Source organism: Loxodonta africana, chromosome 20 (assembly GCF_030014295.1).
Source record: "Loxodonta africana isolate mLoxAfr1 chromosome 20, mLoxAfr1.hap2, whole genome shotgun sequence".
NCBI classification, from domain to species: domain Eukaryota; kingdom Metazoa; phylum Chordata; class Mammalia; order Proboscidea; family Elephantidae; genus Loxodonta; species Loxodonta africana.
Window position 1 is genome coordinate 40454313 of NC_087361.1, and position 72089 is coordinate 40526401.

The window sequence follows — 72089 nt, forward strand, 5'->3', positions numbered from 1 at the left end:
CTACAGTGGTTTCAACACAGATTTGTTTATGAGAGAAAGGTTTTTTTTACTTTGTTGGTATTGAAGGCAATACAGGAGATGGTGAGGTGTAGAATCATTGAATTATGGAAAGCATCCCTTTAGGTGCCATAACAAAAACAAGATGGGAGTTTTTAATGACCCAAGGATAGGTCAATAAATAGCCATTGAGCTGAGAGAAAACACCTTTTATTAACTGTCTTTTAGTTTTTAAACTAAAAGATCATCTAGGATCTGGTCCATTTAATATCATGTGTTCGATGTACAATTTCTCCTTTCATATAGATGCTCTTTAGCAATGAGGGCTGCTTGCAAGGCCAATCTACTGATGCTTAAAAACCCAAAGAAACAGGAAAAATGATAAGAGGTGACATGAACAGTTCATTTTCCAAATAGATATTAGAATTACTGAATGTTGTTGGAGCTAGTGGCTAAGAACCCAAACCCTGTGGACCAAAATGCCTGGTCTCAAATCCCAGCTCCACCACTTAAGACCACATGACACAGTCAACTCAACCTTACTGTGCCTCGGTTTTCCATCTACAGAGAGTACTACTCACCTCTTAGGCTTGTTAAAAGTATTAACTCACTCAATTCATGTAAAGCATTAGAACAACTCCCAGCACATGGTGATTGGGGTATAATTTATCATTATTTGCTTTTATCATTTTTTCCAACTTTCTCTGGTCAGTTGTGCTTCTAGTCCAGTGCTCTTGTATACTAATACTACCCAGGAAAGAAGGAATCTATCTGTAGCTTCAAAAGTGCTATGTTAGGCTGGCAAACACAGAGACTGACTGTGTGTGTGCGTGCATACGTGCGTGCGTGTGTGTGTGTCTATATATATATGGCAGTCTGTACTTCAAAACATGAGATGAAATCTCACCATCCTCACTTCTAAGGAGCATTCTAGCTGTACTTCTTCCAAGACAGATTTGTTCTTCTTCTGGCAGTGCATGGCATATTCAATATTCTTTGCCAGTGCCACAACTCAAAGGTGTCAGTTCTTCTTTGGTCTTCCTTATTCATTGTATAGCTTTCCCATGCATATGCAGAGATTGAAAATACCATGGCTTGAGTCAGGCGCACCTTAATCCTCAAAGTGACATCTTTGCTTTTTAACATTTGAAAGTCTTTTGCAGCAGATTTGCCCAGTGCAATATGTCATTTGATTTCTTGACTGATGCTCCCATGGGCATTGGTTGTGGATCCAAGTAAAATGAAATCTTTGACAACTTCAATCTTTTCTCTGTTTATCATGATGTTGTTTATTGGTCCAGTTGTGAGGATCTTTGTTTTCTTTCATACTGAAGGCTGCAGTCTTTGATATTTATCAGTAAGTGCTTCAAGTCCTCTTCGCTTTCAGCAAGCAAGGTTATGTCACCTGCATATCACAGGTTGTTAGTCTTCCTTCAATCCTGATGCCACATTCTTCTTCATATAGTCCAGCTTCTTTGATTATTTGCTCATCATACCTATATACAGATTGAATAACTGTGGTGAAAAGATACAACCCGAACACATACCCTTCCTGATTTTCAACTAGTTGTTATGTTTGAACAACTGCCTATTGGTCTAGGTACAGGTTCTTCATGAGCACAATTAAGTGTTCTGGAATTCCCATTCTTCACAAGGTTATCCATAATTTGGACATGTTATCAGGAGGGACTAGTCTCTGGAAAAGGGCATCATGCTTGGTAAAGTAGAGGGTCAGCAAAAAAGAGGAAGACCCTCAACGAGAAGAATTGACAGTCTGGCTGCAACAATGTGCTCAAACATAGCAACAACGATTGAGGCTGTTGCAGAACTGGACAATTTTTCGTTCTGTTGTACATAGGGTTGCTATGATACGGAATGGACTTGACGGCACTTAACAACAACAACATACTTCAAAGGGACTCCCTGGGTGGCACAAGTGGTTAAAAGCTCGGCTACTAACCAAAAGGTTGGCAATTTGAATCCACCCAGAGATGCCTCAGACGAAAGATCTGGTGAAAACCCTATGGAGTGGAATTCTACCCTGAAACACATGGGGTCACCATAAGTCAGAACCGACTAGACTACAACTGGTTATACTTCAAAGGTTAGTACATCAGGGTACTGCAAAGAAAGATTTCAGTCTCCCTCAATTGAAGAAAAGCCATCTAGACTATTGTAGGTGCTTCCTAAGTAACCTCTCCTTAGCCATTACTTTCACCACCCTGCCACAGAGTGACCTTTCATACAAATGTTGGAGCCTCTTCTACCAGTGGGAACTCTGGTGGTATAGTGGTTAAGAGTTACGGCTGCTAACCAGAAGGTTGGCAGTTCAAATCCACCAGGCACTCCTTGGAAACTCTGTGGGGGGCAGTTCTACTCTGTCCTATAGTGTTGTTATGAGGTGGAATTCACTCGATGGCAAGAGATTTGGTTTTTGGTTTCTTCTACTAGCGGGAGTTTTCCGGTCACCACCCATATAGCCAGCAGTTGAAAACCTTCTCAAAGAATCATCTTGACAGGATAGCTTATCATAGGCTCTTTTTGTACAAGTCAGCTGTGGGGAACTTTGGAGCTGGGTAACTCATCTGTAGTGGTAATGGCCACAAACACCAGCCCCAGGACCACGGACGAACCTCAAGAACCTGTACACTTTTGTAAGTGATACCAGGTTTTTATCACTGACCACAATCAGCACTGGATTTTTTTTGTTTTAGTTTTCAAGAATCTTGCTCTGTTCTGAAAACAAACAAAAAAAAGTGCTTTTACCTTAAGGCCGAAATGTAAATGTGTGACAGGTACTTTCCCTCAGGCAAGTAAGTCACTGTGGATGCCATGACAACCTGTCCTTCAGTTTGATAGTTGATCAGTGAACTGGATGTGGAACTGCGGGAAATCTACCATGTTAGGAAATTAGAGAAGCAAGAGCCTCTAAAATAAACCTCCACGTTTTAAAATGGCCTCTTACTCCATCCCAAGTTAATGGCTCTCTAGATTTGGAAGCAGTGTATACATAGATCCAATTCATTCACTCAACATTAATTTAATGGGCACCTATTAACTACTACCAGTCACTCTTTAAGGAATGTTGATCCAAAGACATGTCCTTGCCCTTAGGGCATTCTCAGTCTTTGGGGGAGAATGATCCTAAACAAATGTTTGCTAAAGCAGAGCTATAAGCAGTGTTACAGGAGCACAGATATTTGGGGAAAAGCTTACCAGACAACTGAACATTTAAAATGGGTCTTAAAAGATAAAAAGGAGTTTCTGGAGAAAGAAGGGGATTGGGGCAGGGCATTCCAGAAACAGCCTAGAGAGGACAGAGGCAGAGAAGAGGAGCTGTGTATGACATGGACCAGGAATTTGAGAACCTTAGGAAGTGGTTCAGTGGTAGAATTCTTCCCTCCCGTGTTGGAGACCTGTGTTCAGCTCTCGCCCAATGGTATCTCATGTGCAACCAGCACCTGTCCGTCAGTGGAGGCTCCTACGTTGCTATGATGCTGAATGGCACAGTGGTTAAGAGATAGGCTGCTAACGAGAAGGTCAGCAGTTTGAATCCATCAGCTGCTCCTTGAAAACCCTATGCAGGTAGTTCTACTCTGTCCTATAGGGTCAGTATCGACTTGACAGCAATGGGTTTAGGTTTATGATGCTGAACAGGTTTCAGTGGAGCTTCCAGACTAAAATGAACTAGGAAAAACTGGCTGGTGATCTACGTCTGAAAATCAGCCATTCTGGAAATTGGCCAATGAAAACCCTATGGATCACCCCGCTCCTATTCCCAACCTGTCTGGATAGCTTTCTGTTCAGGTTTATTCCATTGTGCTTGGGGTCACCAGGAGTAGGGTGACTGGAGGGCAGCTAACAACAACATTGAGAAGGTTAGAGGGAACAAATCATAGAAAAATCATAGAAAAGTGTGATGAGAGATTAAGAAAAAAAAAACCCAACCCTTTGCTGTCCAGCGACCCTATAGAGATAAAAAAAAATTAGGTAAGTAAAAGTCGGTTGGGCTCAAAGGTGCAGAGCCTTGAATATCTTCTTGAAAGACTTTTGAACCCCACCCTCAGGCAACAAAATACCATCACCTTTTTTTAAAAGTAGGAGCCTGTGGTGGATAAATCTGTCTTTGAAAGTTCCCTTGGGAAAGAGCCTGGAGTATGGCTCAGTGGGAGGCGGGCCTGGACTCAGGGAGAAGGAGGTAGGCTCCTGAAGAGCCAAAACATTACAGTGCAGGGTTTAAATTCAGCCAAGAGGAGAGAAATAGGTCCCAGACACGTTTTGGGGGCTGTTAATAGGCAATGTTAATAGATTTTTGATGACTGATTAAAAGTAAAGAGGGATTAGAATAAAGGATTAGAACTGGCACTTTAAACACACGCACCAGAATTAAGCTGCCTGGGTTCACCTCCTTTACAGCGTGATGCTGGGGCACCAGAAAACAAAACCTGGGGCCGCCAAGTCAATTCTGACTCATAGCGACCCTATTGGGTAGAGTAGAACTGCCCTATAGGGTTTCTAAGGCTGTAAATCTTTACAGAAACTGATTGCCACATCTTTCTCCCCAGTGAGCACCCGGTGGGTTCGAATCGTCGACCTTTTGGTTAGCAATCTTTGGTTAACCTCTGTACCATCAGGCCTCCTTCAATGTTGGGCTAAGTTCTTCAATTCTGCATGGCCCAGTTTCCTCATCTGTAGAATGGAGATAATGACTGTATCTACCTCACAGCGAAATTGTGCAAATGAAATGTGACAATGCACGTAAAGCGTTAAGAACAATGTTTGCCCTTCAACAAGACTTCACAAATGCTAGAGTGTTTATTACCTACAATAATAACAATGACAATAATAATTCACTCACTTTTAGAATTTCTTCTTTCCAACTGCTAACATTTGAAAGTCTAAGGATCAAGGATTTGTGTTGTGAGCCATTGTACGATTTTTTTTTTTTCTTAGAAAAAACATTTTCAACTATTTTTTTTGTTTCAGGCACTGTAAATAGCAGTTACTATGCCTCTTCCCATGCCCATCCTCATCCTCGCTCTCAGTGACAATTTTGATCATATGTTGAAGGTGGAGTCAGCCAGGCGTTTTCATCATGAAATTAGTTTTTGTAATTCATAATTATTTGGGGGGAGTGGTGTATTTTGAGATTATGTAAATATCCCATCTCTTATGACAAACTCTCAATTTATTTGTTTTTATTAGTATGGACCCACAGTTTCCTATTTTATTCAACTGACTTGTTATTTATTTTGATGATTAAATTATCCCTGATTTGGCCAGAGGGAGCCCCTTCAACACAGCTTCTGTGTCCTTTTGACATTTCTCTGACGACCAGAAATGACCACAACCAGTTTAGTCCAGGCCAGGTGTACCCACCTGTAAACCTTACTTAACTGGCATTTTTCCCAAGCTCGCATTCTCTTGAGACTTCATCAGTAAAACCAAGAAATATTCAACCTGTTAGAAATGAAAGAAAAGACATGTGGCCCAATCACAATTTTGTCCCCGCTTCCAAAGGACCCACCTTTGCTTAAATGACAACTTTCCAGAACCTATCCCTTTTTTCCCACCTAACTCCTTCGTAGCTTCTCAAATAGAGACTACCGTGTTTCTCAAGTTGAAGTCCTTGGTATCTCAAGTGCCAGGCTTCCTTGCTGTAGCAATGTGGTTTACCCTCCCCTCCCACCCACCAAAAATCTGTAAATTTGTTACATTTTCTATAGCTCAACTCCATCATCGATCATTTACCATCCCCCTAATATTTTTTAGCACTTCACTTCTATACCTTCTGGGAAGAAAAGATGCTCCAAACTCATCTTCATATTCCCTGGCCGAGTTCTGGACTCTGTCATTTCTCTAAGGTGTTCCTGGTGTTAGTGGAGAACAATTTTTAAACATCAGGATCTGGGTTCTAGGTGTGCTCATTGCTTTTAGGAGTGGTCGCTGTTCCCAGACCCTCTCAGTGGACACACACATACATACACACATTTACATCCATACGCATCTATATTTATCTATCTACTCTATCTAAAATCATGGGTTTACCCCAATACCTTCAATTCTAATCCAACACCACCGGGTTCGTTCTAGTTCTGTCTTTCCCTATTTGTAATCCCTTCAAGGATGAGGGAAACCCTGGTGGCATAGTGGTTAAGTGCTACGGCTGCTAACCAAAGGGTCAGCAGTTCGAATCTGCCAGGCGCTCCTTGGAAACTCTATGGGGCGGTTCTACTCTGTGCTATGGGTCGCTATGAGTCAGAATCGACTTGAGAGCACTGGGTTTGGGTTTCAAGGGTGAGAAACCAGTGTCCCACTATCCTTGATACATTTTACTTATTTGATCAAACCTCCTGTATTTAACTAACCCTGTCACCATTCCTGCCCCCTTTCCTCCTGCAGATGCTCTCTCCAGCCCGTCGAGGCTCTGACACACTGCGCCAGGCCCCCGCCTTCCCCTCACCCCCTGGCTGTCTTCCTCATCTGCTCGGGGTCTGACAGCCTGTGCCAGGTCACTCCACCCACTGCCATGCAACGCCCTCCTTGCCCTGCTCCAACTCGTACCCCTGTCACCAGCAGCCCCACTCCTGTGGTGGGACACCTACCTCACTGTCCCTCCTAATGGCTCTTGGGGAGCCCTGGTGGCGCAGTGGTTAAGAGCTACAGCGAGCTACGGCTGCTAACCAATGGTCAGTAGTTTGAATCCATCAGCTGCTCCTTGGAAACCCTATGGGGCAGTTCTACTGTGTCCTATAGGGTTTCTATGAGTTCGAACTGACTCGATGGCAACAGGTTTGGTTTTTGGTTTTGTTTACTGGTTCCTGGACTTAACAAAAGAGTTTTAATTCTGCTGGAATCCAGATTTCTGGCTTTCATGGAAGTTGGGGTAACTCACACAGGCTATTGCCCTTAGATGCCCGTTTGAACCTTGAGCCTTGAAAAAACCGGCTCCTAAAAGCCACCGTTGAGTCCAACAATGGTCAAGGTAAACTAGTTAAGACTGTTTCGCCTTGAGCATTGTGCTTGTTTGAGTAATTCAGTCAGTTTCCGGGAACAGACTCCAAAGGTCAGACTGGGAACTATGTTTAGGGTAAATCAGTAATTATTTTAATTGTTTTTCAAGACAAAGGTGTATGGAAATCCTTCCTGACTACAAATTTGTTTATCAGATTTGTTCCCACCCTTTTTTCCATGGCAAAACCTGTTAGATTTGGTATAAGAATTTTGGAAGTTCTTCTCATCTTTGTGGAAACCCTTGTAGCATAGTGGTTATGTGCTACAGCTGCTAACCAAGAGGTCGGCAGTTCAAGTCCGCCAGGCACTTCTTGGAAATTCTGTGGGGCAGTTCTATTCTGTCCTGTAGGGTCACTATGAGTCAGAATTGACTCGACAGCAGTGGGGTTTTCTCATCTTCATAACATTTCTGACACACTAGTTGAAATGTTACCCCGATTTGCAAATTGTATATTCAACGAACTTCAAACAGTTTCTATTACTGGCTTAATATGATTTTTGTTTTAATGAACTGAATTGTTCCAGAAGGAGTGAAGGGGCAGCACCCCTTTTTTTTGGTTTTCTTAGGGCATTTTGCTGTTGCTATTTCTGGCATCTTCAGTAATGAGATTTTACCAAAGCTGGCTGATCAGAACAACTCAGCACACCCAGACGTGTGGCCAAGCTCTAGGCTGCATTCAGACGGGCAGTCTTGATCAGCAGCATTCTCAGTTTCTTTTCCTGTCCATTAGCACAACAGGAAACTAAAAAAAAAAAGCCACGGGTAATTGGAGAGGTCTTCCTTTTACTTATAATCAGCATTAATGACTAAGAAGAGGGCTGCTTAACTAACAGTTTCAGGTTTTATCCCAAAGTTCTTTGTAGCTAACTAGGTTTCCATTTCAAGTTCATTTAGGTATAAGACTGGAATTTGGAATTTGGTTTCTTAATGAGCTGCTTTGTTGTTTCAGCTACCCTCCCCAGCCTTATCACTGGTTCTAGGGTTTGGTACAAAATATATTTCTATACAACAGATAATAATAGGGAGTTTGTACGTGTCGTCGTGATTTCCTTTTGTTAACAAAGGAAATCCCACGCACACCATCCACCCATACAGGACTGCAATAATGTATGACTTTAGCTTCTCTACTTTGAAGAACCAGTCAGGAGCAACATGGTATGCGTTTTCCCTTTTTTTCCAGGTAATAGCAAAGAACATTTATAAGCTCTGACGAGAAATCTCCTAGGAATGAATTTTGCTGAAGCTGGCCTTCTGGGGTAAGGAAGCCAGTTGCTTCATCCAGTTTTTAATGATAAGGACTGCTCCTGTAGCCTATCCTGGTTGCCTTTCAGAATGAGGACACTAAGAGAGCCTTCGGATTCACTAGTGATTATCCTGGTTCTGACAAAACCTTGGTTAGCAGGGAAAGCTTGCCCTACTTTTTCTTTTTCTGGTGTTGTCTTCTTCTGTCTCTTTTATGGTCCATCAAAGTGCAGACAAATAAACTGGAATTCCCTTAGGCAGAAGACCTTACGTGATAAAAACAAAAGCTAAAAACTGTTGTAGGGAAAAAAAACCACAAAGTTTAATAAAGCAAAAGGAAAGTTTTATTCGGCATCTATTAAAAAAGGCAAAAGCGAGAAGCGGACAAGCATGCTGCCACAGCCACAAGGAATATTACAGAATAGGTAAGGATGGGAAAACGGACAAGCATGCTACTAGAGTCACGTCTGCCTGAGTCTAAGGAACGTTACAGAATGACCAGTATATTTTAGCATTACAAGGTGGCAAAACCATTGAAAGCTTCGCCTTTTCACAGATTGACTAGAAAAAGTGATCCTACCTTTTGAATTGTCTTTCTTAACAATCATTGGTACAGGTTTCAGTAATGACAGTGGGGAGGGCCTTTATTGGTCCAACAGATGTTCTATTATACTATATCCTAATAGAAAAAGATGAGTGGAAAGTTCTTGGTGTTCTATTTGATTGTCTTATAGGAAAGGTTCCCTGAAAGGTATTTTCCAAGATTATCCTAGCTATAGTTTTTATTGGAAACCCTGGTGGTGTAGTAGTTAAGAGCTATGGCTGTTAACCAAAAGGTCAGCAGTTCAAATCTACCAGGCACTCCTTGAAAACTCTATGGGGCAGTTCTACCCTGTCCCATAGGGTCACTATGAGTCGGAATGAACTCAATGGCAATGGATTTTTTTTTGGTGGGGGGGTAGTTTATTGTCTTTATACCTCAGGGCCCAGTTGATGTGACCTTGTGAGCCCAGCTCCAGCTGGGTCACATTCTCTATGATCAAGGACAGGGAATAATGCCTCCAATATTATTTCATAAATTGAAACCCAGCTGGAGGTGATATCGTATCATGGGAGCACTGGACATGGAATTACAAGATTTGGGGTTTGATTCTTGGCTCTGGAGCTAACAAGGTTTCTTAAGTTTCTGGAAGTGTCTTAAGTGATTTAGTGGCGTAGTGGTTAAGTGCTACGGCTGGTTACCAAAGGGTTGGCAGTTCAAATCTGCCAGGTGCTCCTTGGAAACTCTGTGGGGCAGTTCTACTCTGTCCTATAGGGTTGCTATGAGTCGGAATCGACTCGATGGCACGGGGTTTGGTTTTTTGGTTTGAGGGGGATTAGACAAGTTTCCAAAAATAGTGCTTTGTAGGTACTTAAGGGCCTACAGCCCCCTCAGAGCTGTCTCAGCAGCCAACAATGGTAGGTTCAGGGAACTGGGCTGGGGGTCTCTGAGAGGGATATGACAGGGACTTAGCTCCAATGATCTCCATTGTTCTTCAGGTAGAGCAACAGCAGCTCTACTTTCATACATTTTACATGAGGATTTTTTGAAGAATTTCTTTTGAAGGAAGGGCTTAGATAAAAAAAAGCTTTGAGGCTCTCTAGGGCTCCTTTAGCTATGCATATTTAGTGATTTCCTACGGTATTTAAATATCTCAATTCATGTTAACTGAGACAGAAATTCAGTCTATACTTTGGTGAAAAGCAGTGTAGCCCTATGGGACATGGAAGGCCATTGTCCTGTACTTTATTCACACAGGTGTGAAGATGAGAAGAGACAGAAGCAGGAAAAGAAATGTTGTACAGATTACTAGCTCCTCAACCCCCCCACCCACACCCCTCTTTCTATAGGGCAGCAGTGCCCAGGGTCCCCACATTTTTTTCCGATGCTTTTGTGAGAAGCAGTCTGACAGCCACAGAGGAGATAAATTTAGGAGGGGGGCCAGAAGCTGCCTTTTCTAGTTCCAGAGCTATCCGTTAGAACAAGAAGGAGCAGCCCTTCCCACTGTGAAATTACTAACAATTTAGTTGTTTACCCACTTAGTCCTGGGATGTTCTAAAGCTCTCTTCTAACACCCAAGACTGTGTAAAAACTTGTGCTGTGGGCTGGTGGTAGTTGGGATTGAGTGGTATCTTTCTCTGATGCAAAATAACTCTCCAGAGAAGTGTTTGTGGACTAGAAGGGAGCCAGGAGAATAAGAGAGGAGCAAACCAAACATGTAACATTCTAACGACCTTCAATAATTTATCTAAAATTATTAGGTGTTGAAGCTATGAGGAGCCATATATATTTTACTTTTTGTATAAAATGCAGTCTTCACCAAATAATTTAAGATTGAACACCCAACAAGGAGAAAGATGGGTAATTTGGTAACTGTCATTATTACATAAAGGATTATTTTTAAAAAATGATCCTTTATGTAATAATGAAAAAAGCTGTTCCTCTAAGTCCTCTTAGACAATATGGAAAAATTTGGAATTTACAAGAGCCTTGTGAGTGCATTTCCTTCTCTGGAGATCTTGAAGACAGGAGTTTGGGGCAATGCTGCAGAGGTGGCTACCTGCAGTAGGTAATGCCAGGTCTATGGTTTCCAGATTTATTGAATTCACGCATTTAATTTTTTTAAGTAAGGACCAAATAAAAATGCAAAACTACTATCTATTGTCATTATCATTTCATTAAAGAAAGAATAAGTTGCTATCCCCTTGATAGGAAACATCATTCCAGAATAAAGGACAATTCTACAGACAAAAAGGAGCCCTGGTGGCACAGGGGTCAAGAGCTTGGCTGCTAACCAAAAGGTCGGCAGTTGGAATCCACCAGCTAGCCACTCCTTGGAAATCCTACAGGGAAGTTCCAATCTGTCCTATAGGGTTGCTCTGATCTGGAATTGACTGGACAGCAACAGGCTAAAAGGAATCCTGGTGTCACAGTGGTTAAGTGCTCAGCTGCTAACCAAAAGGTTGGCGGTTCACATCCACCCAGTGCCTTTGCGGAAGAAAGGTATCAGTCTACTTCCGTCAGGATTACAGCCTTGGAAACATTCTGGGGCAGTTCTACTCTGTCCTACAGGGTCACTGAGTTGGAATCGACTTGATGGAAATGGGTTTGGTTTAGTTTTCTATAGACTAAGATAGTCTATGAAAAAAAGGCCTGGCTATCTACTTCCAAAAATCAGCTAGTGAAAGCCTATGGATCATAATGGTCTGATCTGTTGTGCTTGGGTTGCCATCAGTTGGGGGCTGACTCTATGGCAGCTAATGATTGAATAAGATCATCCTACTTAAACAGCTCTCTACATTGCCTTTACATTCTCATTTTCCATGCCTCGGTGAAAACATCCTCAGAGCCAGCCTTTAGGAACTGGGCTGCAGGTGATCCAGTTTGTTTGTGTGGGAGACCCAACCCACTGATCCTAAGAGGATATTCTCTCCCAGATAATTTCTCCTGATATTAGAATATGGAAAAGTAATATGGAGGCAAGGCTTATAGACTTTTTTTCTGCAATGCAGAAGCTCTTAAATAGCAGTATGTAAAAAAAAAAAAAAAAAAAAAAAATCCCTGGGTGGTGCAAATGGTTTATGTTCTCAGCTGCTGACTGAAAGGCTGGTGGGTTGAGTCCAGCCAGAGGCACCTTGGAAGGAAGGCTTGGCAATCTACTTCTGAAAAATCCACCACTGAAAACCCTATGGTGCACAATTCTACTCTGACACACAAGGGGTCACCATGAGTTGGAACCAACTCCATGGCAACTGGTTTTTATGAGTCAGCTGATTCGGCCACGTCTTCTCTTTTGTCACAATCTTAGAAATAGCCTGCTTGAAGTAGAAGCACCTCACAGTTTCTTCTTCAATGACACCACACTTCCTTTGTGCCTTTTCAGCTCAGATGCAGGGCCTGGGAAGATTCTCCAATGCAGATTTCTTGAAATCCACTTTATTTAGAGAATGGTAGCATATGAAGGTGCCCTAAAGATCATCTAGTTCATTTCTATTTATTACAGAGGCGAAAACAGGCTAAGAGATGCAACAGCGCCCAGCAGTAGGAGAGGAAGACTAGAACTCAAGTTCCTGGATGCTAGCTGTGCAATCACCATGCTTGTTGTAACTTCCTCCATCACTTTTCAATTCAGTTGTCCCTTCCCCCAAGAAGAGACCTTCTGTTTTTACCTTGCCTTTTATTTGAGGCCACAGATCAGAAACTGTGTTTAGCTATGCCTTGGCTTTCGTCCACATACCATATACTGACAATCCTCTTATATAATCTTCTTTTATCAAGATTAGAGATCTCCCATCTTCCCTCTGGTGAAGCTTGATATCAACTGATCTATAAGGGTTTGGCCTTCAAAACTCCATTCTTGCCTGTAGGACCGATTACTCAGAGAGCAAGTGAAAATTATTGCTTGAAAAATAATGAGTTAAAACTAAGGAATTCATTTTTTTAACGTACCATTTGCAATAGCTTTTTTTAAAATTGTACTTTAAGTTTATTGCTCAAGTTAATAATCTCTCATACAAAATTTTATACACATATTGTCATGTGACTCTAGTTGCAATCCCTACAATGTGACAGCACACTCCCTCTTTCCACTCCAGGTTTCTTGTATCCATCCACCTAGCTCCTGTCTCTTTTCATCCTGTCTCCCCAGACAGGGGCTGCCCATTTGGTCTTGTATATCTGCTTGAACTAAGAAGCACACTCTTCACAAGTTATCATTTTATGTTTTATAGTCTGGTCCAATCTTTGCCTGAAGAGTGGTCTTCGGGAATGGTTTTAGTTCTGGGTTAACCAGGCGCTGGGTGTGATAGCTTTTCAAATTTCTCATTGTCCCACAAAGAAATTTCACCTATTAATGTAGAAATTTTGTGAATTTTCTTCTTTGAACCATAAGTTTATCTGAGTTCCAGATTCTAATCTATTTTCAGTTTAGTTTATTTCAATTAAAAAAATATTCCCTCTCTGTACAAAAAAAGCTGAACACAAATTTGGAGAAACTCAGCCAACAAGTGAGTCACGGACCCTAATCTAGACCTCTTTTAAACAGTCCATTGCAGCCAGGACCTCTTTCCATTCCTCAAGAACCAACAATTTAATGCTTCACTACTTCCCTTGAGCCTCTGACCCCACCATCTTTTTCCTCTCTCTCAGCAGACGACCTCAACTCTGGTTTCTCACAGAAAATGAGGCAGCCAGGTAGGGACTTTCTCAACGTACTCTCCAATGAATTCCCCTCAAACACCTTCATCTGTAGTTTCTGTGAAGTCTCAAAGCTTGAGGTCATCCTAAACCTCTTCAAAGACAGATTCTAGGTATATCCTGTTCCATCTCGTTAGAACTTTCCTCCTTTGATTATTGCTACCTTTCCATCTTTAGCCTTTCCACTGGATCTGTCCTCACAGCATATCCATGCTCAAGTACTTCCCAACTTCTAAAAAATAACCTTGAACCCAAATTCCCTCTGACTGTTTCAACCTTGCTTCATGGTCAAACCTCTTAAAGAGATCACACCCTAATTCCACTATCTTGCCTCCCACCCCCACTTCAATCCATTATGGTCTTCTACTTGTGCTCCCTCTGCTCCAGTAGAACTGTTCTCAATGACTTTCTGGTTGCTAAATCCAATGGACACTTTTCAATCATTACTTTTTTAGTTTGTTGGCAGAATCGTTTTCAGTTGACTGACAAGTCTTGTCAACTTTTGTATCCCTGGGCCCGAAGCCTACAGGGATACAAAATCAAAACCTCAATTTGATAAAAGGATTAAAATAGAAAAAAAACAAAAAACAAAAAACAACAACAACAAAACCCTCTGCTGTCCAGTTGATTTTGACTCATAGCGACCCTGGCACAGTGGTTAAGTGCTACAGCTGCTAACCAAAAAAGCTCAGCAGTTCCAATCCACAAGGCACTCCTTGGAAACTCTATGGGTCAGTTCTACTCTGTCCTTATAGGGTTTCTATGAGTCAGAAATGGAAAATAGGTGGGAGTCAGCTCTGTAAATGCTGAGCTGTGAGGATTGGTCTTTATTCTGTAGGCAATGGTAATCTAGAAAGGTCTTTTAGAGGGAAAGTGTTATCATCACATCTTTTGAGAAGTAAACTCTGGGGCAGTGGTTCTCAAAAGTCAGTATACACCAGCAGCATTATCATCTGGGAATCTGATAAATTATTGGGCCCCACCTCTGACCTATAAATGTAGAAACTCTGGGGGTCAGGCTCAGCAATGTAAATTTGATGAAACCTAAAGTTAGAGAACCACTGGTTTGGAAGAAATGGAGACAGAGCAAGTGTGAGTTATTACAGGCCTGAAAAAGTCACAGAGTTTGGGTGGAAAGGGGCATGTGGTAGTCACCGGTTGAGGGACTGAGGCATTTTTTTTTTTTTGATAAATACTCTTTTCCTTTTAGAAGACATACAATCTTGGTGCTGCCTCTGAAGTCTCTCAATCCCTCATTCATTCAACGGATACTTACTTGGCTGGGTGTTACTTAGTATTACCAGGGAAACACAGTCCAGAGCTAGTCAAGGTCATCACTGTTTCCACTAGATTGCTTCTCCCCCAAAGATCTTGCTAGATACAAACTCAGTTATTAGTGGCAGACAGTGGGAAGTTCCCAAAAGTCACCTCTCCTGTAAAAAATGAACACTTTTAACAGTAAACCTGTATTACACCAAGAGTTTCAATTTTTCTTGAGAATCTTCCAATCAGTCTCAGCAAGCAGCCCATGTGGTCCTGAGGATAGTTTAGAGATGTGGTGACCTTCATTAGCTCACTTTTAGAAACCAATTTTCTAAGATCTCAGACTGGAAGAACACTGGGGTCCAGTATCCAGTGGATGAGGTTAGGTGTAACAGGGTTCTCAGTTGCAAGCTAGAGAAAGTAACTAGTTGATTTAGGCCAAAAAGGAATTTACTCAATGGACAGACTGCCCAGAAGTCTTACAAATGGGCCAGGAACAAAGGCAATTAATAAGTTACTATCATGGCCAAATTCATACATTGCAATGGCGACTCAACACAGATGCCAGGAGCTTACCTGTTGTCCCCACTAGAATATGGGCTACTGGGTGTTGACCTGCTGTTATACACTGCTGTTGTCAACATTGATCCTCCTCATCTAGTTTCTCTGATTCATCACTGAGGGTGTGGTGTCCCGGACATAAGGGAGGTTGGGATTATAAGTTTTTGCTTTTTAAAATGAAAATGGTCTGTGCCATCCAAATAGTGGAATGAGGTTCAGAAAAATCCACTGATGTAATATAGAAGTTTCAAACGTAAAATGTTCTAAAAAGCTTTTAATGAATAATTAAAAAATACCAATAGATAAATTATCCAAGAGTTGTTCTGCCTGGACTACCCTCCTATTCTATCCCACACACACTGACACCCACTTGCCAGTCCCTAAGGTACCTGCAAAGAACTCCAGGTCCTATAATGACATTAGAAAGTAGTTTGAAAAACTCCAAGAAGACTTGGAAACTGGAAAGGAACAGAGGTGATAAGGCAGCAGTATGCTTATTCTACCAATTGTTTGCTCTTAGTGAATTCAGGCTTAGAATAGTTAAAGTGATGAATTTCCCTAAAAGTCACAAACCCGTTAAAGCTCAGCACAGAACTTCATTTCTGGTCTGGTACTCTTCCCAATCATCTCCTCAAACCAAACTCAGTTGTTTCGTTCCCTGTCCTGAAAATTTAAGTGTGACTTAGATTGTTAGTTTGATGAGACCTTCAAGGACTAGGATTCTTCTCTTAGAACCCCATGAAATGTTTAAGCATTCTGAAGCTTTCCCTATTCCGTAATGTGCCTCTGATCTTTTGTACAACTGTCTTTGTTTCCTCGTTTTGCATTATTTCTTACAGAAAAAAAAACAAATAAATAGTTTAAAAAATAATTCATGGGAAAAAAATGGTAATTTACAAAATATTCAGATTCAACATGCTAACAAGTGACCTTGAAAAATTTGTCACATTCCTGTCTTTAAAATTCTTTTAAAAGCCAATTTAATACAAGGTCTGCAAACAAAAGTAAGTTGGATTTTTTATACATCGGCAATGAGAAATCTGAAAGGGAAATTAAGGAGACAATTCTATTTACAATAACATCTAAGAGAATAAAATACCTAGGAATAAATCTAACCAGGGATATGAAGGACTTATACAAGGAAAGTTATAAAACACTGCTACAAGAGATTTCACAAAAACCCAAACCCATTGCCCTAAAGTTGGTTCCAACTCATAGTGACCCTGTAGGAAACCATAGGGTTTCCAAGGAGCGCCTGGTGGATTCAAACTGCTGACCTCTTGGTTAGCAGCTGTAGCACTTAACCACTACACCACCAGCGTTTCCTGCAAGAGATTAGAGAAAACTTAAATAAAAAAGAAAGATGTTCCAAGTTCCTGGATTGGAAGACTTAATATTAAGATGTCAATGTCACCCAAAGTGATCTATAGATTCAATGCAACCCTGATAAAAATTCCAACAGCCTTCTTTACAGAAATAGAAAAACCAATCCTCAACTTTGTATGTAACAGCAAGAAGCCCCAAATGCTAAAATATTGTTGAAAGAGAACAGAGTAGGAAGATTCACACTTCCTGATTTTAAAGAGCCCTGGTGGCACAGTGGTTTAGAGCTCAGCCACCAATCAAAAGGTCAGCAGTTCGAATCCACCAGCTGCTCCTTGGATTCCCTATAGGGCAGCATTACTCTGTCCCATAGGGTTGCTATGATCCAGAATTGACTCAAAGACAATGCGTATACAGCTACAGTCATCAGAACAGCTTGGTACTGGCATGACAATAGACATATAGACCAATGGAATAGAGAATCCAGAAATAAACCCACACATCTATGGTCAACTAATTTTTGGCAAAGGTGCTAAGTCCACTTAATGGAAAAGAAGTGTCTCTTCAATAAATGGTGCCGGAAAAATTGGATTTCCACGTGCAGAAAAATGAAACAGGATCCATGCCTCACACCATATACAAAAACAAATTCAAAATGGATTAAGGACCTAAATGTGTAAACTAAAACCATAAAATTCTTAAAAGAACAAGCAGAAGCAACACAGGCCTAGCTTTCAAAAACAGATTATCTAATAACAAAGGTACAAACAGGGAAAGACAAAATAAGTAAGTGGGACCTTATAAACATTAAGAAGTTTTGTTCATCAAAAGGCTTTACCAAAAAAGTGAAAATACAAGCTACTGACTGGAAGAATATCTTCAGAAACCACAAATCTGACAAGAATCTAACCAAAAAATATATAAAACTTGGACAACTTAACAACAAAAAGATAAATAACCCAATTATAAAATGGGCAAAGGACATGAAATGACATTTTACCGAAGAGGACATTCAAATGGCCACCAAACACATGAAAAGATGCTCAGCGTCACTAGCCATCAGAGATGCAAATCAGAACTACCATGAGATACCATTTTACTCCCACTACAATTGCTAGGAAGTCCTGGCGATGCAGTGGTTAAGAGCTTGGCTGCTATCAAAAAGGCCAGCAGTTTGAATCCACCTTGGAAAGAACCCCTAGTTCTACTCTGTCCTATAGGGTCACTTTGAGTTGGAATCGACTCGACAGCAACGGGTTTTTTTTTTTGTTTGTTTGTTTAGGACAGCTAAGATAAAAAAAAAAAAAAAAAACAGATGCTGGCGAGGATGTGGGGAAACTGAAACTCTTATCCGTTGCTGGTGGGAATGCAAAATGGTACAGCTGTTGTGGAAAACAGTGTGGTGATCCCCCAAAAACTAAAAATATAGCCACCATATGAACCAGCAATTTCACTCCTAGGAATATACCCAAGAGACTTGAAAGGAGAGACTTACACAAAGAGACTTGTATGCCAATATTCATTGTAGTAGTATTCACAACAAAAGGTGGAAACAACCTAAATGCCCATCAACACATGAATGGATCAACAAAATGTGGTACAGACATATAATGGAATACTACTCAGCCAGTAGGAGAAATTAAGTCTTGATACTTGCTACAGTACAGAGCTTGAAGGTATTATGCTGAGTGAAATAAGCCAATCACAAGAGGACAAATATTGTATGACTTCACTTATATAAAGACAAGAAAAGGTAAACGTATAGAGACCAGTTTATTAGTGGTTAACAGGTGAAGGATGGAAGGGAAAAAGTGGGACTAACAGTGATGAGAAAATTGCATTAAGGGTAGGGCTGCACAGCCTATTATTGCAATTGCTGTCAATAAGTTGCACACCTGTAAAAAGTTGAACTGGCGAAAGTTGTGTGATATATTTATAATAGTGATCAAAAAAAAATAGTTGCTAAGGCTGCTTATAGATTTGTTTCCTTGGTTTGGACATTTAGGGTCATGGTTTCATAAGACATCCCAGATATTTGGCCTAATGATGTGTTTAGTGCTTCTGTGCTACCTATTGCACTGCACAGTATCAGAGGTCTTAAAAGCTTGCAAGTGGCCATCCAAGGCACAATTCATTTCTATTCATCTGGAACAATGAAGGAGAGCCAAGAACAGGAAGAGGATATGGAACGTGTGGCCAACTGCCTCCATGAACAACTGCCTCTTTTGCCATGAGCCTAGAAGAACTGGATGGTGTGCAGCTACCGTTACTGAACATTTTGATCAAAGATTCCATAGAATTCTGACCAAAAGGGGGAAAACACAGAACAGAAAATTAAAATTCTCATGGACTCAACTTTCTGGAGCCATGGAGGGTAGATGAATCCCTGAAAATAAGGCCCTGAAATAATCTTTAAACCTTCAATCAAAAATACTACCAAAAGTCATCTTAAAACTGAACAAGTTTAGCCTAACTAGTAAAAAAATGTCTGCCTTGAGCACCATGACCTTTTAAGAACTACCTATATGGGATCAAATTAATAATTGGGAAGATTAGACAGGAGCCTTAGGTGGCAGTAAGTTTATGCTAACAAGGGAGGGACAATTTGGGAACGGAGAGTGAAAATGGTTGCCCAACTCTGAGGTTGTAATCAGGCACTAAACTGTACATGTAGAAACTGTGGAATTGGTCTATGCTTTGCTGTATATATTCTCAGCAACAAAAAAGCCAATTTAAAAAAATTCATAAAAGCTGTATTAATAATAGTTCCAAATATTCATCAAGAGGCAAATGGATAAACAAGTGTAATACACTCATTTACTACTACTCAGCGAAAGAAAACAATGAACTACTGATCCTTGCACTACCATGGAGAAATCTCAAAAGCGTTCAGTTAAAAAAAAAAAAAAAAGCCAGAGGCTAATGAGTACCTCCATGTATAGAAAGTTCTAAAGCAGCAAATGCAAATTACAGTGACAGAGATGAGAACAGTGGAAGAAGGGGAATGGGGAGCCCAGGGACTGGGAAGGGGACAACAGTGACGGTTATACAGTTTTTTATATTTGTTGGAACTCCAGCAGTAAACTCACAACCTGTGTATCACCCCAATTATAAAAAATCCATCAACACCCAAGAAGGCACAGAAATCAGATTCCCTAGTTCTGGGCATTTGGGAAAGGTAGAAGTATCAAAGATTCTCCCAAGAAATTATTAACGTAAGAAATTGGTAAGATGACTGTTTTATTTTTTAAAATAATTTTTATTGTGCTTTAAGGGAAAGTTTACAAGTCAAGTCAGTCTGTCACATATAAGCTTATATACACCTTACTACATACTCCCATTTACTCTCCCCCGAATGAGTCAGCCCGCTCCCTCCTTCCAGTCTCTCCTTTCGTGACTGTTTTGCCAGTTTCTAACCCTCTCTACCCTCCCATCTCCCCTCCAGACAGGAGATGCCAACACAGTCTCAAGTGACCACCTGATACAAGTAGCTCACTCTTCGTCAGCATCTCTCTCCAACCCATTGTCCAGTCCCTTCCATGTCTGATGAGTTGTCTTCGGGAATGGTTCCTGTCCTGGGCCAACAGAAGGTTTGGGGACCATGACCACCGGGAGTCTTCTAGTCTCAGTCAGACCATTAAGTCTGGTCTTTTTATGAGAATTTGTGGTCTGTATCCCACTGTTATCCTGCTCCCTCAGGGGTTCTCTGTTGTGCTCCCTGTCAGGGCAGTCATCGGTTGTGGCTGGGCACCATCTAGTTCTTCTGGTCTCAGGATGATGTAAGTCTCTGGTTCATGTGCCCCTTTCTGTCTCTTGGGCTCATAGTTATCGTGTGACCTCGGTGTTCTTCATTCTCCTTTGATCCAGGTGGGTTGAGACCAATTGATGCATCTTAGATGGCCGCTTGTTAGCATTTAAGACCCCAGACGCCACATTTCAAAGTGGGATGCAGAATGTTTTCATAATAGATTTTGCCAATTGACTTAGAAGTCCCCTTAAGCCATAGTCCCCAAACCCTCACCCTTGCTCTGCTGACCTTTGAACCATTCAGTTTATCCGGGAAACTTCTTTGCTTTTGGTCCAGTCCATTTGAGCTGACCTTCCGTGTACTGAGTATTGTCCTCCCTTCACCTAAAGTAGCTCTTATCTACCAACTAATCAGTAAATAACCCTCTCCCACCCTCCCTCCCTCTCCCCCTCATAACCACAAAATTACGTGTTCTTCTCAGTTTATACTATTTCTCAAGATCTTATAATAGTGGTCTTATACAATATTTGTCCTTTTGCCTCTGACTAATTTCACTCAGCATAATGCCTTCCAGGTTCCTCCATGTTATGAAATGTTTCACAGATTCATCACTGTTCTTTATCGATGCGTAGTATTCCATTTTGTGAATATACCACAATTTATTTAACCATTCATCCGTTGATGGACACCTTGGTTGCTTCCAGCTTTTTGCTATTGTAAACAGAGCTGCAATAAACATGGGCGTGCATATATATGTTTGTGTGAAGGCTCTTATTTCTCTAGGGTATATTCCGAGGAGTGGGATTTCTGGGTTGTACGGTAGTTGTATTTCCAACTTTTTAAGAAAAGGCCAGATAGATTTCCAAAGTGGTTGTACCATTTTACATTCCCACCAGCAGTGTATTAAGAGTTCCAATCTCTCCGCAGCCTCTCCAACATTTATTATTTTGTGTTTTTTGGATTAATGCCAGCCTTGTTGGAGTGAGATGGAATCTCATTGTAGTTTTAATTTGCATTTCTCTAATGGCTAATGATTGAGAGCATTTTCTCATGTATCTGTTAGCTGCCTGAATATCTTCTTTAGTGAAGTGCATGTTCATATCCTTTGCCCACTTCTTGATTGTGTTGTCTTTTTGTGGTTGAGTTTTAACAGAATCATACAGATTTTAGAGATCAGGTGCTGGTTGGAGATGTCATAGCTGAAAATTCTTTCCCAATATCTTGGTGGTCTTTTTACTCCTTTGGTGAAGTCTTTAGATGAGCATAGGTGTTTGATTTTTAGGAGCTCCCAGTTACCTGGTTTCTCTTCGTCATTTTTGGTATGTTTTGTATGCTGTTTATGCCTTGTATTAGGGCTTCTAACGTTGTCCCTATTTTTTCTTCCATGATCTTTATCGTTTTAGTCTTTATGTTTAGGTCTTTGATCCACTTGGAGTTAGTTTTTGTGCATGGTGTGAGGTATGGGTCCTGTTTCATTTTTTTGCAAATGGATATCCAGTTATGCCAGCACCATTTGTGAAAAAGACTATCTTTTTCCCAATTAACTGACACTGGGCCTTTGTCAAATATCAGCTGCTCATATGTGGATGGATTTATATCTGGGTTCTCAATTCCATTCCATTGGTCTATGTGCCTGTTGTTGTACCAGTACCAGGCTGTTTTGACTACTGTGGCTGTATAATAGGTTCTAAAATCAGGTAGAGTGAGGCCTCCCACTTTCTTCTTCTTTTTCAGTAATGCTTTACTTATCCGGGGCTGCTTTCCCTTCCGTATGAAGTTGGTACTTTGTTTCTCCATCACATTAAAAAATGTCATTGGAATTTGGATCGGAAGTGCATTGCATGTAGAGATGGCTTTCGGTAGAATAGACATTTTTACTATGTTAAGTCTTCCTATCCATGAACAAGGTATGTTTTTCCACTTATGTAGGTCCCTTTTAGTTTCTTGCACTAGTACTTTGTAGTTTTCTTTGTATAGGTCTTTTACATCTTTGGTAAGATTTATTCCTAAGTATTTTACCTTCTTGGGGGCTACTGTGAATGGTATTGATTTGGTGATTTCCTCTTTGATGTTCTTTTTGTTGCTGTAGAGGAATCCAAGTGATTTTTGTATGTTTATCTCATAACCTGAGACTCTGCCAAACTCTTCTATTAGTTTCAGTACTTTTCTGGAGGATTCCTTAGGGTTTTCTGTGTATAAGATCATGTCATCTGCAAATAGAGATAATTTTACTTCCTCCTTGCCAATCTGGGTGCCCTTTATTTCTTTGTCTAGCATAATTGCTCTGGCTAGGACCTCTAGCACAATGTTGAATAAGAGCGGTGATAAAGGGCTTCCTTGAAGATGACTATTTTAAGTATAGACTTCTTAAGCCCGTGTAACAAAACAGTTCTTATAGATCAACCGCTTAAAAAAATTTGCTGTTGTTAGTTGTGACTGAGTCGGTTCCACCTGTGCAGAGTAGAACCGCTCCACGGGGTTTTCCAGGCTATGACCTTTCAGCAGCACATCACCAGGTCTGACTTCTGAGGTGCCTGGGGGCGGTGGGGGGTTCACGTGGCTGACCTTTCAGCTAGTACTCTTTTGGCTAGTACTTGAGTGCCGTTTGTGCCACCCAGGGACTATTAAAAAAAAACAGGTACTCTAAAAACATTCACAGAAGCTAGCAGATAACAAAATACTTGTTTTATTGTAAAATTAAAAACAGACAAGCAAATGTAGGTATAGTTCCAAAGCAGAGCAATACAAATGTATAAATTATTGCAGTTTTAAAAGAAAAGTGTAACAGCCAAATGTCTAAATATGTTTTTTGAAACCAACCTAGTTTTTTAACCACAGTAGTTCCATTTTCTTATTCTAAATTCTAATTCTGTAAAAAACATTTCTAACATCAAGGAGAGATTAAGTTCGATGACCATATGCTACTCAGGATTAAATCAAGGCTAACACAGAGATACACAGAAATAGTAAAAGCAGGAATGACGTCTAACAGTAGTCACTATGGACACTTTCTAAATGACCTCATTTTGGAAGGAATGGGATGGAGATAAACACTAGGCATGTTGAAGGAAAAAATCCACATTTACTAAAATTCCTTTTTGCTTTATGGGCAATTGGGGCAAGATTGACTTTTTTTTTTTTTTCTGAGGTGGGGGGACTGGGGATGGAGGTCAATTCTCATCACTGTGACTTTTTTTTTGACTTTGGTAAACTTAAAATTGTACGATAATTCAATATCACTAAAATGCATTAGTAATCTGAATTTAAAAGAATAGGAAAGTATATCTTACAAACTAGATGCTAAAAAAGAAAATCTTAATATTAGGGACTTGCTATGATATAGTTCGTATCAAGGTAACTACAGTCACAAGTTGCTTCATCGGTTAGACGCTTAGACGCATTATAACAAGCGCAATACAGGAAGGATGCAGTGAAATGAAAATACTGAGATGTAAGACAGTGCCTTTGTTATTCCAAACAGGTTTACACATCCCTGCAAGATATCTTTACTTTATGCACTGCCAGGTGCCACAGTTAGGCCAGAGACCTATCACTTTATTATTATGGTAAACAGGCTCCCCTCTACCCAACTCCCATGAAATTTAACTTAGCAAAGGCAACCTGTTGAGAGTTTTATCTTTTAGTGATTTTTACCACAAATTTCCTCAAATTATTCCTACCAAAGTTAAAAATGCAATTAAACACTGAAATGAAAAGTCAATTATCTTTGCTTCATAGCCACATCTGAACAGACGATATTTTAAAGTTTTAGAGTACTAAACTTCTTAATAAGTACTTAAAATATTTAAATATCTTACTTAAGCATAAGCAGTGATAAATAACATCTATCGGTACACTAACTGACTTAAGTCAGAGAAAATAACACTAAAACTCCACTGTACCACTTAAAAGGTTTCATGTATAAAAAAAAAAATTTTTTTTTTATACATGTATATGTAACCTAATTTTATGGTCACTAAACTGAACCTCTCAATTAACAAGCTACACACGTTAACTTATTCTTTAAAAATTCCTACTTAAGTTTAGCACATACACATTTTGGATTATATCTTATGTTGTTAACAAAAGCATTTCTTCCAAAACAAAACCCAAACTGGTAAATATTAACACACAAATGGATCCAAATTTTTTTTAAAAAGCCTACCAAAAATTGACAGACAAGCCTCAAGAGTGTCAACACTAAGGTTAAAAAAAAAAAAAAAGCTACAGAATACATAACAAAAAAGGAAAGCACTTTAAACCATTTTCATTGACAAGGTATATGGTAAAATGAAAACCCAAGAAATTGCAATTTATCTGTCAAGAAGCTAACAATAAAATAGAATATATTTGGACTGTATTTCTGAAATCACTTTCCAACATGCACCTGATATTTTAAAAATAATCCTTAAATGTATATAAAAACGGGCACTTTGTGGTGAAATGAACATGTAATTCTAAAAACTGAGAACATTTCTTTGCTCCAACATTGTGTGTAAGAAACTACATCCTGAAACAAAACACTATTCTGCCTGAATCATTATTGTTACCACAATGTCCTAAGGGCATGCCTTTTTTTAAAACTAATTTAGGTATTAAATACAATTCAAGAATAACATGATAATCTCAAAGTGAAAAAAAAAAAAAACTTTTAGCTTAATAAGGCTGAAGAAATTTTAAAACTTTCATCTTTACGAAAACAATCCTGTATAGTCAAAAATCACTTTTGACTTCTAACTTTTTAACTCAAACTTGTCTAGTTATGAAATCTAACTTGAAAAAATTACGTTAGTATTATTTCATTGCTCTTAGTCATACAAATCCTAAAAATGTTAGTAACGGCTGATTGGCTGTCTGCCTTCTGATATTTATGAAACTGAAGCTACTGATTATAATGAGATTTTGTTGTAAACTTCCTGAAGAACGGGGTAGCCACACCTACCAAAACTATTACTGCTGGTAGTACAGTTTCTCTCAAGTTAGAACTCAACTCTGACCCTTGTCCTTACAGTTGCAGATACCATGAAATACAATGATTGCATATTTAATCAAGAAAATTAATGTAACAGGTATATATAAGTTTACCAGTTATCTGGATAAACTGCCATGTGAAACACTTGAACAACAACAAAAATTTTGTCCGAAAAAAGTACTAGTGTGAGTACCAGCACCGCAGATATTTTTAAAGAGCACCTTTCCTTTGAAGAGCTTAAGCAGAAATATCTAAATGGAACAAATCAGGGTCCCCGATTAAGACCTAATACCTGCGTCATCCCATCCAATCATTCCAAATGCATCAGTAAAACTACATACTTGCCAGGAACTCTTTAAGAGAAAGATAAGCAAACACTTGCTTTGGATAACACTGTTGTACTCAGGACTGCACAATATGGTCACGTTCTGGAAATATGCTGCTACTGACAGACCGAATGCCAACACATCCCTAATGTTTTTATGACTGTCTCTAAGTCATCTAAATAGAAGCCTGAATGTGGATGACACACTGGCTGGTAACAATCTTAATGAATTATGCCAAACAGAGTAAAGCCAAATTCAGAACTGTGACCATAACAACTAACCACACTAAGATACTTAACTGGCATAATCAGGAAATGTCTTTAGGTAAATTTATCGAGAACTTGATATTGCACATATTAAATTTAAAGCTTATTAAAACTAAAGCAATGCATCCCATTCCCTGGATTTTAAATTCATTTTGGATGTCCCAAAGAACTGAGAAAAACTGAAAGCATCCTTCAAATGCTCCCTCCAAAAATAATTATGTCATACTCAAGAAGGGAAAACCTAAAATAAAATTCATGGATTTTCAAATAATAACCTCAGCTAAACTTAACACATTTTAGCATTATAAAAAGTTGTGTTCTACCAGATTGAGGTGTTTGCTTAGTCAAATACTGTTTGTGTTCAAGACTAAAATCTGACCTAAGCCAGAGTAGGCTGCCAAATTTATGGCAGAAGTCATTCATATATTTATGCATGAGGCTGCCAAGTTAATGGGCTTTCCTGTAGATTCTCTCAAGCAAAAGATCTCCGTCATAAATATTCTAAGCACCAGCTGTAAACACAATTTAGAGACCAACTTAACTCTGGATTGGTTATAGCATTTACCATACTACTGAAAAACTTATCTAGCTAGTTGAGACAATCTATTAGTTAAGAACTCTTTGGAAAGATTATAAGCAACTTAAAAAAATATCCTTTTTAAAATGGGCTTTTTTTTAGTTAGAAGTCCTGTTTTTCTTGTTGTCAAGCAATCCTCTTTTCCTTTAGATTCTAAATTTTAGAAAAATATCCCACAGGCTGTTTTCTTTGGGTACTAATTTCAATGATGTTGATAAAGAATTTGGACAGCTTAAGGAATTCTTGAACCTTTACCCAAAGTGGGACACTGAATATTTTTAAATTTTTTTCAAAGACAACAATTTTACAGCACACTGAATTTGAGGAAAGTTGGATATTACATTTGATTCGGAAGTCAGGCTTGATTTACACTGTCCAAACTCTTAACACATCAAAGCAATCAGAACGAAAGTAGTAAGTAGTAGAGACTTTTTTCTCTATGGAGACAAGTTGACATATAAAACTAGATTAGCATTTTCTTCCTGAACTAATTCAGAACAGTTTTTGTTAGAAAAAAAATAATGCATTTTATTTACTTGTATTTCATTAATTCCCCTTTCATTGAGTTACTAGAAATTAAAACAATTCAACTAGATAGATTTCTACTCCAAAATACACTTTTTCTTTGGAAAACAAGATAATAGTTGTAAAAACATTCTAATAAAACGCAGTGATCTGAAATATGAATGAACGTATTCACACATGAAAGTATGTAATATATACAGAGCCATTTAAATACACATGTATAAAGAGAATGGAAAGGTACCTAAAATAGCATTTACATATAAAATTTTCATATTAAAATATTGCTCATAATAAATAAGAGCTGAATATAATGAATTCTATCTCCCTCTTAAAATTTTTCTTTAGTAGTTAGACTAATCTAAGCAGTTTGTTAACCTTCTATAGTTCTGACAGGTGGGTTATGTTAAAATACGTTTAATAAAATCACATTGTAACAGTATACTGAAGTAGTCACATGTGGTAAGAGTTAGAGAGGGGGCCTTCAGTAATTACGGGAAAAAGATTCCCAAAATGATTAACCCTAAAGACTAGAGTATAACAATCTGCTTTATTTGACGAAGACTGTAGCATCGCCTTAAGCATGGCAAATTTAATAACTATAAAAGAATGAACTATAACTTTCTTCAAACTTTACATGCCTGGCAGACCAATGAACTGTAGAGCTTATGAAGTAACTGTGAGTTTCGTTCAGTTGTTTATGGGCAGGTTTGACTTCATTCCTGCTCGCCCTACTTGCAGACATGGTAACTTGGAATGGTTTTTGAGAAGCTGTTCGATGGCAACATGGCGGACATGGAGCTCTGAGGCCAAGGAATCTTTTTCTTGCACTTGATGTGTTAACTCTTCAAAAACTTCTGTAAAGATTTAAAAAGTAGTTTCTGTTTTAATACACAAAAAAGCTAACCTTTGATTTCAAGTACTCTAACTGAAATGAACACATTAGGGAAATTTTCTCAATGACACTGATTTGGCCCAGAGGAAACAGCTGTGATAGCTGTGTTCTCCACAAAGTCTTACAAGTTTCAATTAGCCTAAGAAGTCTGTGTATTTTACAGTCTAGCCAACTGGGAAGGAGCCCTGGTGGTGCAACAGTTAAGTGCCTGGCTGCTAACAAAAAGGTTAGAGGTTCAAACCCACCCAGTGGCTCCACAGGAGAAAGACCTGGTCATCTGCTTCAGCCTAGAAAACCCTACAGGGGCAGTTCTGCCACATTGGTCACTACGAGTCAGAACTGACTCAATGACACCCAACAACAACAAGACAGCTGGGATACTGTATTCCTTTTCTCCATCAAGTGAAATGTAAAGTCATAAGCAATGACTACAGAGACGTACAGCAGAAATGGAAACTATGACTACACCTGAACCACTTTTCGACCAGAATCTACAAACAGGTTCAATAAATATCTAGTATGACTTATGGACGGGAAGTTTCCATTAGTAGTACCCAGGTCTGAAAATTCTTCTAAGAGGTTTTGGAATCGGAGTACTTGGATTTTTGAATATTTGCTCCTACTCTTAAGAGCTTCAGGCAAGTAACACATTTTCAATTTCCCAGTAAGGGATAATGATAGTAAACATTCCTCTCTGCTGTAAAGTGGGGGGTGGGTCTGGACCATGGCCTCTGGATTAGAGACTGTCTCTTCTTTTTTCTGTGACTGGTTATGATGATGGGGCCATAATATACTCTCATGGCATAACATCTCACAGGGTTACTGTGAGGATGAAATAAAATCATATTTGTCAAATACAGCCAAGGACTTCACAAATCCAAGTTGCTATTATTATTACTATCATTATTTACATTATTCTGAGAGGCTGTGTGGTCAATAAAGACCACTAGCTTTGGACTTAAAAAGATAGGTGTTAGAATCCTTAGGAGTCCCTGGGTATTGCAAACGGTTAACGTGCTCAATTGGTAACCAAAAGGCTGGAGGTTCAAGTCCATCCAGAGGTGCCCCGAAGAAAGGTTTGGTGATCCGCTACTTCTGAAAAATCAGCCCCTGAAAATCCTACAGAGAACGGTTCTACTCTTGACACACACAGGGTTGCTGGAAGTCAGGTATCAACTTGATGGCAACTGGTTAGAATCCTTAATCTGCTACTGATTGAATGCATGATCTTTGTAAGCAGCTTAACAGCTCTAAAATGCAGTTTCTTCAAATAAAAAAGAAAAGAGACAACTGGGGAAATCTGAACACTACGAACAGTGTTAACATAGTATTTGTTAAGAAATCATTAGCTTTTTTTTAGCTGTTCACTATACTAGTCTCACTACTCTTGCATATATTTGCAATTGTTCACAATTAAAACACCACCAACAAAGAACACAGAGCGAATACCACCTGCCTTACAGAACTATTAGGGAGCACACCTGCATCATGCCTGGTGGATGTGAATTGCCAACCTTTTAGTAGGTAGTTAATAAATCGCTAATAATAGGTAGGGATATGATATAGCCTCTACTTTCACTTAAAACAGAAACACCTATTCCCCCTGCAGTTCAAAAAGAAGTTGTTTTCTTAGTTTTTTTGCTCTGGACAGTATTGTAGATTCAAGTCTCATTTCCAAGTTTAAATGCAGATGACGCTAACGATGGCCTGTCATACAGGACTTTCTGTATCAAAATTTTCACATACAAAAAGCGTTGATTGCTTACCCTGGATCTGCTGTCGGAGCTTTGCATTTAGTTGCTGTACCTCACCAAGAGTCATTGAATTCACTGAAACGTAAAAATATATTCATTACTGTCAAAACCTCAGAAAATAAGCTGCCTACATCACTAACACAATGTCCTACCGAAAAAATTACTTCCCTTTATCTGCCAGCACAATATTCCGCAGTACCCCAGGATTCATTTGTTAACTTCTGCAGTTTGGAGTCGTTTTCAAAATCTGACCGTAACCCACAGTAAGAAATACACTTTACATCACTGCCAGTACATAACCACCCTCCACCTGAAACAAAAGTTTCACCAAAAAACATGTAGCATTAGGTACAGTGTATTCTGATATTTTACATTGTTTTAGTTTTTAAAAAGTGCTAGTAACTAGCCATTAAACGGATTTTGATTAAGCATTATAATTTATAACCCGCATTGTGAAAAACACTATTTGAGTATTGTGGAAATAGTTTATAAAATCTATCCAGTTAGATAGATAATTCATAGGGAGAATTAAGAAGTTGTATAAAAGATACCCATGGTCCCTTCTAGCTCTAAAACTACCTTAATTTTAAGTCAATTAAAATCACCTCAGCTTCTATGAGTTTTTGGAGAAATAGATGCAGACCGAATGAGTCACTTCTTCCAAGTTTAAAATAAATGCACATATTAAAAAAAAAAAAAAAAAATTTTTTTTTTTTATTACCTTTGGCCTTTAGCAAAATGTCAGGTTTTTGCTTCTGAAGTACCACCCCCAATCAATTAGTCTTTTAGGGATAAGCAACATGAATATCTGTGTTACTCAGAGATTGAGGTTGTACTTCTAAACTATATGAACCTTGTAACTTTCCACTTCGCAGCCTGTTGATATTATGTAGTTTAATCATTTTGTGACTGCGGAATTTCAAGGCTTAGAATATACCAGAGAACTATTCCAGAGAACTGAGGGTAAAGTTTCAAGACATCTCATTTTTTGCTAGGGTGAACCTGTCACTGTACTGTAATGATTGCATCTATGATTCCACTTTAAAACTACTGACATATCACACATACACAATAATGTAAAAACCAAAATGAAACACCAATCTTTTCTTTCCTTTCCATTTTACTTACATTCCTCTCTGCTGTAATGTGGGTGCTGGGCCTGGGCCATGGCCTCAGGTTTAGAGACTGTCTCTTCTTTTTTCTGTGACTGGTTATGATGATGAGGCCACAATATACTATCATGGCATAAACTGGTACCTGAATCTTGTAACATCGCAAGCCCAAAGTCTGTATTTTCCCTCTGCTCCAAAATTCTTTGTGTACAGCTTGCAAGGCCACCTGTAGTTCCACCTACCCATTTTGCAGAATACTTTGGTACTTGAGAGTCAAACTGTGGCAGTAGCTTTTTATCTGGTTTATGCCTGAAATTAAACAGGTGATGCTGGGGATTTTTAGAACATTCAGAATCTGTATCCAGATCCTTATTTTGTGCATACTGTACAATCCTGTTTATCTTTTTACTCAAAATGTTTTTAACTTCTTCGTAAGTACTTTTTGAAAGCTTAGACCGAGGACAATCCTGGTTTGCAATCAAATGGTATTTTTCAAAGCAGTCTTTATGGCCCCTTAATGATCTACTGTGCAAGAGATTAGATTTTGGTACTCCTGTAGGAAAAAAAGAAAAAGAAAAGTTGAGCAGCTTTTATGTATTTTTTAAAAATTGCTTTTTAAGAATATGCAAATCTTAGTAAAACATGGAGTTACTGACAATTTGTAAATCAGAAGAAAAATGTTAAAGAATATTGGAATTAATAATACATAAGATATGGTCTACTAATATGTTTCAATTTATATTTTCAGTAATGCTAAAGTGTTATGAATAGCAAAGCCTTTCTTAGAACTTAACAATTCAATTTTAATCTTAGTTCAGAGACATGTTATTGCATACAATATAAACAATACTACTGAACTTGGCCACTGAACTTTACAGAATCTTGGCCTTTGTAATACTTTCTTCACTAATCCTCTTGAGGTACACACTTGCAAAATTTTCTTTTATAAAGCTCAACAACAGAAATGCTCAACAATTTTTTTTTTTTTTACAAAAACAGTAAATCGCATTCTTAAATTATTAGTTATATGCTGTTGTTGGGGAAAATAAATCAAAACCAGAAAATACAAATTAATAACCCTGAAAAGTTAGTAAACTGCTTTATTTATTTTAAAAAGCTTCCAATGTGTTTTACATTTACAACTTCATTAAAATAATTTCATCTTCTAGAAGAAATGCATTATGTGTAGTTATTTTTCATAAAACAGTAAATTCAATCTGTCAAGACACAATAGCGAGCATATTTCTTCCTCTTACCAATTCCTCATTACAGACCATAAATAATGGCAATACTTTTATTACACTTTCTATCCCTCAACGTCTTCGTAGAATCTAAGTATCTTAACTGAACCCATTGCCACAGGAATTGATTCCAATTCAAAGCAATCCTGTGGGTAACCAACTGATTTTCCCCCAAATACAGAAATTCATGCATTTTCTTAAGTTCAAACCACATTATTCAAATCACACAGCAGAGCTTTTATTCTGAAGGTGAACCAGGGATGTGGAGCTGAAAACGAGTGCCTGCCAGAATTAACCAGTCTACATCTGCTCGGCTTTGAAAACTTAAACGGAGAGTTACTCAGGTGCACTACGTTTATAAAAAGTTTTTGCTGACTCATTAGAAAAAATTATACTCTATTATTCACCCATTGCTTTAAAAATCAAAGCCATTACAATTTTATTACCTGAACTCCAAACTCTGGCTAAAAGCTAGGTAATGAAATATCTGCCCTTTAATGGTATTAGGTCAGTTATAAAAGTGGATGCAAATATTAATTTGTTCTCAGAAGATATAACATCAGGCAATGGCAGAACTTGCAGAGATGGCCACAACAAGCGTTCAGTCAGCTCTCTCAGTTCCCTGGGAAGTCATCACATGCTACGTGGGTAACACCTCCTGAATAAAAACAGTGTATGTGTATGTGAACCAACCACTCACAACGGTAAATTCAAATATCTGAGCCATATTTCCTCCACTGAGTACAAAGATATTTTAAGACAGAATTTCATATACATTTTATTTACCACTTAGTCATTTGTACTGCAACTATGTGTATGTGTGTGTTTGCACCAGTTCCTGTCTGAGCAAGTCAAATTTCTAGCAACATTAGAATAAGTGCAAAATCTCAAAGCTCTATTTAATAATAGCATGTACATCATCGAAACTAGTTTAATAAACACAGAAAAAGTTCACAAGCCTTGCTTATGAGACTATTAAAAGTTTTATATATATTTTGGATCATATATATGACAAAAAGATCATAAGTACAAGTTATAGATGAAGTAAAAAATAGAGATATGCTGCTGTTTAATTCCAAACTTATTCCTCTAGGTAAACAGCAGGTAGACAGAGAGAGCCTGAAACTTGTTTACTAACTTTCGAAAATTTATTAAAGAGCTTGTGAGGTCTCACTGCCAAAAGATGTCTAACAAATGGTCTCATTCTCAGCCCATGCCCAAGCTCTTATGTATCAAATTATTTAGCTGAATCTAAATATAGTAAATTATAAGTTTCTCCTTCAGTCTATATGAAAGCAAATTCTTTATAGAAGGGTTCCAAACTAAGCTACAGAAAATAATTAAATGCTGCTGTTCAGTATTGTTTTTTGCATTTATTCAGAAACCTCAGAAATTGTATTTAAAAAAGAGAAAAATGAAACAACTCGTTTTCCTGATGTACTCCAGAGCTCAAAAGTAGATCAACACAACAGATGCTTATTTGAATAACAACGTGAACTTTTAAAATTAAAGGCTTTTTAATGTCAATCCGTCTTGTTGAGGGTCCTCTTTTATGCTCACCCACTACTTAACAAAGTATGGTGAGCTGCTCTAGGGACTGGTTCCTCCTGATGACATGTCTGAGGTACATGAGATAAAGTCTTGCCATCATCACTTCTAAGGAGCATTCTGGCTGTACTTCTTCCAAGAGGGATTTTTTTTTGTTCTGGCAGTCCACGGTATATTCAACATTCTTTGCCAACACCATAATTCAAAGGCATCAATTCTTCTTTGGTCTTCTTTATTCATTGTCCAGCTTCTGCAGGCATATGAGGCGACTGAAAATACCACGGCTTGGGTGAGGCGCACCTTAGTCCGCAACATGACATCTTTGCTTTTTAACACTTTAAAGAGGTCTTTTGCAGATGTGCCCAATGCAATACATTGTTTGACTTTTTAACTGCTGCTTCCATGGATGTTGACTGAGGATCCAAGTAAAATGAAATCCTTGGTAACTTCAATATTTTCTCCATTTATTGTGATATTGCTTACTGGCCCAGTTATGTTGAGATGTAATCCATACTGAGGGCTGTAGTTTTCGATCTTCATCAGTAAATGCTTCAAGTCCTCTTCACTTTCAGCAAGCAAGCAGGGTTGTGTCATCTGCATAATGCAGGTTGTTAATCAGTCTTCCTCCACTCCTCATGCCCCGTTCTTCTTCATATAGTCCAGTTTCTCAGATTATTTGCTCAGCATACAGGTTAAGTATGGTGAAAGGACACAACCCTGACACAAACCTTTCCCCATTTGAAACCACGCAGTATCCCCTTGTTCTGTTTGAACAACTGCCTCTTGGTCTATGTATAGGTTCCCCATGAGCACAATTAAAGTGTTCTGGAATTCCCATTCATAATATTATCCATAATTTGCTAAGATTCACCTAGTCGAATGGCTTTGCATAATCAATAAAACAGACGTAAACATCCTTCTGGTATTCTCTGCTTTCTGCCATAATCCATTAGCAATGATATCCTTTGTTCCACATCCTCTTCTGAATCTGGCTTGAATTTCTGGTAGTTCCCTGTTGATGTACTGCTGCAACTACTTTTGAAGTATCTGCAGCAAAATTTTACTTTCATGTGATATTAATATTGTTTGATAATTTTCACATTCTGTTGGATCACCTTTCTTTGGAATGGGCACATATGTGGATCTCTTCCAGTCGACCAGGTAGCCGTTTTCCAAACTTCTTGGCATTGACAAGTGAGTGCTTCCAGCACTGTATGTGTTTGTTGAAACATCTCGAATGGTGTTTAGTCAATTCCTAGAGCCTTGCTTTTTGCTAATGCCTTCAGTACAGCTTGGACGTTTTCCTTCAATACCATTGATACTTGATCATATGCTACCTCCTGAAGTAGCTGAATGTCAACCAATTCTTTTTGGTACAGTGACTCTGCATATTCCTTTCATCTTCTGATGCTTTCTTTGTAGTTCAATATTTTGCCCATAGAATCCTTCAAAATTGTAACTTGAGACTTCAATTTTTTCTTCACTTCTTTCAGCTTGAGAAATGCCAAGCGTGTTCTTCCCTTTTGGTTTTCTAACTCCAGGTCTTTGCACATTTTATTATAGTACTTTATATGCATATGAACAATCTGGTCAGTTGAACAGTAAATCACCAATCTATAATATTAAATTTATAATGAAAACATAAATGCAAAATAAATTTCAAATTCAGATGTTCGTTCAGGAGAAAATCCCATGCGTAAAAGGTATGAGGAAATTAAAAAAAAAAAAAAAACCTGCTGCAGGCAAGGAGAGCTCTGAATACACATTTAGAATAGCCTTTTATTGGACATTTCCACTTAAATGTCTCCTAAGCTCCTCAAACTCACCCTGCCTATAGTAAACTCCTCTTCCTCCATTCTCACCACCCAAACCTCACCTCGATCCTTTTCCTGAGTGTGGCACCAACAACTGCTCAAGGAAGAAACCTGGGTATCCTCCCTTGACAGCTTCTCCCACCCCTCAATCCCAGATGTTTTGCTGTTCATCCTTGTCGATTTTTTTTTTTCCATATAATCTAGCACCTACAACATCTCAAATCCTTCTACTTCACTCTATTACTATTGCCACTATACTACTGGGTCACCATCATCTCCTATCTATACTTCCTCTGAGAAGTTTTCTCTAACCAATACATCTAGGTTAGGCTGACCTACTGTACCACTCAACACACCAGATTTTACAACGGCCTGCTTACTGGCCTTTATCTCCTGTTAGACAGTAAGTCTACTGAGGAGATAGACCACATCTGTCTTACACGCACCCTCAGTGTCATTAACGCCTGGCACATAGTGGCTGCTTTAAACAAAGAAAAGGTTAAATGAGTAAAGGAAAACTATATTAACACAAAACAGAAGCAAAAATAAACCTTGTTACTAATTATTATTCAAGGTCTACTACAATGTCCACCCTGGAAGGGGGGCGGGGCAGAGAACCAAATGTGTGGATCTGCCAGGCTGCTCAGAGGACAATTAGAGGCATCTCTCAGTGAAGTTATTCCTGTATTTAGTCTAATGGGCTGTTAGTATGAAGAACTGATGAGTGGCACAGATAGAGATGGCATTCCTGTGGTATCATTTAATCTGCCAAGCAAAATCATGAACTTCTATTGTATATTGCAGTGAATATACAAGAAAGCTGTTTTATGTAAATGTGTAGCTCATTCATCCAGATTTGTACCTCTAACTTCTTTAGCTAAGTCAAACTAACTAAAATTTTAAAACTTGACTGAGTTTTAAAGTTCAATTTGAAATTACTTGCTATGCAGTAGCAGAGAAAGCTAAAAATTCAAGAAATACAACTCACTGACCAATTCATAGGTATATCTGAACAATTTATTTTTTAGTCTAGAAAACAATGCGAGTAGCTCACTTAATTTGTATCAGCAATATACAAGTAATCTTATAAACTCTTGCAGTAATTTTGTTTTTTCCACCTCATCAGTTTAAATTAATACAGGAGAAACAGCTACCGTCATTACCAGGGATCCCAGTGAGCTTCCTGATTTACTTTTCAGTTTTAATTGCGTTTACAAGTGTAAACTGCTCTGAGCACTAATTTGTTTTCTCAGCGCTTTTGAAAGAGAATGAATCTAAACGAATTTAAATTTAATGAGTTAATATTTTCAGGAGTTGAATTATTAGGACTTTCCAAACCAGCTCAACGAAGATCACACTACAATTTCCTTGCTAATAAAACTGAAGGCCAATGTAGTTCATTAACATCCTATTATGAAAACTTCTATAAAACATACCTCAAAGATGTCCATGTTACTTTCTTTTGTCTTGAGATCATTTTTAGAGAATTAAGACCTTAACTGGTAACCACAATTACTAACTTTTTTAAAGCACTAGTTTTGTTTTTTTTTTTCCTAAATAAAGGCTGCTTGGGAAATCTATATAGGCTGTATATATATTTCTGTATGAACAGTGATATTTTCAAATAGTTAAGCTGCTTTTTCTCAGTAGTTTCCTCTTTGATCAATTTCCACTCTTACCTCTGATTTTTTATACCATTCTAACATATTTTCAGATGGATCTTGGCTGAAAGAATACCAGAAAGATGTTTACCTGTGTTTCACTGACTACACAAATACATTCAACTGTATGGATCATAAAAAACTTATGTATAACACGCAAAGGATGGGAATTCCAGAACACTTAATTGTGCTCATAAGGATCCTGTACACAGACCAAGAGGCAGTTGTTCGAACAGAACAAAGGGATACCACGTGGCTTCAAATCAGGAAAAGTGTGGATCAGGGTTGTATCCTTTCACAATATTTATTTAGTCGGTTTGCTGAGCAAATAATCCGAGAAGCTGGACTATATGAAGAATACAGCCATCAGGATTGAAGGAAGACTCATGAACAACCTGTGATATGCAGATGACACAACTTGCTTGCTGAAAGTGAAAAGGACTTGAAGCACTTACTGATAAAGATCAAAGCCCACAGCCTCAACATAAAGAAAACAAAAATCCTCACAGCTGGACCAGTAAGCAACATCACGATAAATGGAGAAGAGATTGAAGTTGTCAAGGATATCATTTTACTTGAATCCACAATCAATGCCCATGGAAGCAGCAGTCAAGAAATCAAGAAATGTACTTCATTGGGCAAATGTGCTGCAAAAGACCTCTTTTAGCATGTTAAAAAGCAAAGATAACACTCTCAGAACTAAGGTGCACCTGACTCAAGCCATGGTATTTTCATTGCCTCATATGCATGAGAAAGCCAGACAACGAATACAGAAGATCAAAGAAGAACTGATGCCTTTGAATTATGGTGTTGGTGAGGAATACTAAATATACCTTCAACTGCATGAAGAATGAACAAATCTGTCTTCCAAGCAGTACAGCCAGAAGGCTCCTCAGAAGCAAGGATGGTGAGACCTTATGTACTTTGGACATGCTACGAGGAGGAACCAATCCCTGGAGAAGCACATCATGCTTGGTAAAGTCGAGAGTTCATGAAAAAGAAGGCGGCCCTCAATGAGATGGACTGTATGCATCTCATTACAGTCATCTCACTGCAGTGGTGGTTGCAACAACGGGCTCAAATTTAGCGACGATGGTGAGGATGGCGCAGGAACGAGCAGTGTCTCATTCTGTTGCACACAGGGTCGCTATGAGTCAGAAATGACTCTAGGGCACCTACCAACAATTAATCTGGCAAGCTATCCAAACTTCTATCCTTTAACTCCTCTTTAAGATTTATTTGCTTTAAGGCAACTTGGTTAAACCCACAGAACAGCAAAAACCACTCAAATGTAGACCGATTTTCTCTACCTACCACTGTCTCTTTTAAAATAAGGTTATTTCCAGTTTTCTTATGTTTTACATGCTAACTGCCTATATTACCACATTTTCCCCCCTAACTAAAACGATAGTCTAAATGCCGCTAAAAAACAGCCATAAAAACCAAAACACTTTAAGTTCATTATCCTCTGCTTTTAACTCTAGCCTCCTGGAGAAGACCTTAGTTACGATTTGGCAGTAATGCAGACAAGCTAAGCAATCCTTTCCTGATGGCTCACCAGCTGGACCTGTCAAATACTACTGACTCTCGGCTGAGTATACTGATGCTGCATGGCTTTACGCTTCACACATTCTTGAATTGTATTATCTGACTGCCTTACACATGTTTCCTGTCTGTCAACTGACTGAAGACTTTATTTTCAATTTGATTACTATACTCCACTACTCAGTCAATGGAACGGCTTCCTATAATTTGATGCTTTGTAGGTTGGCGGAATATCATACAACCAGTTGTTGATTCCAAGTCATAGCAACCCTACATGACAGAGTAGAACTGCCCCATAGGGCTTCCTAGGCAGTCGTCTTTACAGGTGCAGATTACCAGGTCTTTTCTCCTGCAGAGTGGCCAGTGAGTTCAAACAGCCCATCTTTTTGGTCAGCAGCCAAGCAAGTGTTTAACCACTGTGTCACCAGGGGTCCTATACAACCAGTATTTGGAGGTAAAGCAGTAATATGTATGTATCACACATCAGTAGATCAGCAAGCAATAGAGGGCAAGCACTTTAACTTTTACCTCAAGCTTAAAGCAGAATCAGAGAACTGGCAGTATTAAGTTTTCCAAATGGTAGGTTTGTGTGATCCTTCTCGATGTTTAGAGAGGACAAGAAAATTTAGTTACGGTTAAGTTCCAGGTTAACGTGCTGTGAAAAAGTTTTTAAGCATAGTGCCTTCAAACGTAACAAACATTTGGATAACAACTCCTGTATTATTGCTTCAAAGCCTTTTTTCTGAAGGCTCACATTTTGCCTGGCTTAAAGAATTTTCCAAGAGCTAAGGCGTTTTTCTTTTTATGATGATTTTACCTTAGTTGCTAAGAAAGTAGAGAGCAAGCACCTGCATGTCCATGTGCTGCTCATTTTAATAAGAAGTAATCTTTTGTTTCTTTAACAAGCGCTAACTGTAAAAAGTGAGGATGGCTAAACCCTGCAGTACTAAGAAAGACTGAAAGGACTGAGCTGTTATTTCCTTGTTTTCGAGATTTCAAGTTTTGATAAAAGTAGTAAAGAAAAAGCCCTGCAAGTAGAGGTGACATATAGCCTGAAGGCTGGATCTATTATTGCTGACATTTTTCTAGCCTAAAAGTGTTTTAAAAGGGGAAAAATTTTAGATTCACATATGATTTTCAATTTCTTGGTTTCTCATAAAAACAAAATCTGGCAGCAACTGGCTAGTATCTCTAAAAATAGTGTGCTCTTCAATTCAAAACAGCTCCTACCACTCCCTTAATGGCTGCACATGTACATGTGAACCAGCAGGCTCCCAGCAATGTTACTTAGTGACACGTGTCCTACAGAAGGCTGCGCCTCAGTATAGGTTTGGAAAGCTGCAGTGTAAATGCTGCTTGTCCCAATGATGCTTTGACACCCAACTCTCTGGGCCTGATAAGCAAGCAGCAACACTCAAGCCAGGATTCAAGATGCATCACTACTATTACATCTACTGCCAGCTACAGCCACTTCATGGGAGGATGCTCAGACAGTCTATCCTGTCAAGGGCTAATGGTGGAAGATTAGATCAAAGGTGGGAGAGCAAGGATGGAGAGCTGGAGCCACTAATTCCTTCCTGAACCCGTAACAGAACAGGCTTCTGCCCAGAGAAAATTTTTTATCAGATGTCCTATGTCAGTGCCTTAGGGAGTGACGTGATAAACAGAGCACCTTCCTCATCTTTTGATAACACAAAAACCACTTAAAAATAGCCTGCTGTGTTCAAGTAACAACCATGCTGTTTAAAAGTAATAGACCCGACAAAAAGTAATAGGCAATTGCTTTTTATCTCTGCATTGGGAGCATATGGGATTACTGGCAACCACACTAAGCACACAGATGGGTTTAGCAACTCCCTTTTCCACACTTTGAGAATCACTGCCCTAAAGAAAGACATACCAACAGGTGGTCTTTAGACAGCAGATTTCAGCTTATAGATGTTTATGCCATTAAAGCTTTTGTGTGTGCTAAAGGAAAGATTAAGCTGTTAATCAAAACAGCTTAATTCAATATATGAATTTTAAGTGCAAATTTCAGAGAGCTAAGAGTTCATGGAGATAATATTAAAAGCTATATCGCAACTTTGAATAACCAAGAAAACCGACTCTTGTTCTACCCATAAAAAATAGTGAATTCTACCCATAAAACACAATGTATAAATTGCAAATGACTTGTCAAAAAGAACACCTCTCTCAGTGAATCCTCCTTTTTCATTATAACATTTGGAAAACTGGGGAAACACACCTACATAACAACTGTTTATTGCCAGAGGGTACAAAAGATAACAATTCACACTCAATCTACTCCCTAACTTAGCTACCTGTTTTTCTACCAGCACTATCCAACAGAACTTTCTGTGATGACGGACATGTTCTATATCTGCACTATCCAATATGGTTGCCACTAGCCACATGTGGCTATTGAGCATTTGAAATGTAAGAAACTAGTTTTAATTTTATTTAATTTAAACTTAAATAAACACATTGTAGCTAGGCCACTGTATCAGATCCGACAGCTTGTACATAGGTAATTGATTAAGGAGAAAGGTACTTAGAAAGAGAACATGGATGGAGGCTATCACCATTTCTTTTGAAATCTTACTGTTGATATAAGATGGGACACTAAGCTCATAACAGCACAGAATATAAAAGCTGAATTTGTTTTTCTGGTACATTAAAATATATAAAATTTAGACTACAATTTTTAAGTGCCACAACCAATTGAAGCAAGTTATAAAAAGTGCTAAATCAGTATTCCCAAGTAACTATCTGTTCCACTTTCCCCACATAGATAAATAGATAGCTCTAATCAATTAAATGTACTGACGCTCTTAAAATTTTTTTGTGCGAGAGGATGTCACAACAGACTTCTAATAACCAGATGAATGGGGCAAACCATTATGGCAATGTAAACTTATAGGTTCGAAAGCAAAAAATGTTAACTCTTTGCCCTTCATCTCCTGAACTGCAGCCTGCCTAGATAAGGTTCTGAGAAACTTGTTTTTCTCCTTTAAAAACAAGAAAAACAAAATGAAAAGCTTTCCTGCAGCTATTTATAAAACATCAGTTGTACATCCCAATTTTTTGCATATGAATCGCTTCCTGAAATTCTGGTTGGCTTTTCCTTAAACGTAAACCCTGGCAGCATTGTGGTCAAGAGCTACAGCTGCTAACCAAAAGGTCAGCAGTTTGAATCCACCAGGTGCTCCACTAGGGCAGCTCTACTCTGTCCTATAAGGGTCTCTATGTGTCGGAATCGACTTGATAGCAACGGGCTTGGTTTGGTTTTATTCCTTAGTTAGTTTTTTTTAAAAAAACACCTGATAAGTAGAGATATACTTCCTAATAGGAAGTCTGAATTCACCCAAAAGGCACCTTGGAAAAAAGTCCTGGTGACCTACTTCCAAAAGCTTCACTGCCATTGAAAACTATATGAAGCACAATTCTACTCTGAAGACACGGGGTTGCCATGAGTCGGAATTATCAACCAACCAACAGCAACTGGTTGGTTGGTTGATAATTCAATGACTAGTGTAAGTAGTCAATAGTTAAAAATTAACACTAATGGAACTTTACTACAATCCACCAACCATTTAATAAGAAAACCAAAGCTAGAAAAAAAAGCTGTAATTGATGACTCATACTGAAAAATGATAAAACAGAAATAAAAATTACAGTTTAGACCAATGTGAACTACATAAATGTAGTGCTGTACATTTTTTTTTAATTATTTTTATCGTGCTTTAAGTGAAAGTTTACACAAGTCAGTCTCTCACACAAAAACCCACATACACCTTGCTACACACTCCCAATTACTCTCTCCCCTAATGAGACAGCCTGCTCTCTCCCTCCACTCTCTCTTTTTGTGTGTACAACATGTTTTAGCTAATCTACACTTCAACTGGAAACCCTGGTGGCAGAGTGGTTAAGTGCTATGGCTGCTAACCAAAGGATCGGCAGTTGGAATCCGACAGGAGCTCCTTGGAAACTCTATGGGGCAGTTCTACTCTGTCCTGTAGGGTTTTTATGAGTCGAAATCAACTCGACGGCACTGGGTTTGGTTTATTTTGGTACGCTTCAATCGTATTCCTACAGCACTTCTTTTAATGATGCTACTGCACACACACAGAGCCCTGGCAGCACGGTGGTTAAAGTGCTTGGCTGATAACCAAAACGTTGGCAGTTTGAACTCACCAGCGACTCTGCCTGAGAAATATGGGGCAGTCTACTTCTGTAAAGATTTTTAGTCTTTGAAACCCTATGGGGCAGCTCTACTCTGCCCTATAGTCTCTATGAGTTGGGATCGACTTGACGGCAATCGGTTTGGGTTTTTTATTGTACACACACACTAGGATAGGAAGATACTGTCAGGGCAACAATATACTGGTTTGTATTTAGAAGCCTTAATTCTATTTCAAATAGCTGTTAACAGTTTTAAATATTGTGACTTTGTTATAATTGCATCATAGCAAGTTTAGAGTAAAAAGAACTTTAACCTAAACAAAGAGGTTAGAGAACTACTGTACAATAAAATTTTTACACAATAAAACAAACAGCTTGTTGGTATCAATTCACAGTAATGAAGATAATAAAACAACCAATAGGACTACAACTTGGGATATGTTTTACTCCTGAAAGTCTACCTCTGGGAACTTAAGCTATAATATGATGGAAATTTAATCAGACATGCAAAAAAAAGATGTACATATAAGAATACTTAAAACTGCTGTAACTCAGCCATATAGCTTTAATTCTGAGATTTAGATTTTGGTGGGTATACACAAATCATTTTTCTGCTTTACTGTTTATACAGTGGAGGCAGTTAATGGAAAGCTGACACAAATAGATTCATCAGTTTAAAATTATTTGTAAATAAGCAGACACTATTCTCTTTTAGGGAAACCGTGGTGGCATAGTGGTTGAGCACTATGGCTGCTAATCAAGAGTTCGGCAGTTCGAATCCGCCAGGCTCTCCTTGGAAACTCTATGGTGCAGTTCTACTCTGTCCTATAGGGTCGCTATGAGTTGGAATCGACTCGACGGCAGTGGTGGGTATTCTCTTTTAAACTATAAATCAAAGGCTATGTCTTTTATGGATTTATCCCCCTTACCAAACTCCTAACAGATGATGTGCCAACTTGAATTGGAATAATTTAAATTCATTCTAATTAGAACTACATTTGATAACATTTTGATAATTCTGCAATATTGCTTAGAAAATGATTTCAGTCACACATTTTTCAGGTATTACTTTAAATTTATACTGAATGTTCGCTTCCTATATAATAAGGTGGAGATTAAATGTAATACAAAGTAAATGTGCCTTCCAACCTCTGAAGTGCAATAACTAATATGAAGTTATATTTTTTCTGTATCCAGTAATAAACACTTATGTTTTATTATTGGAGTGGCTACCAACAAATCACACCTGATGCCGTTGAGTTGATTCTGACTCCTAGCGACCCCACAGGACAGAGGGGAACTGCCTCCTAGGGTTTCCAGGAAGCTGACGGCCAGATCTTTCTCCTGTGGAGCAGCTGGTGAGTTCAAAGCGCTGACTTTTTTTTGGTGTGTGTTGGGGGGAGATTTAGCAGCTAAGTGCTTTAACTACTGCACCACCAGGGCTCCTTGCAGTGGCCATAGAGGGACAGAAATGTTTAAACAGTATGTTTTCCTACTGACGGAGTGAAGTTAAAAGCTTATAGTCTTCTAAAATCCACTTTATAAACCACTTGTTTCTTCTCTCTCTTCCTAGAAAGTTGGCCACAAGCTCAGCTATCGGGGCTGGTGAGCAATGGACAGATAGTCAATTGTAGGCTTGGTGTTGACATTTCAGTGGTTTTTGCACTGTCCGCCTCCACTCACTCACTCAGAACTCCATTCCATCTCTTGAGAGAAAGATTAATCAAGTTAAGTATGCCAGCTTACATTACCTGAATGGCTGGGAGGACAGACAGCAGTGTCAGAACCACTGTTTCATTACCAGCTGATACCTGCATGGTTCTCTAACAAATGCCAGTCTACAGCTCAACTTCCCTGTCTCTCTGGGCAGCAACTGGCGACAAGGCTCTCTTATGTTATCTTCCGTTCCTCCCACCTCTGATTATCAGTAATCTAAGGGTTCTAAAATCTGTATTATTTTGGTAGATTATTATTTGTTTAGATTATACTCTACACAGAGATTGCACCACCCCACTCTCCTGAGTCCTCAGAAATGTATGTTTTTGGATATTCCACCAAATGTGAATTAACCAAATCGTATCATGCATGGGTGGTTGTTGCTGGGTGCCACCGAGTTGATTTTTGACTCACGGCAACCCAAGTGACAGAGTAGAACTGCCCCATGGGGTTTTCTAGGTTATATATGGGAACAGACCACCAGGTCTTTCTCCCCTAGAGCTGCGGGGTGGGTTCAAACCGCTAATCTTTTGATTAGCAGCTGTGCACTTAACCATTGTGCCACTGGGCTCCTTTGTATCATGGGTTAAAAAAAAAATAAGCTTCTCACAGGACTCAAACTTTGTTCCCTGCTTGAATATTCACATTTGTGTAATTCATTCCCAGCCCTGCCCAAAAGTTACTTATTATCACTTGTACTCTAATAAATCCTTTTTATTTAGAATTGTGACATTCTAATTAATAAGATACACTGGGTTGTATATTCTGCTTACTTGCTTTCAGTTTTAAATATATCATACGCAGAACATAGTTCATTCATGGATTTAAAAGGAACGTCAGACTCATCAAACGACTCAAAATCATAATCATCATCATAAACACACATCGCTATGCTGTGGTATCCAAAAATGTCATGAAATAGGCAAAAAAGTCACAGAAGATTTTTGCTGTGGGCAAACTTACGGGAAAAAATTTAAAGGCAGACCAGTTCTCTAAAGTCTACCGTAGATTAATTTGTTCATCAATAAGTAATTATTTATTGCTCTTTGCCAGTCCTTCCACTAATGCTGGTTGTATTTGTTGTCCTTAGTTGCCACTGAGTTGATTCCCACTCACGGCAACTCCATTTGTCAGAGTAGAGCTGCTCCATAGGGTTTTCAAGGCTGTGACCTTTTGGAAACAGATCACCAGGCCTGTCTTTCAAAGTATCTCTGAGTTGAGTTCCAACCACCAATCTTTCAGCACTTAATCTTTTGTGCCACCCAGGGACTCTACTGGTTGTATACCTAAATAAAACAGGCTCTATCCATGTCCTTTTGGAATTACAAGTGGGGGAGGGGAAGCAAAGTAAACACACAAGCAAATCACTATAGTAACAAACTTAAAAAGTGCCATGAAAGGCAGGGAAGGCTGCTTTGAGGAGACAACTTTTTAAGAATTCAGGACCAGCAGGTTCTATCTGTGGAGCTATCTTGCATATATTTTAGCTAGGCATGTAAGTCTTTACCTTCTCAGTATGGTACTTTACTTCCAACTCCAATATTTTTGGTCACAGGAACGGGAGAAAATTTGCTTACTTATTTTTTATTCATTTCAGAAAAAGACATGGAGTGAATAAGAAAAATATTTTCGCTTTACCTGTTGCCATCGAGTTGATTCTGACTCACAGCGACCCTATAGGACAGAGAAGAACTGCCCCATAGTGTTTCCAAGGAGTGGCTGGTGGATTTGAATTGCCAGACTTTTGGTTAGCAGCCAAGCTTTTTTAACCACTGTCCCATTTTAGCTTTAGATGTGTAGTAGTTTCAGGTACTCATAGACTTACAAGTAAAGCAGTCTGAAGACTAGTTATATACAAAAGATGTATAGCTTAGACAGCTATAAGTCAGAGATCAATAAGAAGAGATCTGCTACCAGCATATAGAAGGTCATGAAAGTCATTAAGATTAATGGCATCACCAAGACAGACTGAGGCCTGAAGGCCTCAAAGAGTGTCAACATTTAAATAAAAAAATAAAAAGGAAAAAGGAGACTATCATGAATTAGGAAAACCAACCGAGTAACACCAACATAGAGAAAGTGGCCTGTAATTTCAAGAGAATAAAATCTGGAAAAGGCCAAACAGAAATGTCCTTTGGGTTACACAGTTGTTACAGGAATTAACAGCCAGGACCTCTGGCACCAGAGAGATCTAGATATGACCCCTTTCTCTGTTGCTAGTATCTAAGTGACTTTGGGACAAGCTGACCTCAGAGTCTTTGTCTTGGCACACAAATAAGGACAATAGCACTTAACTCTTAGTCTTGATGGGGTAGCTCTATAAATGTTAAGGTACTAAAAAATGTTCAATTACAAAAAAAAAAAAATAAGTTGGGAAAGGATTTTCAATTTTCCTATTTACAGGCATTTTCAAAGAGAACCAAATCTATTGCTGTCGAGCTGTTTCCTACTCATAGCAACCCTACAGGACAGAGTAGAACTGTCCCATAGGGTTTCTAAGGAGTGGCTGGTGAATTTGAACTGTAACCTTTTGGTTAGCAGCCACCAGGGCTCCAAAGGCATTTTAGCCACACAACATATCACTAAAAGGGAGGAAGTAAATATTACCAGTTGCCCTCAGGTTGACAGCAACTGATGGTGACCCTATGTGTCAGAGTAGAACTGTGCTCCACAGGGTCTTCCATGGTTGATTTTCGGAAACAGATTGCCAGACTCTTCTTTCAAGGCACTTCTTGGTAGCCTTGAACCTTCAACCCTTAGGTTAACAGCCCAGCATATTAACCATCTGTACCATGCAGGAACTCCAAGTAAATATTATTCATTTCCCATTTAACTCAGACAGGCATGTATCTCTAGCCAAATTGATGAAATAATAACAAATACACATTAGGTAACTTGTCCAAGGTCACACGGTTAGTAAATGGGGACTCAAACCCGGGCACTCTGGCTCTGGAGTGTGTGTTCCCCCTTAACTTGACCCTCCCCTCGGACTTTTTGGACCTCAAGGGAACAGACTTAGAAACCTGTACCTACAATCACTATGCTTCAATCTCTCTGCAGCTTCATTCTGAGCATCAAGAACAAATAAATCTGAGCTCCACTGCTTATACGGTCAAGCACTCTTGGATCAAATGGCCACAAATGGAGTTTAGCCTTTTGAATTAGACTCTGGCACAATAATTTCAGATTAAAAAGTAAAAATACAAAATTGCTGTTACTGATAACATTTGAAAACCACTATGACACTATAAACGTAGGTATTTTGCCAAAACAACTAGTAAGTGGTAGGGTCAAGATTCAAGGCCAGGTCTGAGTCCAGAGCCCATGTGTTTAATCATTAAAGCAGAAATGGAGCAGTGGTAGATGTGTCCAGCTGCAGAAAAGCACTCTTCCCTCTAAACATACTGAGGAAGGTGGAATTCCCGTGTTAGTCTATTATGAACAGAGGTTGGCAGAAGCAGGGAGGAGTTCTTCTAAGTATATAAAACATTAACTTGCTAAATTACACAAGTTTCTAACAAAATCAAAAAATCTAGGGCCTCTTTATGAGCAGTAGCATTAATCGTTACATTTTATGTACTGCGATGGTGCAGAAACTTGAAAATCTATACAGCTTTCTGGCAAAATTCCATGTGAGGTCTGGCTGCATGCCTATCCTCAGAATACAATCTCTCACTCTTCTAAGACCACGTCCAGTTCAAACTCCAGGATTAGGAGAATCTCTAGAACGTTATTTATTGGTCTTCAAATAGTTTGTTAGCAAGTGCTCTCAGCTCTCAGCGGCCTACTCAATATCCACTCTCCCTTTCTTTGTCAAACTCTACAGGGTCACTATGAGTCAGAACCAACTTGACAGCAACAGATTTTTGTCTTCTCTTGAATTTATGATGCACAGGAAATTGTTAGGTGGGAATTTAGGAAATGCTCTTTTTTAAGTGGGTAAGAGACTGCTAATACACACCCCTTTTGCGAGATGTCCTTACTATCTGGGAATGAGGAAGTGATGGCAGGAGTTCAAACAACCACACTGGCTCATGAGATGACCTTGAAGATGGAAACTATGTACTAAGGACAAAAAGTAGCTTGAGTTCTTCTGATCAGGGAGGTGCCATAGCAATTCTGTACTGCTTAACTTCTTTTTATATGAGAAATGCAAATATTCCATTTTATTTCACCATTATTATTTGGACTTCCTGTTACACATAAAAAACTAAACCAAACCCACTGCTGTCAAGTCAATTCTAACTCATAGTGACCCTACAGGACAGAGTAAAACTGTCCCATAGGGTTTCCAAGGCTGTAATTTTTATGTAAGTAGACTGCCACATCATTCAATGCTGGGTTCAAACTGCCGACCTTTTGGTCAGCAGCTGAATACTTTAACCACTGTGCCACCAGAGCGCCTCCTGTTACGTACAGCCACAACAAATTCCTAACAGATACATCTTCCCAACCAGTATTTGTGTATTATCTGTACTTTGGAGCCCTGGTGGCACAGTGGTTAATACCTTGGCCGCTAACAAAAAGGTCAGCAGTTTGAATCCACAAGGTACTCCTTGGAAACCCTATGGGGAAGATCTACTGTACTAAGGGGTAGGTCTCTATGAGTTGGAATCAATTTGCCGGCAACAGGCTTTTGGTTTTTATCTATACTTTAAACTCAACCTAGAGTTCATAGTTAGAAAGTTCTAAGTGAAGAGGGAAGAAAACATGGGAGCCACTAAAAAGAGACATCATAAGAATCTGGAACCTGGCTCCTCAAATATGGGTTGTTAGTTAAGTCATAAGTTTTAACTAGGAATGATTACCCTGTTTCAATTATTTTTCTTTGGAAATATTCTATAATTTAAACTTTTCACCAATTGAGTTTACTTTCCACTCCCATTCCTGGTCAAATAAAGAGGTTTTACTATTAGATCCATTTTAAAAGAGTTAACATTTATTTAAAATGACATTAAAAGGCAATTAAGAAATAATGGTAGCTGCTTAGGCTGCTTATGTACAACCAAACATCTCACAGGATTTAGTTCCTACTTTGGAGATTCAGGGTGATGGTTTACATGAGACAACCCAATTAACTGGCCTAATGATGTGTTTAGTGCTTCTGTTCTACCTCTTAGTTCACTGTGTAGTGCCTGGGGTCTTAAAAGCTTACAAGCAGCCATCCAAGGTACAATAATCGGGCTCTACTTGTCTGGAGCAACAGGGAAAAAAGGAGTCAGGAACAGGAGGAGAAAATGTGACGGGTGGCTAATTGTCTCCATGAACACCTACCCCCTTTGCCATAAGACCAGAAGAATTGCACGGTACCTGGCTACCATTACTGAAAGTTTTGATCAAAGATTCTACAGAAGAATTCCAATCAAAAGGGAGAAAATATAGAACAGAATTTCAAATTCCCATAGAATCCATACTTCCTGGAGCCATGGAGGCTGAATGACCCCCTGAAACTACTGTCCTGAGATAATCTTTAAACCGTAAACCAAAAATATCCCCTGAAGCCTTCTTAAAACCAGACAATAGTTTAATTAGTAAAGAATGTCTTCCTTGAGCATTATGCTCTTTTAAGATCTATATGGGATCAAACTCACAACAGCAACTCGAAGAATTAGACAGAAACCTTATGGGGCAATGAGTTTATGTTAATGGGGGAGGAACAACTCAGAAAAGGAGAGTGAGAATGGTTGCACAACCTGAAGAATGTAATCAGTGCCACTGAATTGTGTATGTAGAAACTGTTGAACTGGTGTATATTTTGCTGTATCTATTCTAAACAACAACAAAAATAAAATAAACGGCAATTAAGGAAAAAATACCATCAGTATTTCCAGTACATCAACGGTCACCAAGCTAAAGTTCAGAAGTTATATTAGGCTTCATATTTAAAAGTGCTACTTTTAGTTAATACCAATACACAGTGTCTGACACTATGGGAAAAAAAAGAGAAAAGCAACTAATGGTAGGCTGAGTTAGCTATCTATAACTTCCCTATCACCATGGTGGGCCCCTTTAATAAAGTGGGAAGATGAGGGTATGTCAGAAGTAGGACACGAAGAGTTGTGACAGACCTTAAGCAGTGAATACACAGTTCTGACTCCCACACTAAATCAGGGATTTAATAATGAGATTCAAACTGTTTGCTGATTACTGACCATGATCAGCCATCAATGACACAGGATCAAGGAAGAATGAGATTAGCAGTAAGTGTTGGGTTCACCAGTACCCTCACCAACAGAATATGCCTACAGATTTTTCCCACTGGTAAGATTACTCAGGACCTGAATTTGGGTCTCCTTCTTTTTCTAGAAAGGCTCCTGGGAAGATCAACAAATTGGGACAAAGAAGTCTGAGATGGACTACACAGTGAACACTATATGCTTACTCTTCAACTAGCAAGGTCAACCTAAACTGAAAACTTTGTTTGGCATAGAACTGGTCCAGTCTTTAGCTATAAAAAAGAAAGCATGTCAATTAAAAAAAAAAAAACCAAACCCGTTGCCACTGAGTTGATTCCGACTCATAGCAGGACAGAGCAGGACTGCCCCATAGAGTTTTCAAGGAGCGCCTGGTGGATTTGAACCACTGTCCTTCTGGTTGGCAGCCGTAGCACTAAACCACTATGCCACCGGGGTTTCCTGTCAATTAGTAGAAGGTAAAAACGCTTTAAAAATTATCTGCACAGTATTTTGTCACAAATGAAAACAGCATGAACAGAATCGTCCAACAATCAGAGGCCTACTTTTTTTTTCTTTTCTTTCTCTAGTCTCAGAGAAAGAAAAGAGCTGAGTTACATTACTGGCTCCTGACTAACCTGGGCCATCTTCCTCAGCCTCGATAATTTATGGAATGGTTACGCTTTGGTCATTAAATAACTTCAAAGATTTCCACACAACAGACGAAGATGTATACTGGAGCCACGGTGGTGCAGTGGTTAAGTGCCACTGCCACTAACCAAAAGTCTAGCAGTTTGAATCCACCAGCCGTTCCCTGGAAACCCTATGGGGCAGTTCTACTGCGCCCTATAAGGGTCGCTGTGGGCTGGAATCAACTTGATGGCAATGGGTTTGGTTTGGGGTTTTGGTGTACCGGATTGTCGGATCATTAATTCACACAAAAATGTTTAATGTCTCAGGGCCAAGGACAGAGCTAGTTATGAGGAAGCATATGCTGTTCTCCAATTCTACAGACATGCTATTCTAATGGTGAATTAAAAGATACAGAAAAAAATCAATCTTGTAAACATTTTAAAAGATTTGAGTCCTCGAGTGCATTTCTTAGGTCCCTGAAGTATATTACTTATGGCCTGAAAGTACTGTATTTTTAAACTTAGGTACTCTTTTTCCTTTTAATTACTGCAAGTCATAGAATAAAGGCAACTTAGAGCTATGCCTGGGATACAGAATCTCCAACAAGATTAGATTGCCTTTTGTTATCTCTCTACTTTTTCCTTTGTCTTCCTTTTACAAATACACACATGATCGCAGCTTTTAAACAAGAGGCTAGTTGATTAGACCATTTCTGATGTAAGCAACAACCAAAAACTGTAGGACATGATTTTTAATTACTAACGTGTGGACTCAAAACTAGCAAATTATTTTTATCAATTAAAAGAGATTTATTTTTACGAAGCCTCTTTAAAGAAAAAAATGCTTTAGAGCAAATTGAACAATTAGTAAACTAAAACTCAGGCAACGTCATTACCACATTAGAAAGAAAACCATACCAAAATAGTAAAGTTAAATGTCACGTTTTTTAAAGTTCCTTTTTCATTCAAAATTTAGTGAGCAGCACTGCTGAGCACTTGGTGTGATCGAGAAGACTTCAAAGAACATTTACAAAGCTTTACTGATAGGCAATCTACCTTGTTTTTTTTTGGTATGTTTAATTACTTTAAAACCCTATATTCTGACACAAAAATTGAAATTTTTTGGAATTCAGGGTTCTCTTTTATCTCCTTTTTTCCACAACAATCTTATTAAGTGAAATGAAATGATCATAAAGCACTAGTTCGTCATTGTTGTTGCTGGGTGCCATTGAGTCAAGTCCAACTCATGGTGACCCCATGTGACAGAGTAAAACTGCCCCACAGGGTTTCCTAGGCTGTAATCTTTACGGGAGCAGATAGCCAGGTCTTCCTCCTGTGGAGCCACTGGGTGGGTTCAAACTGCCAACCTTTCTGTTAGCTGCCGAGCAATTAACCGTTGTGCTACGCAGGCTCTGAAGATGTATCATACTTGGCAAAGTTGAGAACTGCCACCAAATAAATTGAGAAGAAAATTTAACTCTAAAATAACTATATTCACTAATGTTAAACTGGCACTTTATAAGCATACATATTAAACAGTTTAATTCAAACTGACAGTTGTTTTTGTCTTTTAAATTTAAGACAACTATCATTTCAACAACACAGGAATTACGCCATGTGTACATACTGAGATAGGTGTTAGCAGAGCTGAAATATTTATAAAGATGACACCCAAAGAATGTTTGTATATTCTCTACATAATGATTGAGAACAGTTAAAAGGCTAGAAAAGTAATTATGAAACTTTAGGTGCTGGTGGAAACATTCCATTACAGCCTGAACTCCACTAACGATTTAGCAGGAAGCACTGATTAGAAAAAGCTGACTGACGGGATACCAAAGACAGGCAAGTAGGACTCAGGAGGACAGGGCTCTCCTATCAGCCCTATCAGTGAAAAGAACTCTGGACAGCAGATCACTGGCGTTAAGATCACATATACTAGAACAACGCTGCCAGGCTTCGGGCTTTGAAGCCCAGCACTGTCAATTAGCAGGTGTGTGATCTCAGGATGCACTTCTAGGTCTCTAAGTTTCAGTTCCTTCATCTTTAAAATGAGGATTAGTAGTATTTATCCCACTGCTATTTTGAGTTAAATAAGATAATCCATGCAAGGGGCTTAGTACAGAGCCTGGCACAGAAGTGCTCACAGTAAATGCTCATGCCTGGCACGTAACAACAGTCTGCCCTCACCACTAGGGCAGCTTTGAGCAGTCCAACTATCTGGCCCTATTTTCTTAAATGTAACATACAGGGGTTGGGCTGGATAACTTCGAATGCCTTTGCTCATCTAAAATTAAAATTCTACAGTGTTTCAGAATGTGAAGAGCCAACTCTATTTCCAAAGAACGTAAATTTAAATCTTCCACTCTATTATGATTAAAAAAAAAAAAAGATTAAGGATCTGGTAATGTAAATGATACAAAACAATCATATTTTTCAGCCATCCCTTTGAAACTAGTTATAACTGCTACAGTTATTAAAACTGAAGTTATACGTATTTTATGTAACCCATAGAAAATCCGCAAGTTTGTTAATTAGCATATCATATTCAGCAACCGCAATTATTCCAGAGTATAGTAGCAAAACTGTTACAGTCCATAGGATCTTAAATGGAAGATGAATGTCATAGAATTGATCATACAAATGCCACTATGTATTTTAGTAGTCTACTTATGGTTATAACTTAGACTTTCTTACAGAACATCTAAACATATTAATTTGGTGACACCAATAATTTCTGAATAACAAATTCTAGCAGGAATCTAAGGTAGATAATCTCAGTGAATTTTTTTTTTAAAAGAACACTTCTTTAACTTGCTAAATCGGAAAATAAAAATATATATATATATTGAAGGAAAAGAATGAAATGCTATTTTGAAACTGTCTTAAAATCTAAAGGCTTACTAAATCTCTCTACTGACATTTTACAATTAAAAATTCAAATGACAGGCAAATCTTACCGGAGGAAATTTTTTTTCGGAGGGGGGCAAGCGACTTTAAAAAAAACAAACCAAGAACCAGTCTTAGCACGACAACATCAAGACCAGAGAAACATATCCCATACGTTTACTGGTAGCAAACTATAGACACATGAACTACGCATCAACACAAATGAATGCTTTCTTAATATTTGGAGAATCTTTTTCTCATATACTCTCAGAGACATCATTAAGAAATTAAGAAAAGAAAAAACCTTTTTATGAGTATTCAAGGCGTACGTGATCTCTGAAAAGAGATGATATAAAATTTTAAAAACTTTTTTCCACATAAGATGGGGGAGGTGGGGAGAATTCAGGTTCAACTAAGGTACATTTCACAATTTTCAAGTTAGAAATGCATACTTAGCCGGTTTATTAAATACATAAACATACTAGCATGGTCAGCCCACAAGAATAAAACTACATTTGTATAACAATATAAATGTTTAGTTATTATGTTGTTGCTAACACGAAAAAAAAAACTTGTTAAAATCTGAAAACTGAACAAGCTCTCAAAATAGAAAACACCTTCATCAGTCAAGACTCGTGGCTCATTTTTACATTAGAAAAAGTAGGGTTAGTACTGACTGTGGGTGTTTAAACACACAATTATCTTCAATTCCTAGCTGGGATACCTTAAGCTTCATTTCAAGAAACCCGTCAACCGATCTCCACAGTTCATACTTGGCACAAGTTCCAATCATTCAAGTTCTAGTTTACCTTATAACGAGTTCAGCATAAAATAGTTGTGCACAGCCCGTGACATAAAGTTAACGAGTCCTTACCCTCGATATTCAGCTCAAAACATATGTGGCAGAAGGAGAGTGTTTCTTTGTCTGTTCCCAGTTTACAAACACTGCAAATGTTGTCATCGTTCAAGTCAATGTTTACAAACTGCTCCTCTTCGCTCATAGTTCCCCTATTAAGAAACAGAAGAGTTACCCTATCTCAAGTACTCGCTATTACCATAATATAAGGCATTTCTAGGAATCGAGGATGCTGCTGCTCAACGGGACAAGAGCTCCAGCGAACAAGCACGGCCCTACCCGTACTCCCATATCGCATTTTTATCGTGGAAAGACATGAAGCTAGCAAAACTTAACGCGTGGCCATACAGGACATTATGCCCAAGTGCGTTTTCTGTCCTATATTTTACTTAGTTAAGGAGCTCTGAACGAGAGCGGTTTGAGTATCCACCCCCCTTGAGTATCGAGGCACAAAAAGACCTCAGCAGCGAGGCCCTTCGCTGCCGGCTTCTGCTCGCCTCCTTATTGCTGCTGATGCCCTAAAAGCAACCTGCTCGGGACTCTGCTGTGCTAACTTCATCGCGGGAACCAGGAGCGTCACGCCAACTCGGCTTCCAGCGGAGGCCGGCGGCAGACAAACGCACGTGGCAAGGCGAGCGCCCAGGGCGGGTGTCCCGGCCGAGTCCACCGCACCGTGAGCGGCGGCTCCGCGGCTCGGGTCAGGCGCGGTGGCCAAGCCGGGCCGGGGGAAGCGGCCGGGCAACGGAGCCCGGCCGGCGGGAGCGCCGCAGCCCCTCGCCCGAGCTCCCTCCCACGGAAGACGACGTCCGAGGCCACGGCAGCCGGTCCGCCCGCCTCCGCGCTTCGGAAAGCGGGGTCCCGGCCCGGCCTCGGCGTGGGGGCGCGCGCCCACCGCCCGGGGAGCCCCGGACCCGCGTCCGTCTCTCCGTCCGTCCCTCGGGGTGCCCCGCGCGAGGCAGCGCGAGGGAGGGCGGGGCTCGGAGCGCGACGGCCGCGGGGCTGAGGGCCGGGGCAGCAGGCGGGGCAGAGGCCCCGGCAGAGGAGTGGGGTCTTTACCGTCCGCCTCCGTGCGCTGCCTCGGCCGATGCGCGCGACTCGGGCTCCTCCACTATTGTTTCCGTGCACTGCGGAGGCGGCCGCCGCCAGCCCGGCTCCGCCCCCTCCCGCCCGCGCCATCCGGAGAAGGAGCCGGGGGGGTGGTGCGGCTGAGGCCCAAGCTGCGCCCGCTCGCGCGCCGGCTACGGCCCCAATTCTCCTCTCTCGCACCGACACCGACTCTCAGACTCAGGTTTCCTTGTGATTCCGCATCTCTTGACTCAGGCCTCTTACCGTTCTCTGGAACGTGGCTTCTTTCGCCCCCCTCTTCGAGGCGCGGAGATAGACGGGCCCGTTACCACCTCCCGCTTCAGCGTAGTGGAAACTACGGTCCCGGGGCGGGGGCAGGAAAGTGACGGGAGGGTGGGGGAACGGAGAGGAGCTGCGTGGGTCGCACTTTGTTTGAAAACGGGAAACTGAAACAAAATAATATCGAGTTACGTTCCAGCAGAGGTATTCAGTGGGGAAAAGTTCGTATTTCAAGAATCAGGATTTAGGGATAATTTTCAAAACGGAGCTCCTTTTTTACAGGTTACTTTTAAAAACGAGCGACCCTCTTTTAGATGTGGTATTTTCCGTACACGCCCACTGGGATAAACTTGGAGAGCCACCTCTTATCTTTAGGTCCCACCCATTTCTTAAAACTTAATGGTAAAGATTTTGGCTTGCCCTTACTTATTTATTTGTTTTAGGTTACAGTTCAAGTAATGCTTTCACTTCCATTTTCTATTCTAACTCTCACAACAGCTTAGCGAGGAGGCAACGGGAGCTGTTCTTTTATTTTGCAGTCTAGGAGCTACTGACCCAGGTTATAAAGCAGAACTGAGGCTTGTATTATTCATGGCTGCTGATGTAATATCACTGTATTTTCCTTAGCATCTTTAGCATCTGTTCAGTTAACTCACAAATAGAAAGGAGGCTGGATTGCCAGGATACATGCAAATATTCAAGAACTGATGGTAGGAATGGATTCCATAGATCTTGAGAAACTTCTGGGTTAAATTAGCACTTGATATAACCCATCAACACCTCAGAAAACTGGTCGGGTTCTTACTACTCAGTGTGTGGTAGATAAACTAGCCTCATCAGTGTATTGTTAGAATTATAGAATCTCGGGTCCCAGTCAATGCCTCCTGAATCAGAACCTAAGTTTTAACAAGACCCCTAGGTGATTCCTACGCTCATTAAAATTTGGCAAGTACTGATCTAAACTTGGAGTCCAGGTGGCACAGTGGTTAAGAGCCAGGGCGTGCTAGGGCTGCTAACCAAAAAGGTCCACAATTCGAATCCACCAGCCGCTCCTTGAAAACCCTATGGGACAGTTCTACTCTGTCCTTACAGTGTCACTATGAGTTGGAATCTACTCCACATCAATTTTTTTTTTTTTTTTTGGCCCAAGCTTAATCTATTTGAATTTTTCTGTTTGCTTGTTGTCGTTGTTAGGTGCTGTGAAGTCGGTTCTGCTTGCACATTCCTCACAATCATTGCTATGTTTGAGCCCATTGTTGCCACCACTGAGTCAATCCATTTGTTGAGGGTCTTCCACTTTTTCGCCTACCCTCTGCTTTACCAAGCGTGATATTTTTCTCCAGGGACTGGTCCCTCCTGATGACTTGTGCAAAGTACATGAGTCAAAGTCTCACCATCCTTGCTTCTAAGGAGCATTCTGTGTGTACTTCGTCCAAGACAGAGTTGTTTGTTCTTCTGGCAGTCCACGGTATAATCGACATTCTTCACCAACACCATAATTCAAAAGCATCAATTCTTCTTTGGTCTTCCTTATTGATTGTCCGACTTTTACATGCATATGAGGCGATTAAAAACACCATGGCTTGGGTCAGGTGCACCTTAATCCCCAAAGTGACATATTTGCTTTTTAACACTTTAAAGAGGCCTTTTGCAGCAGATTTGCCCAATGCAAGTTGTTTAATTTCTTGGCTGATGCTTCAATGGCCATTGATTGTAGATTCAAGCAAAATCCCTGATAGCTTCAATAATTTTCTCCGTTTATCGTGAGGTTGTTTATTAGTCCAGTTGTAAGGATTTTTGTTTTCTTTATGTTGAGGTGCAATCCATACCGAAGGCTGCATGTAGTTTTTGATCTTCATCAGTAAGTGCTTCAAGTCCTCTTCACTTTGAGCAATCAAGTTTATGTCATCTGCATAACGCAGATTGTTAATCAGTCTTCCTCTAATCCTGATGCCCGGTTCTTCTTCATATAGCCTGGCTTCTTGGATTATTTTCTCAATAGACGGATTGAATAAATATGGTGAAAGGCTATAACCTGAGGTATACCTTTTCTTATTGTAAACCACTGAGTACGCCATTATTTTGTTCGAACGACTGCCTTTTCATCTATGTACAGATTCGTCATGAGCACAATTAAGTCTTCTGGAATTCCAGTTCTCTGCAATGTTATCAGTAATTTGTTATGATCCACACAGTCATATGTCTTTGCATAGTTAATAAAACACAGGTAAACATCTTTCTAGCATTCTTTGCTTTCAGCCAAGATCCATCTGACATCAATGATACTCCTTGTTCCACATCCTCTTCTGAATTCAGTTTGAATTTCTGGCAGTTCCCTGTCCTTGTACCGCTGCAACTCTTTTTGAATTATCTTTAGCAAAATCTTACTTGTTTGTGATATTAATGGTATTATTAAATAATTCCCGCATTTCGTGAATCACCTTGCTTTGGAATGAGTATGAATATGGATCTCTTCCAGCCCATTGGCTAGGTAGTTGTCTTCCAAGTTTCTGGGCATAGAAGAGTAAGCATCTCTAGCATTGCATCTATTTGTTGAAACATCTCAATTCAGTTAGTTCCTGGAGCTTTGTTTTTTGCCAGTGTCTTCAGTGGAGGTTGGACTTATTTCTTCAATATCGGTTGGCTCTTGTTCATATGGTACCTCCTGAAAAGTTTGGATGTTGACCAATTCTTTTTGGTACGGTGACTCTGTGTATTCTTTCCTCCTCCTTTTGATGCTTCCAGCATTGTTCCATATTTTGCCCATAGAATCCTTCAACATTGCAACTCAAGGCTTGAATTTTTTCCTTAGTTCTTTAAGCTTCAGAAATGCCGAGCATGTTCTTCCCTTTCAGTTTTCTAACTCCAGTTCTTGCACATTTCATTATAATACTTTACCTTGTCCTTGTGAGCTGCGGTTTGAAATCTTCAGCTCTTTTACATGATCATTTCTTCAGCAAACTTTATCTACTCTACATTCAAGAGCGTGTTTCAGAGTGTCTTCTGACAACCATTATGGTCTTTTCTTTTGTTCTTGTCTTTTTAATGACCTTTTGCTTTCTTTATGTATGATGTCCTTGATGTCATCCCACAACTCATCTGGTCTTCAGTCATTAGTGTTGAATGGTCGAATCTATTCTTGAGATAGCCTCTAAATTCAGATGGGATATATTTAAGGTGTGTAAATTTGAATAATAGTAGTATTAACCGGTCGTCCTTGTAGGGGGTTTGAATGTTATCCAATCACTCACAGTGTTGTACTTGAAATATTCTTTTTGATGATGAAGACGATCCATTCCTTCTCAATTTATCATTCCCGGCATACTAAACCATATGATTGTCTGATTCAGAATGGCCAATACTAGTCCATTTCAGCTCACTAATGCCTAGAATATTGATCTTTATGTGTTTCATTTCATTTTTGATGATTTCCAATTTTCTCGTATTCATACTTCATACATTCCATGTTCAGATTATTAATGGATGTTTGCAGCTGTTTCTTCTCATTTTGAGTCATGCCGTATCAGCAAATGAAGTTCCTGAAAGCTTCACTCCATCTGCATCATTAAGGTTGACTCTACTTTAAGTAGGCAACTCTTCTCCAGTTATGCTTTGAGTGCCTTCCAACCTGAGGGGCTCAACTTCCAGCACTAATATTGACAGTGTTCTGTTGCTATTCATAAGGTTTTCACTGGCCAGTTATTTCAAAAGTAGACCGTCAGGTCCTTCTTCCTAATCTGTCTTGTTCTGGAAGCTCTGCTGAAACACGTCCACCATGGGTGACTCTGCTGGTATTTGAAATACCGTTGGCATAGCTTCCAGCATCAGAGCAGCACGCAAGCCACCACAGTACGATGAGCTAACAGAGGAGTGGTGGAATTTGTCAAGGATTTCATTGTACTTGAAATAAATATACTTGTATCCACAGTTGATACCCATGGAAGCAGCAGTGAAGAAATCAAAGGATGCATTGTGTTAGGTGAATCTGCTGCAAAAGGGCCATTTAAAAGTGTTGAAAAGCAAAGATGTCACTTCGAGGGCTGGTTGGGGTGAATGTGTTTTACATGTGGTAAGTACTTGAATTATTGGGGGCCAAAGGGTGGAATGTTATGGATTGAATTGTGTCCCCCCTCAAAAAAAAAAAAATGTGTGTCAACTTGGCTAGGCCTTAATTCCCAGTATTCTGTCATTGTGCACCATTTTGGCATGTGATTTTCCTATGTGTTATAAACCCCACCTTTGTGATGTTAATGAGGCGGGATTAGTAGCAGTTATGTTCATGAGGCAGGACCCAATCTACAAGATTAGGTTGTGTCTTAAATCAATCTTTTTTGAGATAGAAAAGAGAGAAGTGAGCAGAGAGTCATGGGGACCTCATAACATCAAGAAAGTAGTACTAGGAGAAGAGCGTGTCCTTTGGACCAGGGGCCCCTGAGCTGAGAAGCTCCTAATCTAGGGAAAGATTGGTGATAGCTTTACTCCTGCATTCTTATTAGTATTTGCATGTATATCTTTTTCCCTCTTTTTATTTTTACTCTCTAATGATTTTCTATTTAAAGTGTAGTTTTGGTAGACAACATAGGTGTGTCTTGCTTTTTAAATTCAGTCTGATAATCTTTGTCTTTTAGTTGTTGCATTTAAATTATGTACATTTAATATAATTCTGGAGCCCTGGTGGTGCAGTGGTTAAAAGCTCAGCTGCTAACCAGAAGGTCAGCAGTTTGAATCCACCGGCTGCTCCTTGAAAACCCTATGAGATAGTTCTGTTCTGTTCTGTCTCGTAGGGTTGCTATGAGTTGGAATCGACTCGATGGCACTGGGTTTGTTTTTTTTTGGTTTAAGGTAATAATATGGTTGGGGTTAATTTTACCATCTTTCTATTTATTTTCTTTTTGTCTTAATGTCCAATTTTCCCTTTCTTTTCATGACTTCCCTTAATTGACTTTTATTAGTATTCCATTTTCTTTCCTCTATTACCTACTATTTATTTACTTATTTTTGTTTGTTTATTTATTGTTCCAGAGTTAGTAGTTTCATCCTTAGCCTGTCACAGTCTACCTGAAATAATATTATACCACATCATAGTTGATGCAAAAGATAAAAACTTTACAAGAATATATTTCTGTTTTGTTCACTCTAATCCTTTATTATTACATCTTCACATATATCATAGATTGGAAATATGTTGTTATTTTTTACTTAATCAACTATATTTTAAATAAATTAAAAAAAAAGAATGAAATGTCTTTTGTATTTACTCACATAGTTACCATTTCTAGTGTTCTTCATTGTGCACATCCAGATTTTCATCTGATTACCATTTTTCTTCACTTGAAGAACTTCCTTTTTTTATTTCTTATAGCACAGTTTTGCTGGCAACAAATTCTTTCAGCTTCTAGTTTTTGAAATTGTCTTATTTCCTCTTCATTTATGAAGAATGTATTCTCTGGATATAGAATTCTACGATGACAGTTTTTTTTTTTTTCTTTCTTTCTGCCCTTTCAAGATCATGTTGTTCCTTGTTATTCAGTCTTGCATTATTTCTGATGAGAAGTCAGCAATTTTTTTTTTTTTTTTTAACTTCTCTCCCTGTACATAATGTGTCTTTTTTTTTCTCTGGCAGCTTTTAAAGTTTTCTCTTTATTGTTGTTTTTTTGACCGTTCGATTATGGAGTGTCTTGGTGTTTGTCTTGTGTTTGGGGCTGTTGAGCTTCTTGAATATGAGGTTGATATTTTTCACCAAATGTAGAAAAATTCTTGTCTTAACTTTTTCAAATTTTTTTCTTTACTCTTCCTTCACATTGTGAAATTCAAATTATGCATATATTGAATTGATTAATATCATTCCAGAGATCACTAAGGCTGTGTTTTATCTTCCAGTTTTTTCTCTCTGTATTTCAGTTTCATAGTTTCTGTTGGCAGTCTTCAAGTCTACTGAGTTTTTTCTTCTGCAGTGTTTAATCTGCTGTTAAACCCATCCAGTTAAAATTTCATTTCAGATATTGTGTTTTTGAACAGTAGCAGTTCCATGTAGTTCTTTTTCTGAGAGTTTCCATTTCTCTCCACAGTGTGTTCATGCTTCCGTTTAAATCATTGAATATATTTGTGATAGCTATTTTAAAATCCTTGGCTGCTAATTCCATCATCTCTGTCATTTCTGTATGTTTCTTATTTACTAATGTTTTTTCTCATGGTTTTGGGCCATATTTTCCTCCTTCTTACATGTTTTTATTGCATGCTGAATGTTACAAATGTAACATTGTTGAATGTGGTAGACAGAATAATGGCCCACCAAAGAGGTCCACAGGGTCCTATGAATATGTATGTTACGTGACAAAAGGAACTTTGTAGAGGTAAGGAAGGTTAAAGATAGGAAAAATTATGCTGGATTACTGGGGGGGTCCAATATAATTAAGAGCCCTTAGAAGCAGAGAATTTTCTCTAATTACAGTCAGAGAGATGCAGCAGAGTGGAGAGATTCTAAGTGTAAGAGGGACCACATGGCGGGATTGAATGGAAAGCATGAGAAGAAATGTAAGCCACTTCTAAAGGCAAAGATCAGCCTCCAGTTGACAGCCAGCAAGGATATGGGGACCTCTGCCCTGTAACTGCAAAGAACTGAATTTTTCTAACATTCCAAATTATATTGGAAGCAGATTTATGCCCAGAACCTCCAAAAAGGAGCACAGCTGTACCAACATCCTGATTTCAGGCTTATGAGACTCTAAGCAGAGAACTCAACTGAGCCATGCTACACCCAGACTTTTATAATAAATGCATGTTATTTTAAACCACTAAATTCATGGTAATTTGTAATGTCAGTATTAGAAAACATACATTAACTCTCTGGGTTTTGGTGTTTTAAAGAATGCTGGGCTTTATTATGGTAGGTGAATTACTGTAGTAGCTGATCTGTTTGATCCTTTTGAGCCTTAACTGAAAGCATTGTTTGTGCAGGTCTAGCCTATCCTTTTGCTATAAGGCTTTTTATCCCTATCCTTAAAGAATGGCTTCATGGACTCTACTGCATGTCACAGATATTCAACAAAGGTTCTACATTCTAGCTGGATAAAACTCAAATGGCTCCTGTCTTTGTGAACTACAGTAGTTGTTCAGTTTATAGTTCCCCAGTAATTGTTCTCTCCCTGGTAATTAATGTTTTTGCCCACCCTCCTGGAGTCTCACCCTACACGTGCATGACTTAGTATTCTGAGACTCTTTCTAGGTATAGTCCTTCCTCTCTGGCATTTTTCCTTGCAACTTCGAGGGATTGCACACTCCACAAATTCAATCTTTGTTTCTTCAACAAAATTTTGCTTGGGTTTACCCCTGTGTGGACCATGGTCTGGAAAATGCCTTCAGGCACAGAGCCAGGGCAACTGTGGGGCTCATCTCCTTTGTTTCCTTTCTCTTCGGAATAACACTTTTGCCCCACATATTTTCCAGTGTGTGGAAAACATATTTCATATGTTTCCCCCACTTCTTTCTGGCTCTTTACAGCTACTCTCACACCTGTTGCTATCCTGGCTGGAATCCCTTGCTATCTTATCAGTGCATTCTTTGTTCACCAAACAAAAGCCTCTTCATAGATCTCTGCTTCCAACAGAGTTTTTCAGCCCATCTTTCACAGTCTACATAAAACATGCACAAATGAGATCCCCTTCTCAAAGACTGGTGATGGTGTCATACCTTTCTTGCAACAGTAATACATTAGCCTGGTTAGCCCTTAGAAGTTTATAATAGATTTTCCAGTCTACTGCCTCACTTGATAAAACTTCATTTATTTACATGGTGAGTCAAGGATTCTATCTTTAACTAACTGTAACTATTTCTAATTTACTACCTCAATAAACTATGTGAAAATATAAACTATCAAAAAAAGAACTACATGGAACTTCTACTGTTCAAAAACACAATATCTGAAATGATATTGTGATATACAAAGATTAGTGGTATAATAGGTCCTTGAGCTAAAATAAACATTATCTTGAATTAGGCTTGAATAGTTGGGAATCCTTTCAGATGCAAGTAACAGAAAACCAGACTAACAGTATCTGAATCAAGTAAGGGCTTATTTGTTTCACATAAAAAGATCAGAGGTACCCGACTGGGAAAGCCATTCACTGATTGGCTCATTGTTGTCAAGACCACCCTCTCTGCAATTATCCTGGCTTTCCTCTCAGGAGTGTAAAATGACTTCCCTAGGATTAGACAGCGTGCTTTCTTCCAGGCAAGAGGATAGGAGTGGAAGGGGTAGGCGAGAGGGGGAGGGGAAGCTGCATCTTTTTTCAGGAAGCAAAAGATTTCCAGAGAGCCTATCAAAGATTTCCACTTACATCTCATCACCAGAACAGTTATATGACCACCTTGAAGGGTAAGGAGTCTGGGAAAGTGAGTACTTAGATTTTCCAGCCTTTATGATAGAAGGCATAGAAAAGGAATTTGAGAATGACCATTAGGTAAATAAACTAAACAATGACCGCTAGACAGTTCACGTAATTTTCTTGTCTGAAAATTACTTCTACATCTTCTATGATCAAAATGGTGCTCTCTTCATATGAGGCCCAATTCAAATACCATGTCAGCTACAAAACTTTCTCTAATATTCCCAGTTTCCTGAATTTTTACAACTCCCGTTTCTACCACTACTATTTTTGGTAATTTTTTGCTGGTTTAATCCCATTTTAACATAAAGGAATTCAGTATAGCCAGGAGTCTCTTCATCCATCTCTTGCTTCTGTTCGTATTTGCTTCTCTTTATGTGTTGTCTCATTCTCTCCTACTGGAGATGTGCTTCCTCCATGTAGATGGGAAGATTGGTACATGCAACCCCCTGCTTAGAGCCTGCAAGGACCATAGCACTAGAAACTCAAGATGTGTGCATGATCAATTGCACTACTATTTCCACTTCTTCACACAGTCCCTCTGCCATATGACCTTATAGTTTACTGTAATGGGAAAAAGAGTGTATTTTTCCACCCCAATGGAATATTAATGAACATGACAAATGCAGAGCCTTTATATGTGCTAGCGTGGTTTAGCTTGGCTTCTTGTACCCGTACCATACACCATGAGAAGAACTTCATCCTGGTAGCTGCAGGTCCAAGAGGATGAGAGACATGGGGAGCAGACCTGGGTCCAGCCAGCACCCTGAAGTTTGGTAGGCACAACTGAACTACAGAACTATGATAAATGTTTGTCGTACTAAACATTGAGTTCAGGTTGTTTTCTTACGTGGCATACTGCTGCTTTCAGTGATAAATACAGTGGAATTCTGAATGAGAAAAAAGTTTAATTCATATGTTTATCTTGGAATTAATTACAATTTTTTTTAATCAGCAATATTGAATTTCTTTTGTAAAATAACACATATATCATATGTTCTGCATACAAAAGGCTCTAAGACATCCTAAAGGACTAAATTTTCCAGCATTGGAATGATTCTTTCATACAAAACTGATGAAGATTTGGTAAGAATGAGTTTTTCCTGACCTTTAAGCTCTGAGCCATGCCTGAAAAGTTTTAAATAGAAAGAAAAAAAAAGTTTTAATCCAGTTTCTGTCTGCTAGGAGCAAGGCAACAAACACATTTTTTTCAACCTTTAATGGAAAGATAAAGTGGAACAAAAATGAAATGTATCTTCAGATTATAAACAGGACTGTATTTTATAGTCTACCATCCTGGTAATGTTAAGGGCCCCAAAAGTAAAAAACCTCAGTCTAAAGGTTGTGGGTCTGCAATAGCATGGTGTGAAGGGCTTCATCTAGGCTCTGCAGGGCCTGGTGTAGGCAGATCTCAGTCCAGCATGGCATTTCCAGGATGCTCTGCTTTGGGTAATCTGGTCCCCAGCCTCATTACAATGGTTTTGATTGGCCAGGCCTAGATTATATCCTATCTCGCTACCTTCTTCCACTAATTGGGATTGACTCAGGGAAGAGTTTCTTTAAAGTGATCATAGTTACCAGAAGAAGAGAGATGGTTTGAAAACATGATAAATAGATAAAACTATATTACAATCCACTCTAGTGCTCTTTATATGTCCCTATTCCTTGCTACACTTTAAGCCGTTTGTATGCAGAAAATGTGCCTTACTTCCATTTATTTCAACAGTTAACACACTCAGCTGCTAATCAAAAGGTTGGAGGTTCAAGTCCACCCAGAGGCACCTCAGAAGAAAGGTCTAGTGATCTCCTTCCACAAAATCAGCCATTGAAAACCCTGTGGGCCACAGTTCTACTCTGACACAGTTGAGGTTACCAGGAGTCAGAGTCTACAAGACAGCAACTGGTTTTGTTTATTTTAGCACTTACTGTAATATCTTGCAAATTGTGTTTTTATCAATTAGGATTAAGTTTGGTTGCAAGTAATATATAAACCCTCCAGATACCAGTGTCCTTAAAAGATAGGACTTTTTTTTTTTTTTCCCTGCATTAAAGTCTGGAGGTGAGTTATCTAGGGCGGGAGTGTGGGCTGTGCTCCACCAAGTCCTCAAGCATGTGTGTCGCTTCTAACTTCCTCCTCTGTCAGTCCTAGGATGTGTTTCTCATCTTTGTGTGCAAGAGGCAAGTTCTATCATTAGAACTGCATTCCAAATAGCGGGGTGGAGGACGTTGGGAAGAGAGGACAAAGGACGTATACCAGCTGCTTCTAGAGACTATTTCTCAGAACTGCCACATAACGTTTCTGGTTAACCTCCACCCATTCCTAGCTGAAAGAGAGACTTGGCAGTCAGGTCATTATTCCAGGAGTCTCTGAGCGCAGCTTAAACTTGGGGCTTGTAAAAGAGGGAGAATAGATATTAGGGTAGGCAATGAGCAATTGCTGCGACCGCCAGTTGCCGTCAAGTTGAGTCTGACTCATGGAGATCCCATGTGTGCAGAGCAGAGCTGTGCTCCATAGGGTTTGCATGGCTGCGACCTTTCGAAAGCTGATTACCAGGCCTTTCTCTGGAGGCACTTCTGGGTAAGTTCAAACATCCAAACTCTCAGTAGTGCTAGAGCATTTAACCATCGCCCTAGTCAGGGACTCTTTCTTTGCAATAGTTATTGTTAGGTGCCGTCAAGTTGATTCTGACTCATAGCAACCCTATTATGTACAACAGAATGAAACATTGCCAGGTCCTTTGCCATCCTTACAATCGTTGCTATGCTTGAGTCCATCGTTGCAGCCATTGTGTTAATCTATCTCATTGAGGGTCTTCCTCTGTTTTGCTGACCATATACTTTAATAAGCATGATGTCCTTCTCCAGGGATGAATCCCTCCTGATACATGTCCAAAATATGTGAGATGAAGTCTTGCCATTGTTGGTTCTAAGAAGCATTCTCCCTGTACTTCTTCCAAGACAGATTTGTTTGTTCTTTTGGCAGTCCATGGTATATTTGATTTTCTTCACCAACATCATAATTCAAAGGAGTCAATTCTTCTTCCATCTTCCTTATTGATTGTCCAGCTTTCACATGCATATGAGGTGATTGAAAACACCACGACTTGGGTCAGGCATACTTTAGTCCTCCAAGTGGTATCATTGCTTTTTAACACTTCAAAGAGGTCTTTTGCAGCAGATTTGCCCAGCTAATACTTCATTTGATTTCTTGACTGCTGCTTCCATGGGCATTGATTGTGGATCCAAATAGAATGAAATCCTTGACAACTGCAGTCTTTTCTCCATTTATCATGATGTTGCTTGTTGGTCCAGTTCAGAGGATATTTTTTGCTTTATGTTGAGGTGTAATCCCTACTGAAGGCTGTAGTCTTTGATCTTCATCAGTTAAGCACTTCAAGTCTCCTTCACTTTCAGCAAACAAGGTTGTGTCATCTGCATATCGCAGGCTGTTAATGAGTATTCCTTCCATCCTCGTGCCATGTTCTTCATATAGTCCAGCTTCTCAGGTTATTTGCTAAGCATACAGAGTGAATAAGCACGGTAAAGGTACAACCCTAATGCACACCTTTTCTGATTTTAAACCACTCAGTATCCCCTTGTTTTTTTGAATGACTGCCTCTTGGCCTATGTACAGGTTCCTCATGAACACAATTGAGACTTCTGGAGTTACCATTCTTTGAAATGTTATCCATAATTTGTTATGATCCACACAGTCAAATGCCTTTGCATAGTCAATAAAACACAGACAAATATCTTTCTGGTATTCTTCACTTTCTGCCAAGATCCATCTGACACGGGGAATGATACCACTCATTCCACGTCCTCTTCCGAACCCGGCTTGAATTTCTGGCAGTTCCCTGTAGATACACACACAAGTAAAATTTTGCTGAAGATAATTCAAAAACAGTTGAAGCAGTATATCTGCAAGAGTACTCAATAAATATTTCTTGAATGAATATGGGAGTGCATGAATAACATAGTTAAAACTGGTTAAATAAATACTGAAGACTGAATTTGTAATTTGAGATACAATGTGGTCTTAAAGCTATGTTTGCAGTTCAAATACCTTTTTAACTGTTTTCAATTACCAAAAAGCTGATAACTGTTTGTTTTGGAATTCTTTTTGCTTTCCATTCAAATCAAACTGTGCAGCAGGCTTTTTTCTTGATCCATTTTCTAAAAGCCTAACCTTTACCAGGAGTTTAATGCTGCTCTATTGGAATCCATAACTCTGAAGACAATTTTCAACTCATTCCTAGAATTATGACTTCTCTTAAGCTTAGACAAGCGTCCCTTTGAAACTTTGGGATACAAATATTTGCATTAAAAGGATTTACCACCTATAGTTTTAGTAATGTTGACGTTATGGGAAAGCTCTCTGCTAATCCATTGTTCTGCTGTGCAAGTAGAACAAACCAAATCTATTTCCGGGCTGTGGATAAACTCAGTGTTGGCATTATTGACAGGAGATTAGGAGCTAACCACCAAGCTATTGATTTTTTTTTTTTTTTTCCTGCTGTGGGCCAAATCCAGTCTTTAGTAATGTGTACACTTCCCACTGTTAAATTCAAGGTGATAAAGAGAAATCTTAGGATTGAAGCCTGAAATTAGAAAACAGTCTGTTTTATTAGATTTTACCAGAGGTTTATTTTAATTTTTTAATTTTTATTTTTATATTTCATTGTGTAGCTATCAGATGTCTTGGTGTGGAATACTCAAGCTAGAAATTAAAATCCGGGCGTATTTCTAATGCAATAACTATTGGTGTGTCCTTTGAGTTAGATATAAAATGCAAAATTTCCTTGTAATTCAGCAAGATTTGTTGATGAGAGATAATAGTATTAAGATTACATGAAAAAGAATTCAATGCAGTCATTCAAATTTGATAATTTTTGAATTTCTACTTAACATATTAATTTTTCCACAACAGTTGAAACTAATTAACAAATACTTTCATTCAATCGATTTTCCATTCAACAAATATGTGATACCGTACCAGATATTAGTTATACAGTTGAGAACAAAACAGAGTACCTCCTCTCGTGAAATTTACCACCTAGTGGAGGAGACAGGACTTAAGTAATTGCTCCTAGGAATGGTATTTTTAATGGCATTTGAATATATTTGCATTTGAGTTTCCATAGCCCCTTAAAAATGTCTAGCCACTGCATTGGCAAATAATATTTTTACCTCATGCTTTTTTCCCACTTTACTCCTAAATCTTACATGTTAAGTATAGTAATGATTCATCTACCCATCTGCAATGCAGTGAATTACGTAATATGGCCCTTCTAGCCATGGTCTTTGTGACTCACACACAAATGATCCAGTGGAACTACGCAAATCAGGTATATGGAACCTGTGATGGTTGGGGTTGTGTGTCACCTTGGCTAGGCTATGATTCCCAGTATTGTGTGGTTGTCTTCTATATTGTGTGTTGTGCACCCTGACCCCTACATGTTGATGAGGCAGAATTGGTTTAAGCTGTGTCTTGGGATGCAGCCGTGCAGGAGGGTGTGACTCAGGCCCCACCCTTAATAAAATTACACCCTTTCCTGGGGTGTGGTCTGCATCTAAGATATATGTATGTGTCCTGGCGAGGCTCTTTCTCTTTGCCTCTGGACCCCACTTAAGCTTCATGATCAATTGACCTCCCCAGGGGTCTGCTGTCCGACCTGCTGATTCTGGGATTCATAGGCCTCCACAAACCCTTGGGCCAGCAACCTATCATGTGACCTGATTTGCTGGCTTCCATAACCTTTTGAGCCAGTAGCCTGTGGTCCAAACTATCAGTTTGGGTTTGTCAGCACCTACAGCCATGTGGGTTGGGAGAAGCCTATGCCTGATGCACAAATTTGGGACTTGCCAACCTCCACAACTGTGTGAGCCATTTCCTTTATATGGTTAGCAAGTTCAGTAAGACATTGCAGTGAATTAGGGAGCCCAAAGAGATGATGGAGTGGTACAATAGCCTGGAAAAGGTGGACATTTGGTACATCTTTAACCTCCGTCCCATAGGAACCAGCTTTATGCTGATCCTTACAAAAGAAAATTTTTGTTTACCATCTATCTATAATCTATAGGAAGTGGGCAGTTTCACCATAGATTGTTTTTCAAAATAACAGGAAAATGTAGGTTTCAAAGCTTAAAATACTTTAGCTATTTTGAAAGAAAGCTTTCTAAAGTGCATTATATTCTTTTTTGCCATCTTAAAATATATAGAAGATACTTTTCTGCATTAGCAAGGGAGTTAAATTTCTGTGTTAATTAGAGTAGACTAAGTTGTAAAAATAGACTTAGAAGATTATTTCTCCCTCATGTAATAGTTGAGGGTAGGTGTTCCTGGTTGGTGAACAGCTCTCCTCCACATGGTGATTCAGGGACTGCGATATTAATTTTATGTGTCAACCTGGCTAGGCAAAGGTGCCTAGTTGTTTGGTTAAACATTCGTCTAGACGTTGCTATGAAGGGTCATAGAGTAGGCGTATGTTTAATGTTAAAAGAAACTGCCAAGCAATTTTCCAAAGTGCTTGTACCATTTGTGCTCTCAACAGTCATTTTTGAGGGATCCAGTTACTCCAAATCCTTGCTAGTATTGTCAATATTTATTTTTAGCTAATTTAGTGGGCGTAAGGAGCCCTGGTGGTACAATGGTTAAAGCAATAAGGTTCTAACTAGGTCAGCGATTCGAACCCACCAGCTGCTCCATGGGAGAAAGATGTGGCAGTCTGCTTCCATAGAGATTTATAGCCTTGGAAACATACGAGGCTATTTTACTTTGCCCTAGAGGGTTGCTGTGAGTTGGAATGGACTTGATGGCAGTGGGTGGAGTGGGTGTAAAACTTCTAGAAGAAAAAGATACAAGAATATCTTTATAACTATCATGGATTGAATTGTGTCCCCCAAGAATATGTATCAACTTGGGTAGGCCATGATTCCCAGTATTGTGTGGTTGTCCTCCATTTTGTGATTGGTGTCATTTTCCTACGTGCCGTAAATCCTAATCTCTGCCTGTGTTTAATGAGGCAAGATTAGATTATGTTAAGGAGGATTAGGGTGGGATGTGACACCCTTGCTCAGGTTGCATCCCTGAGCCAATGTAAGGGGAGTTTCCCTGGGGTGTGGCCTGCACCACCTTTTATCTTACAAGAGATAAAAGGAGAAGGAAGTGAGCAGAGAGAGGGGGACCTCACACCACCAAGAAAGCAACATCAGGAGCAAAGGCTTCCTTTCAACTGGAGTTCCTGCGCTGAGAAGCTCCCAGACCAAGGGAAGATTGATGCCAAGGACCTTCC

General features: G+C 39.2%; 1 protein-coding gene across 2 annotated transcripts; it reads right to left on the minus strand.

Moving 5' to 3' along the window:
• Positions 1-16832: 16832 nt before the first annotated feature.
• Positions 16833-56511, minus strand: C20H21orf91 (chromosome 20 C21orf91 homolog). 2 transcript variants are annotated; one of them, XM_064273123.1, is made up of 5 exons: positions 56396-56511; positions 55085-55218; positions 30826-31362; positions 29710-29772; positions 16833-27905 (listed from the first exon to the last, which is right to left on the minus strand). In XM_064273123.1, the coding sequence occupies exons 2-5, from the start codon at positions 55209-55211 to the stop codon at positions 27739-27741; spliced, it is 894 nt and encodes a 297-aa protein (XP_064129193.1). In that variant the 5' UTR covers positions 55212-55218; positions 56396-56511; the 3' UTR covers positions 16833-27738. The 2 variants fall into 2 exon arrangements, with proteins under 2 accessions (XP_064129193.1, XP_064129192.1); XM_064273122.1 differs by lacking the exon at positions 56396-56511 and adding an exon at positions 56123-56229.
• Between the last annotated feature and the right edge of the window lie 15578 nt (positions 56512-72089).

Excerpts from the sequence above, each read along its gene's own strand:
- C20H21orf91 (XM_064273123.1), bottom strand. The coding sequence starts at position 55,211 with ATGAGCGAAGAGGAGCAGTTTGTAAACATTGACTTGAACGATGACAAC. Across the intron at positions 31,363-55,084 it reads TTTTGAGCTGAATATCGAGG|GAGTACCAAAATCTAATCTC; the intron begins GTAAGGACTCGT and ends TTTTTCCTACAG. Across the intron at positions 27,906-29,709 it reads GCTCCGACAGCAGATCCAGG|AAGTTTTTGAAGAGTTAACA; the intron begins GTAAGCAATCAA and ends AAATCTTTACAG.